Here is a 66,525-nt window from a genome sequence, read left to right on the forward strand (position 1 = left end):
ACCACTAAAGCGGGTGGGAGGGGGCATCACTGCTGGGACGTCCTCTGGTCCTGGCCACCAGCCTCGGGGGGCCAAAAGGGGCTGCAGATGCACAGGGGGACACTCCACGGTGCCAAATGGGACACCCCATGGTGTAAAGGGCTGGGAGACCCGTGGGGATGGAGAGAAGGAGAGCATCCTCTCCTGAAAGCAGCTGGCACCAAGAGGGGAAACTGAGGCAGGACCATGACAACAAGGGCACCCTCATGTCAGATCTCCCTTCAGCCTAGCTGGGGTGGATTGAAGCTTCTGGGGGAAAATGCTGCCCGCAAAAGATGCTAAGCCCCCCAGGAAAATAAATAGGAAGGATTTCAGCAACTGTGCATGCAGCAGGAAGGAAAGCTGTGGGCTAGGGCCAGATCCTGCCACTCGCGGTCCATTTTTTTGCAGCGCTCTGCAACGCTTAAAATGGAAATGAGCTGCGTTATTAGCAGCTCCACCGCTAATTACCATCCAAAGCCATTCATTACCCTCCCAGCGCGTCTGCTGGAGGACAGCAGCGCAGTTATTCCATGCTGGGGAGCAGCGGGGTGGGAGAGGAACGAGAGCGGGACTGGGGGGGGGAAGGAATTGGGTAAAAAACCCAGGGAATTGGTTAAGATGGAGAAGAGGCTGATGGCAGAGGCTGCAGAAACCCGAGCCCTGCCCTCCACCTGCCCTCGTTATATTTTCTTTCAGCTGCTGAATGTGGGAGCAGCTCGGAAAGTTGGAGCACGCGATACGGGGACAGTCGGCGCCCATCTGCGCGTCACATCGGGGCGGCTCAGGTCTCGGTAGGACAGCTGCGGTGTGACCCCGTACCCTGACCCCACATCCAGGGACCCCTGCTGTGGGGCAAGCCCCTCCACCGAGCTGCAGCACGATGGGGCAGAGGAAGAATTACACCCCCAGGGCACCAACAAACCCTCGGGGCCCCGAGCAGCAGGTCCAGCAGCTCTATTTAAGCTCAGCCCAGGGATTTCCCCACAGTTTGGGGTTTGTGGGGCCCGGGTTAGCCCCAGCTCTGGGGGTACTGGGGCCTCCCGGATGGGAGCTCGGCCTGTGGATTGATCCGGGAGCTGCTCGGCTCTTGCTGGACCTGGCTGGTAGCCGGTTTTTGGAGGTTAATGCTGTGTTTGGTAGGGGTGCGCTGCTGGGTCTGGGCCCTTGGCTGGTCCCGACTGCTGTCCCTAATGTGCTGCGGGTGCTGGCTGTGCTCTCACCCTTGGCTTCCCAGCCGTCCTTTATGAGCACGGGGAACTAGTGCTGCTCCCAGCGCTCTGCTAACAGCACTGACTCAGAACCACGGCAGTCTGACGCTGTGTGCCCATGCCCCGTAGCTCCGGGGGCACCAGAAGCACCATTTCCCCCACAGCAATGCCCCCAGAGGGGCTGGCTCGCTGCAGCACCCTGTTGGCGAGGGACCCCACCACCCACCTCCTCGCCCTTGGCCGTCCCCCGGCTCTTCCCACCACCCCCAGCCCCCCAGAGACAGAGGCTCCCCGTGGGTTTTGGTGGTTTTTTGGTGTTTTTTTTTGGCGTTCTTTGGTGCTTTTTGGGGTTCGGCCCCACAGCACCCCCTGACCCCACAGCCCCCCCCCGCTCCCCCTCCCCTCAGGGCCCGCCGGGCGGCAGCGGGACCCTGGACAGCTCCCGAGCTCTCGCGAGACCTGCGGGCGGCGCCGTGCGTGGGGCGGCGAAATCTCGCGAGAGCGCGGCCGCTGCGGCAGGAGCGGCGCCGGGCGGCCGCCGCCACCCGCGACGGGCCCGTGGGGACGGTGAGGGGCGGGGGGGGGGCGGGGGCACGGGCACGGGGGGGCCCGGCCGGGACCTCGGGGCTTTTACCACGCAGACCCGGCCAGCGGGCCCGGGGGGAGTCCGCGGGGTCGCGACACGCGTGGGGAGCCCTCCCGTGACACGCGTGGGGAGCCCGCTCGCGACTGTCGCGACATGAGGGGGGGAGGGGAGGGGGCTCAGGGGGGTGCTGGAGGCGCTGAGCCCACCCCAGCCCGCCAGGGGGACACGCGTGGGTGTCCCCCCCCCCCATGAATGCCCCCTCCCGTGGGCGCCCCCCCCCCCCCGTGGCCAAATCCTCATTAATGAGCGGTTAATTAGGATTAATGAGGGGTTAATTAGGGTGTCGGCGTGGGTGGCGGGGGCCGGGTTTATCCTGGAGAAGAGGCCGCGGGGTGGGCAGGGAACTTGGGGACCCTCCGGTTCCAGCCTCCACCACGGGCAGGGCCCTGTCCTCCTCTGCCTTTCTCCACATCCCGCTTTTTGTTCCTGTTTTTTCTCTTTCCTCCAGCTTTCGCGCAGCTCCCGGCTCTTCTCCAGCTTCCCTGCGCAGCTCTCTCAGCTGAGAGTGTGCCAGCATGGCAGGTATGGGGGTTTCTGCACGGACTTGGGGTAATTCCCGCTCCTTGCCCTTTCTTGACTCTTTTTTCGGGATTTTTCTTTTCAGAGAAAGCCAACAACTTCCCCCCGCTGCCCAGGTTCATCCCCCTGAAGCCATGTTTCTACCAGGACTTCGACGCGGAGATCCCGCCGCAGCACCGCACCATGGCTAAGCGGCTCTACTACCTCTGGATGTGTGAGTGTGGGCTGTCCTCCGCACGGGCTGCGGGTCCCCAGCCCCGAAACAAGGACATCGCTCCCCCTTCTGCCCCTCCGGACCTTTGTGTCTTGTGCCTAAACCCTTTAGGGATGGGGTAGGGGTGTAGCATCCCCTGGATTTCCCACCATCGTGGTGGAGGATTTGCTGCCAGCGAAGCCTCTTTGGGTTTCCTTTGCAGCGAGGGGCTTTCTCCACGGCCCCAAGCTCCTGGCAACCCCTTTGTGGGCTCCCAAAAGCCCTGACCCTCGTGCCCACGTCCAGCGTGAAGCCAGGCTGGATTCCTCTGAGAGCCTTGCCTCTTCCTCTCTGCATGCGTGTGCCGTGCTCAGTGCTGAGAGCCACTGCTCTTCTCTAACCCCTTCAGCTCACCCCGGTCTCTCTAACATCCCCCTGCATGCCAGGAGGGCTCTTGTAACCTTTCCACAAAAAGGGAGGGGGGCGGGGGGAGGAGAAAAATAGTTGTGCTTCCCTGGGGTAGCTCTTTTGGGGTGTTAAATCCCCCCCAGCTCACGCCTGCTGGTTTTTGGAGCTGTGTGTCCAGGCAGCTCTGTCTCCAGAGCACTTTCCCCCATCTCGCCCATAAACGCGGGCAGGATGAGCCCCCTCAGGGGGCTCTGGGGGGTCGGAACTGCCGCAGGGTTTCGGGATCACGCCGCCCTCCTCGTGCACGCTACTCTGCTCCCTCTGCGTGTGTGTGTGTTTGCAGTGAACAGCATCACCTTGGCGGTGAATCTCGTTGGCTGCCTCGCATGGCTGATTGGAGGCGGCGGAGCTGTTAATTTGGGACTGGCAATTCTCTGGCTCATTCTCTTTACGCCCTGCTCCTATGTCTGCTGGTTTAGACCTATTTACAAAGCTTTCAAGTAAGTGGTCACACCTGAGCCTGGCTTCTCAAGGTTTGTTGTTTGTTTTTTTTTTTGGGAACTCCTACGTGGTGCTTAGCTTGAGGCACTGCCTGAATATTTGGGGAATTTCTGCTCTTCCTGCCTAGCCTTTTAGCTGTACTTCCTAACCTTCACCGTGAGGCTGTTTGGGGCTCGGTGGGGGAGCCCTGTGTGGGCAGAGCGGCGGGGACGGAGGCGCAGGAGCTGACGGAGCCCTCTCTTGCAGGACAGACAGCTCCTTCAGCTTCATGGCCTTCTTCTTCACCTTCATGGCCCAGCTGGTGATCAGCATCATCCAGGCCGTGGGGATCCCTGGCTGGGGTGTCTGGTAAGGACCGTGCTTCTCCCACCATGGGCGCGCAGGCAACTTCCACGGGTGCTTGGGCACCCAGGGGAGGTGTTTGTGTGTGGTGGGGTGGAGAAAAAAGGGGAAGCTGCCTCTCGGGGTCTTAACATCCCGGGCAGCTTCTCCCCTTGGGGAAGCTGGCGGCAGGAGCTGGGAGGGGTGCTGAGCGTGGTGGCTTCCATCTCCTTGCAGCGGCTGGATTGCGGCAATTTCCTTCTTCGGGACCAACGTGGGGTCGGCCGTGGTGATGCTGATCCCCACCATCCTGTTCACGGGGATGGCAGTCTTCTCCTTCATCGCCCTCACTATGGTACGACGGCGGGGCGGTGGTGGTGGGGCACTGGGTGTGTGGTTTTTTTTTTCCCCTTTCCAACCTCCTCTCGGCTCCAGGTGCACAAGTTTTACCGGGGGAGCGGCGGGAGCTTCAGCAAAGCGCAGGAGGAGTGGACCACGGGCGCCTGGAAGAACCCGCACGTGCAGCAGGCAGCGCAGAGCGCGGCGATGGGGGCGGCGCAGGGGGCCATGATGCAGCACGAGACGCAGTACTCGGCCACCCCCAACTACACCTACTCCAACGAGATGTGAGCCGCGGGGCTCCGTCCTCGGGAGGAAAGCACTGGGGGGAAGGAGAAGGAAGGCTGAGTCGAGTTCCTGCAGCTGTTTCAGAAAGCCAGAGCGAACCATAATCTTTCCCCATTCTTTGTAACGGAATCTACTTTTTTTTTCCCCTTTTCCCCATCATCACCTCGAGCTCTTTCTCTTATTTCTCCTTCTCTTTTATTTCTCATTCTGAAGAGGCTGTGAGCTGACCTGCAGGACTCTTGCTGTGCGTGATAGTACGTGTACATTCCTGTGTCTTCTTTTCCCTGTGAAGTAGTGCACGGTGGTGATTTTTTAATTACTGTGGTGATAGGTGTGTGTTAGAACTACATCAGCCAAAAGCCCCCCCAAAAGGGAAAGATTACAAAATAGTGACCAGCACCCATCTCCCCCCTAAATAAGAGCTGAACTACAGGTTTCTGACCTGTGAGTTTTCTTTCACTTGGTAGTATCCAGCCCTTTGCCAGTGTCTCAGCAAGGGCAAGCAATCCTGGGAATTCTTTTCTTCTGCTTTTTAACCAGCAGGTGGCTGATTAGCCATTTAAAAAAAAAAAAAGGCTGTTTTAGCTGATTTTTAAAACAGGAGAGAGAGAGAGAACCCTTCAATCCTGCTGTTGACATGCTGGAAGCCAAGAGATTCCTAATCCAATCCCTGGCTCAGGATCTCCACCTTCTCTCAGCGCGTGGTGTTGTAAATGTGCAGTTTACATTTTGCTGTGGAAGAGCAGTATTGTTTTTGAGTGGCTGCAGATGAGAGCTGCTGTGTGCATGGGTGCGTGCGTGTTGGGGAGTGAGGACAGGTTTTCTCTGGGGGGTGAGACCAGCCTGGTCCTGTAGCCTGGACCTGTTTTCTATAGGCTTCTGTTCCAAAACTAAAACTGGCAAGAACTGGCAGAGTGTCTCTCGTGGGACCTATTTTTGGTGCAATCTTGCCACCCCACATCCAACCAGCCCCGCCAATGCTGTAAATAATGAGGGCAATATTTCTCCCTGTTGGCTCACAGCTCTTTAGGGAAGCTCTGGGCTGGTGGGAGTGACTCCTCTTTGCTCGCACTCCTAAAAAGCGCAGTGAAACTTGGCTGTCTGGCTCTGTTAGGATCCTTTGCAAGAATGAGTCCTCCTGGCCCACCCAAATCCTGCCCAGTTTGGGGAGGTCGGGCTTCCAGTGAGGGGCTTGCAGGGAGGCAGCAGGGCTCAGGGCTGGTTTGTAAATGGGAGCAAATGGACATTGTGGGGCAGGAGGAGGGAAAGCTCCTTCTCAGAGATGCTTTTCAGACTCTAAATGCACTTTAAACAACCATTTTTTTCCTCCAAGTCCTAGAAAAGCAGCCCAAAAGGGAATGAACCCCTTCGGCTCCAACGCCTCCTGCCCCACAGATGCCCTAAAGATGCTGGCACTGCAGGTGCTGTGCTCCTGCCTGCCCCCCCCAGCAGTTCAGCAGTGCCAGGATGTGAGATCTGCCCACGGGGATGGCACCAAACTGGAATTTATATTTTATTTTTTTCCCAGCAAAGCACACCAAGAATAGTTTCCTTTCTAAGAGTATCACTTCAGTCATTTGGCAGTAGGTAGTTGTCTCTTGACAAGACTAAAATGCAGCTAATGATAAAATGCCTGTCTGTGTATGTGTGTATATATATGTATAAACTGTAAGGAGAAAAGTAATCCGTTGCTGAGCCTATTATGTACCTAATCAGGTTTAAATATTGTGCAATTCATTTCTAGCTAGCCTAAAACTTGCTATGCCAAATCACGTGCTCTGTCATCCATGTCTGCAAAATAATGATTTCACCTTTTGCGTTTATATTAAGCCGCATAAATGATACCTGTAATGAGCTGTAACTAACAGACATTGCTTCAGCACCTACCCCTCCTCTCCAGTGTGTCTCCTCTGTGCAAGCGTGACCCCTCGCTGGCGACATGCATGCCTTGCTCTGGTGGCGGCTGGGCATGGCACCATACCGGCTTCCACAGTGGTTATCTTTAATTAGCAGCTGTCTTAATGGGGGGGACAGCCTTGGTTGTGAGCTGTGGCTGAGCTCGTCCCTGTCTCTCCTTCCCCACTGATTTATCTGATAATGGGAGGGATGCCCACAAGATGTCACTTTTCGGTTGTATCAGGGAAATGTTGGGAGGCCACGCAGTAACCCAGCTCTGCTCCCCCTTTGGGGTGCCAGGAGTAATCCTGTACCCCAGGGCTCTGTCCCTGTGCCCTTGCTCTCACTTTCTCCCTGTATGCTTTTCATTTTAACCCCTAGCAGCGAATTTTTAACCGCTAGCACTGAATTCTCTGCCTTGGAAATACATCGAATGTCACCATGAGCCCGCGCTCGTGCTGGGGCTGACGGGGTGATGCTCGCCGCGGGGCCTGGGGCTTTGGGGTGGGGAAATGCAGCTGGCCAGCCTGGAGCCGCAGCTGGGCTGGGACACGACAACAGCCCTGAGGGGCTGCTTCTGGCCGAAGGAGGCAGGCTCTGCGCTGCCACCAGAAAATAACCCACGCTTAGTAACACGCAGGGCTGGGCACCAAAACAGGGGGCTTTGGGACCGGGAGAAAGCGGGGTGTGCGGGGTGCGGGTCACCGGAGGGGGGTGCGCTGTTGACCTACGGGGCCCTGAGGCTTTACTGGAGTAAATTTGTATTTCCGGGAGCCCGCTGAGCGCCGCCTAGGCCCTGAGGGCCGGCCCGGGCCTCATGGCGGCGCCGCGGGACTACATTTCCCAGCGTGCCCCGCGCCTCCGGGTTCTGCCCCCGTTGCTAGGCGCTGGGGCCGGGCGGTGAGCGGGGCCGGGCCGCAGGTAGGCCGCAGCCAGGCCGCGGGGCCCCGCCGCCCTCAGCCCCGGGCCCCCCGTCTGTGTCCCGCAGGCCGCCGGCTTCCTCCCGGCCGTTTTCGGCCTCGGCAGCCTTTAGAAGCGGTTCTCAGAGCTAAGGAGCCGGTAACGTCGCTAAGGGGCCGCCTGCTTTCTGCGCCCTTCTCGCTTAACTCCCTCCCCAGGGCCGTGATCGGTGAGAGGAGGGAGCGGTCCCTCTAACGCCGACCGCCCTCACGTCTTACTTCCTAGAGTTCAGGTTGGGGGTGCTTCGGTGAATTAATTGTTACTTAATAAATGTTTTCATCTCTGGGCAGTTTGTGATAGCTTTAATTTTCATTAGGTAAGCACGTGAAGTATCGCTGTGGTATCAGACCACCCTAGCCACTACGTACGCTGAGCATCCTTTTCTGTAATTTCTCGTGGTAAGCAGTGCCTGGAAGCTCAAGCTGAAATTGTGCTCCTGTCCTAGCTGTTTATTTGCTTTTTTTTTTTTTTTTTTTTTCAGCCACACTGAGAAACCCCAGGGGCCTGAGCACAACGTATGAATTCCCAGTGGAGCGTGGAAAAAGGATGTGCAGCTCCCTTTGTGCCTCAGCTGAGGGGCTGAGGCAATTAGCGAGGATCTTTGGGCTTGTGCGTCTCGGTGGCTCAGGCTCATGCGTAGCTGTCGCACGAGCGTGATCTGAATCACCTCGTGAAGGATCCTAAATTAAACTTGGATCTGAGTGAGCTCTGGGAATGACCAAGAGGTAAATTCTCTCCAGGGAACCCAGCTGTTTCACTCCAATGTCCAAGCTGGTGCGTAAAATAAAGCTGGTGTTAAGATTTTTTCCTTCCTCCCTTTTACCCAAAATGCTTCCGAGTAACTTCCTCTGAATAGTGAGGAGGTTGGTTTGACTGAATCCCAGTGTGATGCCTTCACTAAAGTACAGTTTTCAGATCTTTTAAATAAGAGAGTTTGCTCTTTGTTAGTTTCAAGACTTATTAAATAGAGACGTTCACATGGATTCTGTAGAGGAATGCTTTTCTTTGACAGAATACTTGTGAGCGATTTATCATTAGTGATTTATCAGCGTGGCAGTGGCTCAGAGATGGCAGAAGACCATCCTGAATCATCTCTGCTCGCCACACACGCCTTCAAAAACAACCTCTAGGCCTGTCGGTAGCCTTGGCTGGCACCAGTGGATGAGTGAGCGGTTCTGGCTTTCACATTCCTGCGGTGTTTGCACATGGTGCCTGGTTTGGTTTACATTTTATTCAGTTTGGATCTTTTTTTGCCCCATCTACAAAGAGTAATTCCTAGTGCTACTGTAAATATGTATTAATGCGATGGGCGGTACAGTGCTAATGCTTGCCTGAGGCCCCCCAGAATTTTTACTTACTAAAATGTCGCACTGCGTTTATTCTTCTCCATAGAGCGTGAAGGGAGCACGACTCAGCTGGGCTGCACGTCTTGCCTGTAGTCAGTGTGAAAGGTATAGTTATCGTAAATTCTGTACCGTGTCCACCACACGAGGGCATATTTCTGTTCTGGGGGCTGTTGGCTTTACCAACAACAGTCGAGCCTGTGTAGTTTGTAGCATTCTGTTTACTGTTATCCCAGTGAACCTGTACGTAAGGAAAATGGGAGGAGTCCGGCTACTCCTGTGTTTAAAGGTGTGCCAGTACTTAAAAGCTTTGTGGATCAGGGTCTGAATGTTCAGCATCAGACCGAGTTGCTCAGGGTCCTGCATAGTCCATGCTTAGACCCGTGTCTTTGGGAGTACGTTGTTGTTAGAACCCTGCTGCGCTTGTCTCACTGCTAAAATTCCTTTATTTTTCCGTGCTCCTAGAGTTTGACAGGACCATGGAGCCCTTCTCACATCTAGAACCAAAGGCAACTGCAGAAACGAGTTCGTCTGTGCCAGAGAAAAAATTCCGTGTCCTGGTGGGTGTGACTGGAAGTGTGGCTGCCTTGAAGCTGCCTCTCCTCATCTCTGACTTGCTAAAAATCCCTGGGGTGAGTAAATCTTACCAGTAAAGCTGGTGTTACCCTGCTTTTTTGGTTTCCAGGAGAGACTGGATGGCTTCTGCTGAAGTGAAGAGTTCCTTCTGGCATTGAGCCCTTTAGATTGAAACTTGGGACAGGTTCTTCCTGCTTTTAAAAATCAATATTTCTCTTCCTATTGTTTCTTACTTCTCTACATTTAAGCTTTAGCTTGAAATTAGGTTTAAAGGGCAGTGACTGTTCCTGGATACTTAGAGTCATAGAATCATAGAATATCCCGAGTTGGAAGGGACCCATAAGGATCATCAAGTCCAACTCCTGGCACCACACAGGTCTGCCCAAAAGTTTAGACCATGTGACTAAGTGCACAGTCCAATCGCTTCTTAAGTTCAGACAGGCTTGGTGCAGTGACTACTTCACTGGGGAGCCTGTTCCAGTGTGCGACCACCCTCTCGGTGAAGAACCTCTTCCTGATGTCCAGCCTAAACTTCCCCTGCCTCAGCTTCACACCGTTCCCGCGGGTCCTGTCGCTGGTGATAACAGAGAAAGGTCCCCTGCCTCTCCACTCCCCCTCGCGAGGAAGTTGTAGACTGCGATGAGGTCCCCCCTCAGCCTCCTCTTCTCCAGGCTGAACAGGCCCAGTGACCTCAGCCGCTCCTCATACGTCTTCCCCTCTAGGCCCTTCACCATCTTCGTCGCCCTCCTCTGGACACTCTCCAACAGTTTAATGTCCTTCTTGTACTGTGGTGCCCAGAACTGCACACAGTACTCGGGGTGAGGCCGCACCAGCGCAGAGCAGAGCGGGACAATCACTTCCCTCGACCGACTAGCGATGCCGTGCTTGATGCGCCCCAGGACACGGTTGGCCCTCCTGGCTGCCAGGGCACACTGCTGGCTCATATTCAACTTGCTGTCAACCACAACCCCCAGATCCCTCTCTGCGGGGCTGCTCTCCAGCGTCTCATTGCCCAGTCTGTATGTACAGCCAGGGTTGCCCCGTCCCAGGTGCAGGACCCGGCACTTGCTTTTGTTGAACTTCATGTGGTTGGTGATCGCCCAGCTCTCCAATCTGTCCAGATCTCTCTGCAAGGCCTTTCCACCCTCATCCGAGTCCACAACTCCTCCCAGTTTGGTGTCGTCGGCAAATTTGCTCAGAACACCTTCTAGTCCTACATCCAAATCGTTTATAAAGACATTGAAGAGGACTGGCCCTAAAATGGAGCCTTGAGGGACCCCACTGGTGACCACCCGCCAGCCAGATGTGGCCCCATTTACCACAACCCTTTGAGCCCTGCCCGTCAGCCAATTGCTCACCCATCGTATGATGGTTTTGTTTAGCTGTATGCTGGGCATTTTGTCCAGTAGGATCCTATGGGAAACCGTGTCAAAAGCTTCGCTGAAGTCCAAAAAGATCACATCAGCTGGTTTCCCTTGATGGACTAGATGGGTGATCTTATCACAAAAGGAAATCAAATTTGTTAGGCAGGACCTACCCCTCATGAACCCATGTTGGCTGGGACCGATGACTGCATTGTCCCCCAGGTGCGCTTCAATAACTTCAAGGATCATCCTCTCCATAATTTTACCAGGCACTGACGTGAGACTGACAGGCCTGTAATTGCCAGGGTCTTCTTTCTTGCCCTTCTTGAAAATTGGCACAACGTTTGCCAGCTTCCAGTACTTCCCCAGGCAGACCTGGCTGCAGACACAGGTGGATGCTTTTTGGAAGTTAACGTTTTTGATTAGGACCCTGCAATTTTCAGTAGCGGAGATGTGGGCTGTACAAAGACGGACACTGCCGTCTGACCAGCAAAGGGCGACTAGATCTTGTAAGAACAGAAGATACAAGCCAGTATGTGTCTGTGCATTTTTATTTATTTTTTGACTGGAGTTTGTTGTCAGGAGTAACAAAGGTGTCCAGCAGAGGCCACTAGTGACTAGAGTCAGGGAAGGAAGTGTGGTAACTTTTGCTTTAGAATAAAGTTAGAGGAAACTGTAGAAGCCTTGAGCTTTTAAGAAGCGAGGTGTCTGTTTTGGAGCAGCGAAATGAAAGAGGAGCAGGAGCAAGAGCGTGCACTTAAATATCCACGTCTCTTGGCTAGAGTACCTGCTGAAAGTCCTTCTGAAATGATTTTGACCTGAAATAATTACCAAGGCCAAAGGTCCTAGCTTGGAGCGGGAGGGTGAAGCCAAAGGGTGCCGAGGAAGGGGGGGACCAGCCCAGAGCCAGCTCCAGCCGTTGTTCTCTTCTTAGCGAGGGATGCAGGGTACGCGTCCTCTGGTCCTCTTGCCTTGGATCCACTTTGCTGTGGTCTCTTTTCCCTTGCTCCTGGTGCTTGGGACACCCTTTGCAGGTGGCAGGAAGAATGCAAATGGTCTGCTGTAGGAATCGAGATCAAGTGCGTTCCTTCTTTGTGAGCTTTGGATGCAAAATTAACAGCCGCAGATGGCCGGTCCTAAATTCCGCGCTCTGTGACATCTGTTGCAGGCCTTGTGGCCACTAGTTTTAGGCTGTGCTGCACAAAAAATAAAAGATGAGTGTCCAGCCCGTCCAGGAGCTTCTCATATCAGATTTGTTAGTTAAATTTATTTGTTTACTCATTTCTGATGTGATTTTGCTGCCTGATCTATAGCCTGGTGGGTGAAGTCAGCGTAATGTCTCCATCAAGTTTATGGCTTGCTGCGTTAACTGACAGAACAGAACCTGGAGAAGCCGTCGGTGGGAGCAGGGCAGAGGCAGAGGAAGGCTTTGATACCAGAAGAGATGCAGCCAGAAGTTTGAAATGGGAGTAGTTTAAAATTGATGTTTCTGCTAAAATGATTCTCAGCCAACAACTTGGCGGCACCATTTTGCACCCATTAAACTTTAACGTGTCCTTGAGGGTGATAATTGACACGGCTACATGTTACTGTCTTTTAAGCTCTCTGAAGATCTAGGAAATCAATAGGGCATCAGCTTACGCTTTGCAGCTTTTTACCCTTGCCTCTTTTTTTATTTTTATTTTTTGTGAGGAGACAGCACGTAGCGTGTTGTCAGGACACCTGGGGAACTCGTGGCTGTGCTAGACTCGCACGCGTTGTCTCAGCCTGATCCCTAGTAATTTGGGTGGCCTGGCAGGAAAACAACGCCGAAAAATCACATCGATGGGCTATCAGTTAGTTAATAAGAAAGGAAAAAGCAAACTTCTTTCTGGGTGACAGCTATTGTTACTGAAGCTTCTGGATGTCATCCGGCCTTGGAGGTTTGAAGCACGTTGTGCAATTTCACTGCGCTGTGGAGCTTGTGAGTGGGGCCAGGGAGATTTAGAGCTTAAGCAGAGGGATATCCACAGTCAAACAGAGGGTGTGCCAGGTAAATAGAAGGAAAAACTATGTAGGCTAAAACGATCTTGAGAGCACTGATCTCTTTCCAACATAGCTGGAGGGACTTGAAACACTTGCAGAGAACAAGGGATCCAGGAGCCCACCCCAGCAGAAAACCTCAATCAGAGAGGATAATTAAACTGCTGGAGCAGCTTTCCTGGGGGAGTGGTGGAGTTACCGCCAGGCAGAGTCCTCGAACAGCCCCCTGCTGTGCTCTGCCTCGTAGTGGGCTGGACGCAGTTCTTGATAGCCAGCCATTCCCTGGTCCTGGGCTTCAGCTTTGAAGAAGTAGGTATTTTTTTTTTTTTTTTTAAGACCAGAGATGGTTATGAAACCGTCTTTAAAAAAAATTAAGAAAAAGTGGATTTTTTTTTGCGTCCCTTAGCCTTTTGACCAGGTGTTTCTCGTCTAGATGAGAACATTTTGGATACTGGCACAACTGAAGCAGCAAGGTACAAAACATGTCATGAGGTAGATGCAGTTGCATCACCTCAAAATCCTTATATTGTTATGGCTCTCTGTAAATAAGAATAGCACTAACAAACGTTGCTGGTGAGAACTTTTAGCATAGATGCAGCCTACTGGTATCATTTCAGAGAGCAGACAAACCCCTTTAAACCCTTTAAAATCACCAAATAAATAATATCTTGCAGCCTGCGAGGTTAACACCTCCTCGAAGGCCAAGGGATGGCAGAAAGCAGCGTTAGCACCTTTGGTGGCATCGCTGCTTGGCTCCAAACAGCTTTCTGCGAGGTGAGGCTAATACAGATGCATCGTGGTTGACTGCTGTGAACGTGATCTTCACACTCGAAAGCACCAGAAGTACAGCTGTGGTTCCAAGCTAGGGCCGCCTGAAAAGGAGCAGGCACCTCACAGGAGCTGCGTGGCTTGTGCCGTGAGCTGGCTCAGGGTGCAGACCATGCTTAGAAGAGGGTGATAACGAGGAAAAGAACTATTTCCTTACGGTTATCGGTGGTGTGAGGTGCGTCCTGAATGTTACCAGTGGTTTTGGAGCACTCCCTTCACGTGTTGAGCGGTCTGTTGGCTGGTTTAACGTCCGTCCTCTGCAGGAATTGCAGGTGGAAGAGCTGCATGTGCCACGCAGGTGATAGGCATGTGTGGAGCAGGTCTGACGCTGGCTCTGCTTCGTGGCTGATCCTGGTGCGTGCAGAACGCCTCTGTGTGATCAGCAGCCGCTTGTGGCACCTGTCAGAGGCACAGCTTTGGTCGTGGGACGTGCAGAAACTGGGGCAAATTCCACTTTTTCCACCTGCTAAGATTCCTGCAGGAGGAAATAAAAGGATCTCCTGTCACAGGCACCTTGGCACCTCCTAACTGTGTGTGTCAGACGTCCAAGTGACGTGCTGGGACTTCCCCAGTGCATGCCATATACCTGAAGGCTCAGCTGGCTTCCCATAAGGCAGGCAGGTTTGGCTAAGAGTTGGGAGAGAACCCTCAGGCACTGTACCCAGTCTCCTTTTCCTTGCGTGAGCCACACGAGCCCTGTGCTGTGAACGTACCTGCGCAGAGCTTTTACTGTTTCCAGCATCCTTCCTTGATGGGCGCAGCAGCTGGAAGGCACTACCCCAGCTTGCTGCCCTTGGCTGGAACAAGGTGGGTTAACGTGGTTGTAAAAATAGTGCCTGGGAGTCTGTAGCTACCTCCCCACCTTTGGTGGTACCTCCCTTGTCGAGAGAGAGGGGCAGGGGTGAAAGAAATGGAGGCAGAGAGAGGAATTAAAGGGAAAAATATAACGAAGACCAAGAAATCACGCTTGTTCTTCCGAAGCAAAGGCTCTGCCTGGCAGACGGGACTTTATCACTTTCGTAACAGGCACGGTAGGCACAGGTCAGCCAACATCCTGCTGTTTCAAAAACGCCCCGGGAAACAAGAGGAGCTCTGAGCCGCTGCTTCTTGTGGAGCCTTGTTCGGCAGGGATGGGCTTGCTCTGCCCTGGTGGTGCCGGGTCCCAGCTGCCAGCTTCTCCCCCAGCAGGACTCGTGACGGCTCGGCACCGTGCTTCCTCTTGGCTCCGAGTGTGGGAAGAGCGATCCTGCAGGGCCGTGCGGGCATGCCACCCCTTTCTGCGGTGGCTGAGGGAATCCACTGAGGCAGGATGCTCTGCTGCTCCCTTCGGCGGGCGTTTCCTGATTAAAGGGCACCTTCCGTGGCGCTGTGCTTTGCTGCTCCGTACCGTCCCTTTGAAGTTCTGCGCGGAGCTGCCTCTCGGTTCTGCGCTTGCTGCTGTCCCGGCTGTGAACTGGCCATGTGAACGAGTTTGGCAGGCGGTGACTAATCACCTGCCTGTTGCTGGGTGGCAATGAAATGAGTCTTCAGCCCCCGTGAGCACCTCCAGCAGCCTGACCTTTCAGCTCGGGGTAGGTGCGGTTAGTGCACGTGCACGCAGTAGGGGAACGTCCTCTGCGGATCCGCAAATCTTTCAAAATCTGTGCTGCTCGAGCCCTCCTCCTCTACCCAGCTGTACAGGATTGGCCTCAGGGCATAACTGTTGGTCTGTCTTTTTGCTTTTTGCTTAGCTGGAAGTGAAGGTGGTCACTACTGAGAGAGCAAAGCACTTCTACAACCCCCAGGAGATTCCTGTCCCCCTCTATAGCGATGAAGACGAATGGCAGGTGAGTAGTTCTACCTCTGGAGAGGGCAAGGGCTCCCCTCCTGTCCCCACGAGCCTCGTGTTTTGCGATTCAAGTCGTTTCATCATGCACTTGGGCCTTTTGCTTCCTGCTTTGACCAACGGGTCCTGCTTCAGCAGAAGGCAGGACTCGCAGAGGTTTCACTCCGTTGTTCAAGTGCCGCACAGCGAATCAAAGTGTTCCTACACGTTTCTTCATCAGAGACCGCATTCCTTAGATTCTTGGCCAAGGCTCACCTCTTTGTTGGAGTGCTGCGTGCGCTGGGGCAGGGCTTTCAGAGGGGTGAGCGAGGCAGCCCTGGCTGTACCAGAGGACTTCGTACCGCCCTAGCAGGCTTGCAGCAGGCACTGTGGGTAGAAGTGGTCTCTCACCACCCTGGGCTCAGCAGCTCTCTGCAGCGCTGAGAGGAGCATCAGGAAATGTCAAGAAAGCCACTGCAAAGTGGTGGTGAGGGTGTCAGCTGCTTGCCATGACTCATACTTGTCAGGAAGGCAACAGCTTAATTCTCCTTATCGCTGCCTATTCTAAATCTGCCGGCACCACTGACAATCACAAAACTACCCAGGCTGCTTCAGAACTCGGCTCGGTGTCCTGCTGGGTAACCTCAGCCGCCGCTGCCTGCGTGCTGCAGCTTCTCGCTCTGCGTCCTCCAAATCTGCCTGCGCCTCGGGAGAGAACCAAGGCTGGCGTGTGCTAAGTCTGAGCCGGCTGCAGGGCCGCCTCTCCTGGAGAGTTTCATGCCGGCAGGGCCTGCTGCAGTGTCCTGCTCTTGCCCTGTGGTGGGCGGCTGGCCGTAAGAGATGTTCTCCTGGTGGCAGCGGTGTGTGTAGCTCAAAAGGCGTCCACGTTGATGTGTGTACGTGGAAGAGATCAGTCCATCGTCCTTTGAATTTTAGCAACGTGCTATCAACTTGACCTTTTTCACCAGTTTTTCCCCTCAAACCAGTTACGGATGAGCACGCCCCCCAGGATCCACTAATAACAACAGGGTCCGGTGGCATCTTTTTGGCTTTTCTCCGTAGAATTATCTTCTCTTGAATATGGTTTTGTTGATGTGCTTTGAGAGATTCTGGGATGGAGAGATGTATAAACGTCGACATTTGTTTTTCTGTACGTTTTCTCTCAGCTTTGCAGTACTGATGTGAGCGCGAGCTGATCTCCCCTTTAACAGTTCTCTTGCAAATGCACTCGCACGCAAGCATTGCTTTCATGTGGAGAGGGGCAATGGCCAGGAAGCTCTCTGGCTGGTCTAGAAGATCAGCAGAGGTCTGTTGGGTGCCAGGATGCTACAGCTCCAGGCAGAGCTGTTCAGGAGGAACCCTCTGTGTGGCTGTAGAGGTGCAGGTCAGGCTCCGTGGGCCGTTGGCACACTGGAAGGCAGACCTGGAGCCTTTGTAACGTGCCCTGCTGACACCAGGGTAGCAAATAAGCCTGCTCAGCATGTCTGGGAGATGTTCTATTCTGAAAATAAAACTACAGACTTCAGCACTTGTAGAAAAAATAAAAGCGAGTGGAAGAGCTGGGAAAGGTGTCAGGGAGCACCAGCTTTCCGGATGCTGCCTTTTTGTTGTGGTTTCCAGTGACTCAGAGAAGGAATAGTTCGTGGCCCTGACACACCTCTTGCTGCTGCGGGGCTGCGTGTTCTCTGGGGGTTAAGCACCTGGTGCTGCTTGCTGCTTCTCTTGACGTTGTCCCGGTTGTATGTGCTCCTAAGCAGGGCAGGGACCCCCCTGAGCTTTACCGAGAATACAAGTGCCTGCTTGGAGCCCCGAGGATGGAAGTGCCTGGCTGGCCAAACCTAATCCCTCCTAGGGGCTGCCCGCAGGACTGCTCCCTGCTCAGTTGTGTGGCTTTACTTTGCTCTGAGCATGCTTCCTTTCAGAGAAGGGGGTCAGTTAGGGGTCTGAACCTCTTTAAAAGCCAGTGGACGGCTTCAGAGTGCCTAGAACATGGTAAAGAGGTGTGAGGCTTCTACATCACGCGGGTTCCCCAGGAGAGATTTCCCCCGGTTGGGTCCTGTCTGGGTTTGGTTGGCTGATAGGATGCAGCGGGCTTCTCAGATGCACTACACGTTAAGGGAGCTTTCATGCTGGGCATCTGTGAAGCTGAGGGACGGTGTGGATGGAGAAAGCTTTTTGCTGGGAGCTGGCCAGGTTGTTGGATGCATAAATTGTTGTCTGTGGGGGTAAACTACCCGTTAGCTGTGCTTCCTAAACGCTGCTGCCCTGCAGCCTTCGCTGGAGGAGGTGGGAAGTCAGAAATGGGAGTGCTGTGGCTGCAGTCCCCAGTCCCCCCACGCTGTCAGATGTTGCTGGATGTGAGAACAACGAAGCTGAGGCTGCAGTCACTGCCGCGGGCTCGGTGCAGTGCCCGCTGTTCGCTGCGAGGGTTCGGTAACCCCCATCTTGTCTCCTCCCCAGCTGTGGAAGGGCCGCTCGGACCCAGTCCTGCACATCGAGCTCAGACGGTGGGCCGACCTCATGCTGGTGGCCCCTCTTGATGCAAACACCCTGGCAAAGCTCGCCACCGGGATCTGTGACAACCTGCTGGTGAGTAACTGCAGCTCTGCCTGAGAGCAGCCCCTCAGTTCCCTCCCCTCCCAGCGCTGGTCTGTCTGACCTTTCTTTCATGGAAACTCCTGTGCTTCGGCAGCATCAAGACTTGCATGTTCTGCTGCCAGTTCATATGCTTGTCTCTTCTGCCAGCGTGGTTCCCCTGATCCCTTTCAAACACCCGTTCTTTCCTTCCCTGACATGTATTCCTTTCCATTCCTGGCCTATCTCGGTGTCTTCCATTATTTCCCAGTCCCTCTTTTGTGCCTATCCTGCTTTTTCTAGTGGATGGCCCTTCTCTCCTTCTACCTCCACCCTCTCTCTATCATGTTCTCTCTCTCTCTGTCGTGTTTTTTTTTTTCTCTCTCTCTCTCTCTGACTTTTGAGTTCCTCTCTGCATTTTTTAGATGTAAGCTGGAAAGACACCTGTGAGATCAGATAAAACTGTTTACTTCCTGCTACCTCACCTAACTGCATAGCACAGAAATTCAAACATGTGCACGCTTACTTACCTTCCAGTTTCAGCTATGTATTTTTTTTCTTTTTGCTTGTTTGGGCCTGTTTTTCTGGTACTAAAGGTGCTCTGGCTCAAAGACCGATCAGAAACTGTATTAAGAGAGAGCGTGCTTCTCAGTTCAGCGATCAGGAACTTTTGTGTAGCTTCAGTGCTTTGTGTCGAGCCATCATCAGGAAAGGTCATACGTATAAAGCACCTGGAAGATGTGCCAGGAAGCTGCAAAAGTGCAAATGCTGTGTCACCCCTCGGTAACGCAGGGAGGATGGATTTCGGAAGGGAGGGCAGCGCATCAGCTCTGGCTGGGGAGCCCTGCGCGACCAGCTTAGCTGTCTAGGTAAGAAAGAGTGCCTACAAATGAGCACAGTACACCCAGAGCTCCAGCCCTCGTATGTCTGAGCGGCTCTCTGGAGATCTGGGGAAGCCAGAAAGAGCTGAGAGAGGGACAAGCAACGTCTTGTCCTGCTGAGTTCCCTTTGTACCGTAGCCAACAGAGGAAGAGCTCAGGAAAGGTGTTAGGGACACGGCTTCACAAACCCCTGCCGGTCCTGGATGGTTTTGTGGAGGGAAGAGGTGGCTCCGGTAAAGAAAAGCAAGTGCTAGAGGCGTTGGTTAGCAAGTTTGAACAGATTCTAGCAGACTTCCCCTGTGCTGCGAAGGGTTCAGATCACAGGGCATAAAGAAGGATGGGCAGCCTGCTCCGAGGTACTGTGAACTGCGCAGAGCCCCCGCACCAGAGACCCGCGTGAGCTGCCTGGGAGGCTCCCTCTGCATCCCTGAGCTGTCAGGGCTAGGGAAACTGAAGGGCATTGCACTGTTTAAGAGCAACCACCATTTATCTTTCTAAGGAGATGAGGTGATAGTAGCTTATCTGGAAGCTGTATGTTATTGCGGCCTCAGATGTGAGCCTCTGCAGCACGCAGGAGCTGCTGGGTGGTTTGTAATCTACCAGCATCTTCTGCAGCAGCGCAGATAGGTTCGTGTAATCCTCCGTGTGAATGCTGGAAGCAGCAGCGCTTCCCTTGTCAGCCGTTGGGGATCCGGTTGGCGTGTTGTTTGAGAAGATTGACTTGCCAACTTTTTCTGTGTAGCTCTACAGCTGGCTTATCTGTAAGTGTTGCCTGGGGATTTCTCTGTAGCTGATACGATCTGTGGCCACCCCTCAGCTTCTCTTGGTCTCCCACAAGGGCTGGCTGCATGCATCGCGTTCCAGCGTGGTTTGCTCCAGCAACTGGGATGTCTTGCTTGGCTTTGATCCAGCGTAGGATGGAATCTCTTCTCTTTGTAGCCTCCCTCGTCCTCCTCGCCTGTCAGAGAGGAGCTTTGCTGGAACGTAACACAAATTAGTAGCAGCCCCGTGGACCTGCTCACGGGTTAGTCCAGCTGCGCTGACAGATGGATGCTTTTGGCCCTCTCATGATAGCCGGGCTGGGAAAGCGCTTCTGTGCAGCAAAGAGGTGAGACAGAATGAGGAAAGAAAACACATCCCAGAGCCCAACCTCTTGGCTTCTTTTGCAGACTTGTGTCATCCGTGCCTGGGACCTGCGCAAACCTCTGCTCTTCTGCCCAGCTATGAACACAGCCATGTGGGAGCATCCCATCACAGCTCAGCAGGTGGAGCAGCTGAAGGGCTTTGGCTACACGGAGATCCCCTGTGTGGTGAAGAAACTCGTGTGTGGAGACGAAGGTCAGTCCCGTTGCAGGTCATCTGACTGTTCTGCTGCCCAAGTGCCCCTAATATCCTGAAGGGAGGTGCCCTGTTCTTTCGCCCTGTGACCTGCAAGATGTTGGACTGCAGAGAGCAGGTGCTCGTTGCCAAGGTTTGTATGAACAAGACGAAGCGTTGCCCTGTGCTAGCTGGCACCTATTATTCTTCATTAATCTTTTAGAAGTCTCATGAGACCATCCAAGCCAGGCTTTCAGACGAGCTGTTAGATAGATATTTAAAAGAAAGGCCCATCCTCGGCGGAGAGAGCAGATCAAGCAGAAGGAAGGCTTTGTGGTGAGCACTATCAGCCTGGGATTTGGGTGTCCCAGCCTTGCCCTCTGCTGAGACTGAGACATGATGAAAACAGCCCACGGTTCCTCGTCTCTGCCAGGGGGATAATATCTTATCCCTCAGAGCAGGCACTGAGGATAAGCGCTTTGCAGATGTGGCCGAGGGTGTAGCTGGATGTGCATTTAACATGTGTTGTTGTTTGTTGCCTGGGTTACTTTTCAGCTAGATCAGCTTTCCAATCTTGTTTTGGTTTGGGGTTTTGACATCAGGCTTGTGTGAAGTGAAAGAAGGGGGTAGGAAACATTGTCACACTCAGTTTTGAGTCTTAACTTACGCTGCCAAGTAAAATGGTCTCCCCTGTATTTTACAAACTGGTTTAAATGAAGATGTTCTGACTTCTGGGAGGTTTTGAGAAGCTTTTTTTTACAAGCAATTTGGATGAATGGATTCTCATCTTTAATTGGGATTTCTTTTGGAAAAATTGTAAAATGTCACCCAATTCCAGCTGTAATAGCAAATGTGCCTGCGCAATAATGCACTCATCCTCTCATTTAACAACCCCAGTGATATCAAGATCCTAACCACTCTGCTGGATACCTCAAAAGGCAGTCTGTAGTGAAGACAGGACATTAAAATCTTCTTAATGGTTAAATTATAGGGCTGGCTCTCTTAGTGTCTGAGTCGTTAGGTGCAATGCTTCTAGAGAATGCTTTCTTGAGCTGAAGACTAAGAAATATTTACAGTTAGGTAAGCGTAGTCAAGTAACTCAGGCATCAGCTAAACCGTCTTGGACAATTATGTTTCCGCTGGGGTTTTAGACCTGATTACATCAAATTTCTTGCGTACTTGTAAGAATGTTAGGGGAAAACGCCCAGAAGAGGTCATTCCACGCAGACGTTTTGGCAGAAGTGGAAAGGCCATCTGGCATAGCCTCTTGGTCCCTCGGAGCTTTCCCTTCATCTCTGTTAGTACTTGCGTGGGACCTCTGGTCCCGTGGCACTCGGATGTTTGCTCCCCAATGGGTAGTATGCTTTTTGTGCGGCTCCACACACCTGAAGCAGAAAGAGGTGTCCCCCTTTCACAGCGGGGATGTGAGATGCAGAAGGGCCGTGTGAGTGGACTCGCGTGGATTAGAGCTGGATGGCAAACACGGTTTCCACCTTCTGCTGCTCTGCCCTGTTCCTTTCCTGGGGCTGCCACCCCTGCGGCAGGGATGTGCGAGCCACATGAGAAGCAGCACGTGAACTGCTGCGGTTTGTAGCTCAGAGTGGCAAAGCAGAGCAGCGTTGATCAGGAGTTACCTCACTACACCAGCAGGCATTTGGGAGCTGCTTCATGTTCCATGCAAACCTTGCCGCTGTGAGAACAAACTCCTGAAGGAGCTCGTGGGAGAGGGGTAGTAGGGTCAGTTGACGCAGTAGTAGCCACATCTGACTCTGCTCTGCTCGTGCTCGTGAGTCAATTTGCAACAAGATTTTCCTGTTGGCACATGCCAGGGTTTTCCTGGCAATGTGTGAGAAAATTATGGCGAAGCAGCAATGCACTCCAGGTCTCTGAAGACCCAAAGTCATCTCCACCGCTGACTTTTTTCTCCCCCTTCTCTGTTTTCAGGCCTTTTACCCCACGGCCTCGTCTTCCAAACTAATTTCTGTCTTGTGGGTTTTATCCACAAGGGGGTTTGCCCAGCTTTCACCCAAACAGCAGGCAGAAGAGCTCACATCTGGTGCAGAAGAAAAGAGATTCAGTTTGCACCAGTTTTGTCTGTTGACATTGTGGTTTAACTTGCTGGTGAGAGGTTCGCCTTCCTCCACTCGCGTGACTGGTCTCACCTGAAGTGGGCCAGATCCTGGCTGCCACCAAGTTTCTGTATTACAACCTCTACCTGATACGTGTTTCTTAGTGAGTGAGTGGCTTTGGATGTAAGGCCCAGCTAAAAACGAGTTAAAATAACAAATGAAATCGAGTTGGCAATTAAAATGCTGCCTTGATTGGATAGCTAAATGTAACCTACCGGCTGTTGGCCTTGATGATATCCATGTGCCACGATAGAAGGAGACTTTGAGGGGTGCTTTGCAGCCTGTGGGCCCGCAGCAATTTACTGTTGCAAAACACTTCCAATCTGCTAATATCTTCATCATCCTTGGCCGGGTTTCTAGAGCTTGGCACGCTGGAAGAATTTTACCTGTAGGCATGATCTGTGCTGTAAGACAGGCTGTTTAGCAGGATTTTTCTCAGCTAAACCTCAAGATCCAGCTGTGAATTGCCAAAGACCTGGAGGAAGTGGGTCAGGGAGGACAAAGGCGGGCCTTGAAGGGTGTAGCTCTGCCAAGCCATGAGGCGGCAGTCAGGGAATGTCTTTTGTTTAGCAGGGCTTGTCAGACGCAGCTCCTCTCGAGATTAAGAGGCCTGAAGCACCCAAATCTGCCTGCATCTTGTCCGTAGGGTGCTTCAAGCCTCCTGGGATTTATAGGTCTGGAAAAGGTGGAGTGGAGATTGGGTCTTACTGAGTGTTTCTTAGGGAAACGCAGTTTTCTTGCCCTTCCAAAAGTATTGCTCTTCATCCCCGGTCTTCACAGTTTTATCTGGTTATGCCTTCTGTCCCAGGCAAGGCCCCAGGGGCTCATCCCTACTGGAAAACTGAGGGTGAAGTTAGATTCAGGCTGTGATCCGCGCACAGAGAGCACTTCTCTCTGCCGTTCTGAACGGCCTCTCCCCTTCCCCTCCGTCTTTCCTCAAGTTGTTACTGTCCTTTGGAGCCTGCTGTTGGGCACTGCTCATCTGCACACTCACTAACCCAGCTGTGTAAACGGACCAGAAAAAAAAAAGAGGGAAACAAAACCTCCCCGAACTAATTTCTAGTGGCAAATAAGGCTCATGTTATAAATAATTAGAGCAATTAGCCAGCAGAACAAAGGACCAATAGAAACTCCCATCTTTTGAATCTTCTAATGGAGACACATGCTGGTGGGGAGGTATCCTGTGTTTGCCTCAAGCAAATGACAGGAGTGAACGGACTGAGTTCTGCGAGTGCGTGAGGTTGGACGAGATGATTTAGTGATCTCTGGCATTAAAACTTTCATTCTAAGCTTAAAAAAAGTCTTTCAGAAGGAAGCAACAGCGCAGTGTAGATTAGATGTTCATCTGGCAGCTAACCAGCCCAAAAGGAAAAGCTTTTACATTTTGTTCTGTTCAGCACTCGCTCTTCTCCAAGAATTACTCCCAAGAATCAAGCTAGTGCGAATCCAGGGCAGCTCTCTCTAATGTGGGGTGAACTGCAGAGTCACTGGAATGGTATGAAGTCAAGTTGTTTTTTTTTTTTAAATAGTCACAGATCATTTCAAAACAATACTGAGCACACGCAGTATTTGCACTGGAGGAGGGAGGGGAGGCAGGGTGTTTTGTTACCCACGTGCTTTTTTTGGTCTCTTTTGCACACTTATTCCTGGGGTAGCGTGAGCTGAGAGACCAGCTCCCTGCGCAAGGGTTAGGCGCAGTTGTCCTTGGAGATGATTCAGAACATGAGGTACTAATTAAGGTCGTATGAATTGCCTTTTGAGGTTTCCTGCCTCCCTCCATTGACTGTCTGAGGAGCTCGTGCTCCTGCTTAGACTTGTGAGTTAGGAGCCAGGCGAAGTCAGCCTGACTGCTCCTCCCCGATGGCATTCCACCGGGCCACAAAACCCCTGCCCAGCCGGCAGGCCCGAGCCGATCCTCCGGCCTCCACAGCTGCTTTCTGTGGGGTGAGTCACGAGGAAACACACGGGGCTACTTAGCAAGCTTTGCCCCGGCCTCGCAGTGCTCTGCCGCTGCCTCTGCGTTGCCGCAGGGCTGCCGAGTGCGGAGGGGAGCAGAGGTGGGGCGGGGGAAGCGTGTCCTCGTGCTCTTTCCGTGGGCTTCACCGTGCGCGTTTGGCCCTGCCCTGCAGGTCGAGGTGCCATGGCAGAGGTGTGGACCATCACAGAGAGCGTGCGGAGGATCGTTGAAGAGCGGGACCTGCCGGCGCAGAGCTGACTGCTTGCCATGTGAATTGCCTTCCTGGGGACCCGAAGATAAACCGAACAGGAAACCCAGTCGAGATGGCGCGCGGCCCTACAGCAGGCTCCCCAACCGAAGGGGTGCAGCAGTTGGCTCCCAGCTGGTGCCAAACTGACATGTGGTACCTCGCTGCAGACTTTCAGAAATCGACGCCGAGCCCACGCCGCTTTAGTGTGGGAAAACTCTGTGGTATCTCGCAGCGAGGGAGTAACGTTCCCCCAGGCCCCGCGGCCCCGTGTTTCGCGTGTGATCCTTTCTGAGGAGGCTCAGAAGGAGCTGCCCGTGTGTCACGGGTCCAGCGGTGCCCCTGGGGCCCCTGGGGAGGAGGAGAGCGATGTGCCAGTCCTGGTGGTGGGAGGAAGCTGGGTGTGGGGACGTGCCCGCTCTCCAGAGCGTGGTCTGTGGCTGTGCTGCCTTCACCTTTCCAGCAGGAGTCACTGTCCAAAAAGCGTTCCCCCTCTGGGAGCTTAATAACAGGGAGCTTTTAATTCTGCCCCTGAGGAATTGCCTCTTGTAGCTGCTTTGGGGGTGTCTGTGCCTAACGTGGTTGCCTGTGTGTGCTGTTTTTATCAGAGATGGAAAAAAAATGATTAAGAGAAGCTATCTAGTCCTCAAATTAGCCTTTGCCCTTTTGTATCTGCTGACCAGCTCGGGATGGAGGAATCAGACGGTGAGCCAGCCTGGCACCTGCCCACCTGGGTGCTCCAGGCAGGAAGTGGCCCCTGCGGGAAGTCGGGGGGGTGTTTCCCAAGGGAGTAGAGTCACGCCTTACCTCTGACAGTGCTCCCCAGCTTGAACATTTAACGGGCTGGCATGGAGAAATTGGGAAATCCTGTGACCCTGTGGACCCGAGCAGCCAGGGCTCCCCCAGTGCAGCCTTTCCTCGGAAACGTGGTCCTGCCCCTGCGGGGAACGGGGCCGGTGCACACGTCGCCGCAGCTCGGTACTGCTGAGCCAGGGTTTATTTTTAACTAGGCCCAGCCAAATTTAAGGCCTTCGGTACAGAATGTGCATCCTGCCTGTGGGGGCAACCTTCAAACTGCTGCGCACGAGGGAAGAGGTTATCGGGGTCTGTTTGCGCTCCTTATCTATTCCGCACAAATAAAAACCGCTGAACTTTCCCGTTTTGTCTCTTCCACTGACCAGGAGCCAGGGCGTCAGAGCTTCTAGGAATAAAGGCAGAAGGAGCCTCGTGTGAGCAGAGCTGCTGGCTCGCGAGAAGGGCCGTGGCAGTGCCACAGTTCCCAGCTCTTGCCTCCCAGTGGTTGTGCCAGACTGCACGGGTGATGTCTGTGGCAGTTTGCTCATATCAGGATGGCGAAAGCCGCCAACACATTGCAGGTTTTTACTTTGAGCTTCTTGAAGGCGGTGGAAGAGACGCCTCTTGGTTTCCGTGAGGTCTCTTCCTCCTCCTCACAGAGCAGCGTGTTCTGGTGGTTGCAGCTGGCGCTGGACACTGCGGGCTCTCCTGTGGCTCTGCCACGGGTGTCTCACAGAGTTAGGGTTGCTTATCCTCCCTCCTCGTCTGTGGTTTGGCAACACAGCCAACCCCCAGTGTTCCTCACACCGCGTCAAAACACTGTGTCCTTGGTACGAGTGCTCATCTGTTACGGAGCTGTTTTGCTGCTTTGAGCTGCTCCAGGCATCGCCCGCCTTCTCCCCGTATAAAGAATATGTAATAAAGTATAAAGAATATGCCGTGGAGCGTGAACCCTGGTAATTCAGCAGAAATGGGATAACATAACGTGCCCTCTTTAGACCCAGAGTTTGTGCTGGGTCGCCTGGTAGTGCGCAGATCCAGCACTTGTGATCATAGCACCCACCGGTTGTGGATCTGCAGAGGGAGAAAGAAGCTGATGAAAGGACAGCATTGCGGCTGGGGCTCACTGGGAGGCTTAAATTGTAGCTTGCAAAGCAACTGGAGAGCCTTGAATGCAAGGAGTTATTTCTTTGTCCTGCAAATGTGTAGAGCAGCAGTGGAAACGTGTGTCTAAGCAGAGCCTGAGGGGATGACGGAAGGCTTCAGGGTGGCTGCCTGAAAAACGCACAAAGACACCGTGCCCAGGCTGTCTCCTCTGGGCTGCAGAAACAGCCGTAATTTCACCACTGCGTGATCCTCTGTAACTGCTGTTACTTCTGGTTGGAGGCAGGTCATGATAGCATTGCAGGGAGGTATAAAGGCTGCGAAACCGCCTCTCCTTCGGGGCAAACATCAGAAACAGTTAAGTTCCTCTTCGGAGGCGGAGGGCTGAAGCAATGCCGCTTCCACCCATGGCGCAGCCGCTGTCCCCACCCATGGCAAGGTATGTGCCAGCCGCCTCGGGGCAAAAAAGGCTGGCTTGGGAGTTTTTCCTCCCTGCAAAAGCAGCAGAAAGAGCAAAGTGGTGCTGCTTTGTGTCCAGATGGCCTGGCTCCAGGCACGGTGCTTCGGGCACCTCCCCTGTCACTTGGGCTGGGACGTGCCTTAGCAGCGGCCCAAACCTCTGTCCTGGGAGCCTTCAGCAGAGCAGAGGAACGTGAGCCATCAGACAGGTTGCTCAAAAACAATAATAATAATAATGACTAAAAGGCTATCTAGCTGAAACCCCCGTGTTTCTTCGTTCCTTTCACAGCTCTGAGCTCCCTCTGCTTCAAGTCCCTTGCCACGTCCCCGCGCCGTGCAGCCTCGGTGCTCCGGGTTTGACACCGCCTGCAGCGAGCGGGGCCGCGGCGAGCTCGTGTCTTCGAAAGCGCGGGGCGGCAGGAAGCCCTGTGCTTTCCGGCGGAGCTCGGCGCCGACCGCAGCGGGGCCGGGGTAGGGGGGGAGATTTGGGACCTGGAAAGGGATGCGGCACCCCGGGGAGGGGGAGCCAAAGCCCCGAGGGCTGCCCGTCTCCGCCGCGCCGATGGTTTGACCCCGAGCGGCAGACAGGCTGCCTTTCGGAGCATGCCTTGCTTCGGGTCGGTGCACCCGGGTGGATGGGAACAGCGCGGTCCCGTCCCATGCAGAGGGACTGGAGGGCACGAGTCCTGCCGTGTGCGGGCGCACCTGGTAGCTCACAGCGACCGCTTTGTTCTGCCTCAAGTCGCTTACCCTTGCTGCTACAGGTCTAGCCGCAGGGGTGATGTTCTCCTGCCTCCTCCAGACCTTTTCCTACGCCCCGGTGGCTTTGCTTTTTGCCTCCAGCAGCGTTTTGGCCTCTTGGGTGGGGAGAGATGAGAAAGCCGCCCGTATGCCGCGATAGGGACGCGAGGCCGGGCAGACTCCTTGGCACCAGGCGCGCCGATAGCCCTGCTCCAGCGATGACAGCCTCGCAATTAAAACCTGCAGGTGCAGCGTTTTTGCCCTGGCCAGCTGCCTCAGCGGAGAGCCGAAAAAAATTGTTTCCAGGAATAATTGAGCTTAATTAGAAGCTTGAATTCCCCAGGGCCGTGCTGCTCAGTGTTTCTGTGCTTGTCTGGAGTCATGCAGGGGCTGGAGTGCACGCGGGCCAGCCGCAGAGGTCCTGCCCTGCTCTGCAGGTACTCCGGGGTCCTTAGCGAAGGCAGAAGATGCTCCGAGCTGCGTGGAGGGGACGAAGAAATACTGAGAGCAAGCAGTCTGCTCCCCTACTAGGTCTCAACCTGGTTTTCCCTTTCATCAGTGGGACGTTGGTTTGCATCATTTCCAGATGTTTTGGTACTAACTGATGATTTTGCATGCTCGTTTTAGGGAAATGCTCCATTTCTTTCAGGCCCTGCAGAGGGTTTCGGCTGGGTGACCTCTGCTCGGCCAGCAGAAAACCTGCAGGAAGCCTTAGAGCTGCCCGAGGAGCAGCAGCAACCCCCAGGCATGCAGTCAGCTCGGTTCGCACAGCTCCCCGGGCTGCTTTGCAGCTCTGGAGAAACACAACTCACAAACTCGAGCGCGATAAGGTTGGGGGAAGAAAGAAAACCACGTCAACGCCGAGGAATGCGGCCGGGACAGAGCCCGGTCTGCGGCTGGCAGAGCCCCCAGGCAGGGGGGCTGCTGGTAAAGCCCCCCTGCACCCTCAGCAGGGACCTGGGGGTAGCCCCAGCCCCTGACGGCCGCGAGCCTTTGCACCGAGGGCAGCGCGGTGCCTGCGCCCTGGCCGTGCCGGAACGTGCTGTGCGGTGCCGTGTGCCCCGGGGACACATGGACATGGGGTGCGGAGCTCCCGCAGGCGGTGGCCAGGAGCCCTTAGGGCCAAGCCGAGGTGGGGGCAGCAGGGAAAGCCCCGGCCCCCGCCTGCTGCTCTTCTGAGCAGTGACCCTGCTGCGCCTGCCCCGTGACCTGGCCCTTGGCAAACGCGGCCCCTTTATAAAGGCGGCGAGGTTTTGGCCGCTGGCTCTTGCTCTGAAAGCGGAGACGGCAGCAGACGAAGCCGGGGGCTCACTGTGTCCCCCGGCAGCCCCGGGAAGCCCCTCCTCCTGCCCTTCCCTGCCAGCCATGCTCAGGGGCTTCCCACCCGGGGCTCCTTTCCCTCTGGGGAAGCCACCTTCGGGCTGGGATTTTCCCCGCTGTGACCGAGCTCCGGGGTCCCTGCACCCTGCGTGCGCGGTGCTGCAAGCAGCAGCCTTTTTGCACGGGTGGCACTCGGTGGCCAAGCTCCTGCAGCGCTCCGTGGGCTGTGAGTATCAGCCCCATGCAGCTGCTGGAGCACCTTCACCCCTGCAGTCAATGAACCCGGGCGCTTGCTTCAGTGGAAAGTCAATATTGACTCTCTGCCGTCGTTTGCATGCGTCGGCACTAAAATTAACAAAAGCAGAACAGAGCCCACGCTTCGTTCCGATGCCAGTTTTGTTGCAGTGATTCTTAAAAACAAAATAAAATAAAATAAAGTGGTTGGGCTTATTGACGTTGTGTGCTGGGGGCTGCAGGCACAGGGCACCCGGGAATTGCTCCCATCCGTGCCCCGGGGCTTGGAGGGAGGATGGAGGTGGGGAGGTGATGTGCTTGTCTGTGTAAGTCACCAACTTATTAACATCCCCCAGCTTTGTCCTCCTTGAAAAAAACATCCTTCCCCCAAAGCATCCCCCTCCTGACCCCATAGCACCCCCATCCTTCCCCCAAAGCATCCCCATCCTGACCCCAAAGCACTCCCATCCTTCTCCCAGGGCACCCCTCTGAGCTGGGCCACCTCCGTCCCTGCCTTGCCCCCAGCTCCCCGGAGGGGACGCGGGTGCCGGGGCCGGGCAGGGAGCAGCACGGGCCATGGGAACCGGCGGCATCCCTGCGGTTTAGAAACTGGAAATAAAAGCTGAAGCGGTTTGAAGGCTCGGCCTCGAAACAGGGAAGGTGGCGGGGAAGCCGAGAGGAACCAAAACCCGCCTGCGGAGGAACCATCGGGGCAGCGAGGGAGAAGTGAGAGCGGCTGTGATTACTGCAGGCGGCGGTGGGAAGGGTGTCAGTGCTATCTCTGCCTCTTTCACTTCCCCGTCCCAGTGCCTCCTCCTGCCTCCAGCCTCGCTTTTTGCCCCCGTGGCTGCCCAGGGGTGGCCGGGCCCCGGTGCTGTGCTCAGGTGGTGAAATCCTGCAGGTGTGGGGCTTTTAGCACTGGCTCCCTGCTGCTTTCCCTCCCTTGCTTTGCCCTCGCCTTTAAAAGCATCCCTGCTGCCCCTCTGGGGTGCGGAAAGGGGCTGAGGGCTTCCCTCTGAATTAAACCAAAAGAAAAAAAAAAAGGTGTAACTGGGGGGAAAGAAATGCCAGGAAAGGTGAAGCCGCTCCCTGAGAGCCGACCACTTTCATCCCAGAGGAGCCCCGGGCTCGCGGGGCTGGGCAGGGAGATCACAGACGGCGCCGTGTCGGATGTGCTGGAGCTCCTCCAGCCCTGGACGGTGCTTAAATAGAAAGGTTACGTACCCGGGGGATTTATTTCATCTTTTAATTGGTTGTTTGTTTACATGTCTCAGGAGCTCTCTGCCAGTGTTTGCTTTGCTGGCTCACTCAGCTCCTGCGACGCCGGGACGTGCTGGGGCTGGATTTCAGCTCCTGCCACGGAGGCGGTGGTGATGGAGACCCCAAAATCTGGACTTTGTGACACCCCTCTCCTGAGCAGCGTTACGGAGGATGGTGCAAAACACCCTCGTGTTCTTATAGTCCTTTTCCTTCCAGCATGGTTGGGAGCCAAGGGATCCTTGCCCGGGCTCAGCACCCCTGCCCAGAGGGGAGGAGGGCAGGGATGCTCCTGGTCCTCCTCTGGAGCCAGCGCTGCCGGAGCTGACATCAGCAGGGATTTTGGGAGGAGCTGATGGGTGTCTCTGCAGGAACATGGGCTTCTTTATGTTGTTTTTGGGGCCGCAGACGTGTTAACGCCTGCTTTGCGCAACCAATCAATTTCTCAACCTTTTCTCTCTGCAAACAGCTGGGGACGGGGGCGGGTTGCTCAACTGGGGACAGGAGAGCCGCCTGCCCTGCCTGCCTCGCTGACCGCACGGGTCTCCCTTCTCCTCTTCTTCCCTCTAGAGCCACGCCTGGGAGCAGATCCTTGTCTTACCCTCCCTTTTTCCCCCTCCTGGCTTGGAGGCGAAACTCCTCAGGTGCCGTGGCTTACATCGCCCACACTTTGTATTTTATTTGCAGGGGGAGGAAGACGATGGGCACTGTGCCATGCCGAAGGCTAGGTGCCACCCTATGATCCTCCCGTGCTTGGTGTCACCAAGCTTTGGTCCACATGGCCAGACGACAGCGGGCATCGCGTGCTGCATCTCCGTGCCAGCCCCAGGCCACCCGTTGACCTGCTTGAGGAAGGTGCAGGAGATGCTTGGAGCACGCAGGAGGTTGGACCGGCCGACCAGGAAGCCTCCGAGATGTTGCTGCCCTTGGGTACGATGAGGGATGAAGGCTCTGGGGAATTTTTCCCTCTTGCTGCAGGCTGTTGGGGGAAAAAATATATATCGGAAGCTTCCTGGCTGAGCACAGTGGAGTTTTGTGTCAAGACAAAACAAAACAATTGAAATCCCTCTTGCTTCGTGCCGTGGGCTCGGATGGGCTCAACTTCAGCCACGGGATGGGGTTGGATGGGGCTGGGGATGGATTTGGCCACCTTGGGGGGTAATCGGAGGTGGCACGGCCACCGTCAGCCTTCATCACCACCATCATCATCATGGAGGCACCTGGGGTGGGAACCACCTCTTGGAGAGCTGCCGGAGATGGGAGAGGTGCTGCTTTTTGTGCCGCCGGGGAGCCTGGGGCTGGGATTTACCCATGGCAGCGGCTGCTGGTGAGAGGTCTGGAAAACCCGGGGCCTGCCGCGCCTTGCGCCGGGCTTCCCAAAGCGGAGCAAACCGAGCCCGGCCCATTAATTACCTGCTCGGGGACAAAGTTCGTGGGTTTGGGCTGCCCCCATCCATGGAAAAAAAACAAAAATGCAAATTAGGCAGCCTCGTTAGACGGCGGGACGTGTCTCCTTAGGCTTGCACAGCTCCCTGGGCCCGATGCGCACCAGGCTCCTTCCATGTCCTGGCGCCTGCCTCCAAAAGCAAGGTTTTAGTGTTTTTTTTTCTTATTTTTGTTCCTTCCTCCCCCGTAACCCTATTGATTTTTCCACCCGGCCCTGAGCCTGCATCCACATAGGTGCATGCTCGGGTTTTGCTAGCATCTGGTCCGCGGCCGACCCTGCCCCAGTTGGCAGCGTGGTGCCCCGCAGGAGCCCTGTTTTCCCTTTGGTGGCTTCTGCCTTATCTCTCCAAGGCTTTTCACCTGGTTTTTACGTCAAAGACACGCTTGGGAGCCGTGTTGCTGGCGTGCCCCAGCAGTTTCAGCCCAGGGCTGCCGGGGATGGAGCCCCCGCAGGCTTTGCTGCTTGCTGGGCGCTCGCCTACGAGGTGGGACATGGGTGGGTAAAGCCTCCCTACGGGGAACCCATTCCCTTTCCATAATCACCAACCACAGCATTAAAAAAAAAAAAAAAAAAAAGAGAGAAAAAAAAAGCACTCCCCAAAAGCTGAGATCCCCCAAAAGGGGAGAAGATCCCCCAAAAGGGGGGAATAAGCAGCGTGGCCACGTCTACAGGATCCCACCAACAATGACTTTCTAGACATCCTTCCATTAGGTTTCCCAGTGGAGAAAACTGGCAGGCGAGACCCAAAGCCACCACCGCAGGGACAGGGGAATGGGGGAGAAGAGCAAAGCATCGCGCCAGAGGAGGTCCCACAGCCCAAATGTCGGGCCCGAATCCAAAACATTGTGTTGGGCACGACCAAGAACTTCGCTCATTTCTTTTTTTTTTTTTTTCCTTCCAGGCACTGAAAATTGCTGCATGGGCAGAACGAGATTTGGAGATGATTGATGGGTTTTCTGTGCCTGCCAAGCAGCTGTGCTCATTTTACGGGCATCAGACACCCGGGCTTGCCCTTTCTGGCTGGAAATGCCAGCTCCCAGGTCTGGGGAGCTCGCGCCCCATGGAAGATGCTCCAGTTGGCTTTGCATGACCAAAGAGTGCCCTGTGGTCGGAGAAAGGGTTTTCCTGCCTCGGCTTTTGGGGTTGAGGCGCATCTTCCACCACGGAGAGCCTCGAGGGGTCCCTCCGTGCCACCCCATGCATGGGGGTGCAGGGCCATGGGGTCGGGGCTTTCCGCCCTGCCCCATTTCCCTGAGCTGCGGGGCCAGAAGATGGCTCAAAGCCGAGGCCATGGCGTGTCCCTGCATCTCAGGGACAGCTGCGGGTGCCACCAGGCTCAGCCCTGAGGGGCGCGGTGACCACACGCCACCAGGGTGGGACCCCAGGGGGTTTTCCAGCAGGGAACTCTGCCTTGCCTTGGCCCTGCCAGGGCAGAGCAGTAATTTTCCATCCGGCTTGGCGGCGTGGAAACACACCCAAGCACGGAAAAAGCCTGGAAGGGAAGAAAGAAGAAAAGGAGACACTTGGCCAAGGCAGCTTGGCGGGGTCCCAAGGCGAGGAACAGCTTCAGGTTCATCCCCTGTGCATGGACCGGGACCCCAAACCCTTCAACCCTATGCTAATAACAATCTGTTTATTGCCCCAGGTGATTTGGTCTCCATCCCCGGAGGAACGTAATGCAAGGAGGGGGAAAGGCTTCTGTGCAAAGAGTGGGGGAAGAAACTGGAAGAGAGACAATGGGGGCGGGTAGGAGCGAGTCCCGGGAGGATAAATCGGGGGTGGTTGCTCCCTGCCCCTCCTTTTGCCAGATCTGGGGCCGCTGAACCGAGCCAGCAGCCGGCAGGCTGAAAGCAACCCAAAGGAGGTGCTTTTCCACACCGCTGGGAAGAGAAAATCCCAGGAGGGAAAGCCACCAAGGAGCAAGCCTGGGGTGACCCGGGCTGGGCCCCCAGCCTCGACAGGGCAGGTTCTGCTCCTGACAAAGAAAATCCCCTGACATCTCCTCCCGGCTCTTTTGTGCAGCCCCCCCAGGGATATCCCACCCAGGGGACCCTCCCCAAGCCCCTGCATGGGGCCAGCCCCGGGCACTGGCTGGCCGAAATGCAACCGCCCCAGGGCCAGACCCAGCTCTGTGGCTGGAAGTAAGTCCTTTTATTATTATTTTTCCCCCTTTTTTTGGCTCTTTTGGCCGGATCAGTTCCCTGGGGCTGCCCTCCCTGATCTCACAGGTTACAGGTGGTGGAAGGACAAAGGCAGGAGCAGCTGGGCAAGGAGGAGGAGACGGGGCAGGCAGGCCTGGGGTGGCTGTGCTCAGCCCCAGCAGCTGCTCCAGGGGCCGTATTCTGCCCATGTCCTCTGAACCCCATGGAGAAATCAAGCCACCATTCGCTTTGCCCCTTACAAGTACATTGTCCCTCGCAGCGGGCAGCAGACCCACATGGACGGTGGGGTTTCCACCCCTGGTGATGGTTCTTGGTGTCACAATGAGATTTTGGAGGAAAAGCTGAGCAGGGGGACACGGGATCCGGGTCTCCAAATTTCTCATCATCACAGAAAAAAAAATAGTGGAGACAAAATCCAGCTCCTCATGGTCATGTTTGGCATCCCTTGGGGGTTCGTGCCCACTCCGCTGTTGCCGGGGGGATATCTCGTTATCTGCAGATAATTATCTAGAGATAATGATACCTGCATCCACGGTGAGGTCTTACTGGGTCTCGTCCTTCCTGCCTTCCTGGGGCAGCTGCGGGTAGTGGGAGTGTAAAGGGAGAAGCTTGGTGGTGCCTCGTCCAGAGGTGGCCACCACCAGCCGTGCCCCAAAATGACCACCAGCTGCTCCATTGGGCTCCTGGGACCTCAGAAACCTCTCCTGGCCCCAAAATAATGGGGCCCTGAGGAGTTCATTGAGGGCTTCGTGTCCTCGGGAGGCAGTGGCTCCAATTCTCTCCATCCCGCTTGCATGATGCAAGACCCAGCTCGCTCCATGGGGAACGGGCAAAGTGTGAATTAAGAGCAGCTGCACAGCTCTCTGGCTCCAATTAGCTCTGTAATTAGGCCTTCATGGAGGACATGGCTACCTCCAGGGGTGTCTCCAGGGTGAGAGCTGCTAACAAGCCTGGAGGCCCTGGGATGGGGTTAAAGCCACCTCGTGGGTGGGAGCGGAGGGGTGGGACAGGAGGGATGGGGACACCCTTGGGTTGGTTCAGTTGGGTGCGGGGCAGAAATTGGAGAAATTGCCCCCAGATTTCCCTGGGCTCTTGAGGAACCAAGACCCTATGAGCATGTTGATACAGGAGGCTCCAGTTAGAAGCTGCCCCCGACGCCAAGCGATGAAGGCTCCAACTGCAGAGCCATAGAGGACATTGGTTTGGGTTTTTTTAGGAGGGAGGATCACTGTGTGTGTAGCTGTGGGGCTGCAAAGCCTCCTTGGGGTGATGACTGGGCTGTCCCCATTGGTAGGGACAGAAAAATTCAGGATCAGCCCTTGCTGGTCCCCCTGGGTGCCAAGTTGTGCCACGATGCTGCTGTTTTTGGGGCATCCAAGGGACATCCCATCTGCCTTTCACTCCAGGGCTTGCAGCCCTGCTCCTCAGTCCCTGGGGTCCCATCCTGGCCACAGCTGGGAGAAACGAGCCCAATCTGGAGCCGGCACATTTCCTGAGCGCTGTCAGGGCCCGAAGGCAGCGAACCACAGATAAAAGTTGCCCAAGCGATGAACCCGGAGATAGCCGCCAGCACTGCCGGGGCTGAGAAGCCTCAAAGAGACAACTTGAAAACCACACGCGGCCGAAATCGGGCTGGGGCAGGCAGATCTGCTCCTGGGCTGCTCGGGGGGGGGGGGGCCTGGCACTGGCGCACCCATGGGTGCTCAGCCCCTGTCACCCACCCCATGGCCGTGCATCACCGTCAGTACCCGAGCTCAGCATCACCCCTCAAAGACCATTTCCCCCAAACTGCCCATGTCCTATTCTATATGTTTAAATATATACATATTTAAAGTTCCTATCTACTGTAAGCACGCTGCTTTGCTGCACCAGCAGCCCAAATTTCGGTTGGTGCTGCGCGTGAAAAGATGAATCACACAGGAAGCTGAAGAGAAGGAAATCTGCAGCAAAAAGAGAAAAAAAAAAAAAAAAAGCAAACCAAGAAACACAAAACCAAAAAAACCAACCCAAACCACAAGGCAGGTATTTGCTTAGGGAACAGGTAGAGAAAAATAAATAAATAATAATAATAAAAATGTTGCAGGGAAAATGTAAGACCCCGAGGTATGGTGAAAGGGGAGTTATATGGCAAAATAATGTGTTTTAGAATAAGTCATTTTTAACAAAACACCCCCTGGAAATGAGTGGAGGCTGCCCTGAGAGCCTCTTGCCACACGTCCCAGCATTGAAATGTCTTTTTAGCAGGAAAATGGTATTACAGAAATTACAGGGTAAAACCAATTGACCTAGCAGACCAAAAACTAAGAAATCTGGGGGCAATAACGGAAGATTTGGGGGAGATTTGGTTTTCAGAGTTCTGCAGGTAGGTGTTGGTATACTGGACACCCATCCCTTAAAATAAATTGGTCCAGAGCAAGTTTGCTTAAATTCTTACGAGTTTTGAGGCTTGGACGATGCCAAGGGGAGGGTACTGGTGAGGAAGAGGAGGAGGAAGAGTGGCATGAAGGTATAAAGGGTTATCTGCCACATCAAGAAGGTGAGCTGCTGTCCTGCCCTAGATGGGAAAAATTAACGCCAACGATTTCTTTATGGCCATAAATCCAAATAAAAAGGTCTGCTAAGGGTTTCCTAAGACTTGGCTCCCTTCCACCGCTGCCTCCCCAGAGCTGCTGTAAATTAAACAAGCCATGAGGGTGAAATAATGGTCAGGAGCCCAAGAATTTGGGCACCTGGCCTTGCTCCATGAGGTCCTCCATCACCGAGACTTGCCACCGGGCACTGTTCTGCGCCCGCTGCTGGACTGAGGCCCAAAACCCCCAGTTTCAGAGGCCGGGGGAGGCCGCCGAGCCTCTGCCAGTGCCTCGCCAAAGGGCGTTGGGTGCCTCCCTTCCCCTCCCAGCACCGGTGTCACTGGGTTTCAATGGTCCCGGGGGTTCGTCATCGCTCGGGGCTGTTTGGGGCAGGGAGGCTGCGGGTGAGGGCTGCGAGTGGAGGCCGGCGGGCAGCCGCGAGGCTGAGCGGAGGCTCGGCGGCCTCCTCCCATCCCTCCCCGTGAAAATGGGGGGCTCTGGGGGGGGGGGGCGGCAGAGCCCCGACGGGCTCAGTGCACATGTGGGGGAGGCCGTCCCGGCCTCATCTCCTCCTCCGGCCGGCCCACGCGCGCACCCAGCCTCCTCCTCCTCCTCCTCCTCCTCCTCCTCGCCCTCCTCCTCCTCGCCCTCCTCCTCCCACTTCCTCCGCACAATGCAAGCAGCCGCCCGAGCGGGGCAGAAGCAGCCGCCGGCCCCCCCCCGCCGCCGACCCCCCCGGCCCGGCGCCGTAAGATGCTCCCGGGGAGGCAGCGCCGCGAGGTGAGTGCGGGGAGGCTCAGCCTCCGCCTGCCCGGCCTCCAGCCGGCCGCGGGGCGCGCTCCCGGCTTCGCTTCGGTGGCTGCTTTTGGGGGGGGGGCGAGGCAAAAATAGGCCGGAGCAGCACCCCCCCGCGCCCCCTCTTGGAGAGGGTTTCCGCGCCCTGCCGCGGGTCGGGCGCGCCGGTGCTGGGCTCCAGCTTCGGTTTCGGGTTTTTATCCATTTATGGCCGGTTTAGAGCATGTGGTTCCTGCACCGTGTGCGGCTGCTGCTGCTGCAGTTTTCTTCAAATTCCCCCCCCCCCCCCGCCCCGTGAAACATCACTCGGGTGCTTTGGGGAGCGGTGACCCCCGGAGCGGGGCTGTGCCGCACACGTGCCTGCAGGTGCACGCGCGCTGGGGAACCGGATCCCAAAAAATCTGGGTGCCAGTGACAAATCCCAACGGGTTCCTTCCACCTGGGGGAAGCTCGGGAGCCATGGACTTCTTTGGGGACACGCTGGGAGCAGGCATGTGTGGCCTCCCGGCCGCTCCCCCAAACGACCTGGCCGCTGATCGCATCCGGAGCTGGCGGAGACATCGGGAAGGTGACCTCCTCCTCGGCAGGGACACAAGGTCCTGCGGCTGCAGAGCCGCTATTGCAGCCGGATGGGAAGCTCACGGGAAGCCCCTCTGCCAGCGGCCAGCACCGCCAGGCGTCACCTCCGCCACCAAAGAGGGGACACGGGGACACGGGGACTGAGCACGTGGCCATGGCAGCAGAGCCCCAAAGCGATGCCGGAGGACTTGAGGCTGTGTTGGTGCTACCTGCGTCCTCCCCAACGAGAGGCTGCTCCCAGGCCTCGCATGGGGGGAGGCAGAAAGGAGCCTCCGTGCTTATATCCCTTAAATCCATGGTGTTTTACCTGCCTGAACGCTCAGACGAGGTTGGATTTTGGGAACGGTGCTGGGGGGATTGTCCCCGTGCTCCAGCTGGGAGCGGGGGTGTCCCCCTGACATGGGGTCGGTTGCACAACGGGTGTGTGTAGATGGGCATGTTTCGGGGAAAGGGGAAAAAGAAGTGTGGGAACACCATAAATTGTGAAATTCCTGCTTCCTCCCGAGCCTGGCATCCACCCCAAGCACCGTCCCGACCACCAGCCGTGTCGCTGTGTGTGGAGGGGGCATCTCCAGCTCCGTGTCCTCCCATTGGGGTGCGTGGGCAGCTGCCTGCCCGGCCGCTTCCTGCTGACTTTTTGTGTTTCTCCTCCCCAAAACCTCCCGCCCCAAATGTCCCATGGTGACCGAGGGATGTCAGCGGGGAAACGCGTTTCCTCCCCGCCGTGTACAGAGCGGGGACAGACCCTTGTAGCAGAGCAAAACCACCGCGCTCAGCGCCCTTTATCTACCCCAGCAAGCTCACCCAGCTATCTGAGCCATTTCCCCTTTTGTGGACGAGGCTTTTATCTTATCTCCACGCTCTCTTCCTCCGTTTCCTTCTCTGTTTCTCTGCTAACTCTGGCCACAGAAAGAGAAAATAAACAGGGAGTGGAGAAGGGGCACCAGACCCCACCGCTGTTCATCCCTCCGGGGGGGTTTTGGGGGCTGCTGAGAGAGGCTGGGGATGCGTGGGGTGGCGTGGGGGATGCTCGCCGGGCTCGGGAGGTGGTGGGGGGTGCCCAGCGGTGCTCTGGGGGGCACGGAGGGATGCTGGAGGGGTCTCAGGGGGATGCTGGAGGCATCTCGGGGGGGTGCTGGTGGTGCTGGGGTGAGGAGGAGGAAGGCCGGGCGGTGCTGCGACGGTCTGCCAGCTCCACCTGCTGGCACACGCTGCCTGCTGCTGCGGAGCCCACCCCAACCCAGGAGGGACCAGGGGGGTCCCATGGGGATCCCAGTAACTTGGGGGAAGGATGAGGTGGCCGTGGGTGACCTGTGCTCTCTCTGCCCCTGCAGGAAGGCCAGCTGACCTCGCCTGCCACACGCCCCAGTCCCGACGCTGGCCGTGACGTATAGATGGCCGCGAAACGTCACCCGGAGCCTCTGGACGCCATCATCTTCAACAAGCTGCCTCGGGTGGATGCCGAGCCCGGCCCAGGCTTCCCCCCCGTGCTCTGCAAACCCAGCCCCGTGACCACAGCCGGCCCTGAAAACCACCTCAGCTACAAGGGCTCCTACTTCTCCTGCCCGCGGGCCGAGGGCCCGCTCCTGCACTGCCTCCTCCACCGGCCCCGCAGCCCCCCGCCGGGCAGGCTGGGTGCTGAGCAGGGTGCGGACGCCCTGGTGTGGGATCTGCTGATGGCGCGGGACAAGTGGCCCGGCCACCAGGGCCACCCCTTCCCGCTGAAGAAGCCGGTGGCAGTCCCCAAGCCGGTGTACGCGGCCCCGCTGTGCTTCACCCCGCTGGGCTCCCGGGGCGGGGACAGCACCCTACAGAGGGCACCGGGGGCTGCATCCCCCCATGGTGAGCCCCCCCGCAGGGGTCCCCACCCCGAGCCCAGCCTCCTGCCGCTGCCCCCGGCCTCCCCCATTGCCTTCTCCCCCTATTACGCTGCCTTCGAGAAATACCGAGGCCCCCCCGCCGCGCATGACCTGGCCAAGGCCCCCGAGCTCCCCGGCCGGATCCAGGACTCCTGGCCCAAGCTCCGTCCTCCCGCCAGCAGCCCGGTGCACCAGGAGCATCCCCCGGCATGCTACCCGCAGCCTCCCTACCCGCAGCCTCCCTTCCTGCAGCCTCCGCGCGCAGAGCAGCCTCCGGGCTCCCTCTCCTCCTACAAAGCCCTCAGCTTCGCGGCCAGCGGGGAGCCTGCCCCTTTTCCTGGTGCTTACCTCAAACCCCAAACCCCCAGGAGCTACTTTCCTGGCCCCTTGGATGGCTTCGTGCCGAGGCCGGCTGGACCCAGTGTGCTGCCCTCACCGAAGACAGCGGGGCTGCCGAGGGCTGCCGAGCCTCCACTGCCCACCGGGTTCCTCCAGCCGAGCACCAATTTCGCCTTCAGCCCCATGGAGGCAGCTTTATTTGGTGTCACGGAGCACCACGGGGCTGGGCGAGCGGTGCCGGTGGAGCCCTGCGGAGGGAGACCGGTGGCGAGGCCTGGCAGTGCCTTCCACCCCGTCCGCACCCCGCAGAAAATGCCCGAGGGACTCGCGAGGACGTTCCCCAAGGGAGACGCCGGCTACGGGCTGGATGTGGTGGCCAAAGGCAGCCCCATCCCTCCCCAGCACCACCCAGGCACGGGGGACGCTTGTAGGGTTGGGGACACTTGTAGGGTCAGGGATGCTTGTAGGGTCAGGGACGCTTGTAGGGTCGGGGACGCAACCCAGGAGCCTGCTGGGGCCACCTGTCCCCAAGAGAGGCTGAGGGACCTCAAAAGCCGGGAGATGTCCAGGGAGATGTCCCCCGCCTCGCCGCCAATGCCGGTGATCAACAACGTCTTCAGCCTGGCGCCTTACCGGGAGTACCTGGAGGGGACCGAGGGCTCCGCTGACGTCCCCGTCCACAAGGAGCACACCCGGGGGGACACCCCGCCCCAAAATGCAGCCGGCACTTGGGACCCCAGTGCTGTCAAGGTCTCGGTGACGCCCAGCGAAGGGGAGGGTGCTGACCAAAAGGTGCCCCCTGAGGGGCCCAAGGCAAAGGCCGTGTCCCCAGAGCCGCCGGCCAAAAGCCACGGGGGGCTCCAGGGCAGTGAGGTGGCACTGGACCTGAGCTTGAAGAAGAGCCTGGTGACAACGGGGGACACCCGCCCAGACACCGGACAGCCCCGGGAGGACAAAGAGGGGCCGCTGGGGAAGGTTGAGGAGGTAGGGGAGGACACCAAGCCCCCGGTGCCACCCCAGCTGTCAGAGGCTGTCTCTGGGGTCAGGAGCCACTTCCAGAGCTCGGCTGCCTTCATGTCCAAGAAATACAAGATCCTCAGGTCCTGGGGGCCACCCCGTGCCCCGCAGCCCAGCCCCTTGCCTCGCAGCCCCCCCAGCTCCCCGCCGCCCAGCACCTCAGCCCCACAGGGGACCTGCCACCGCCGCCTGACACTGACGGACATGCTTGTGCCCCAAGCCCCCCCTGCGCCGGGGGAGGACGGAGCCCCCCTGCCCGCCTGCTGCGATGCCCTGGCCCGGCAGGGCTTGGGCAGCCCGTGCTTTGCCACCCTGCACGCCGCCCTCTGCGACGTCCTTACCTGCTCAGTGGCCGGGTCCTCCCCGGAGCTGCTGCAGGAGTGGCTGAGGAGGACGGAGCCGGAGGAGGTGCTGGCGGAGATGCCCAGTTCCCCACCCAAACCCAAGAACGGGGTCAGGCTCCCCGAGCCCCCCAAGCCCCCCAGGGGCAAGGAGATCTGGCTGGCTTTCCGGGATGTGGCCGCGCTGCTCAGCAAGCTGCTGTCCCAGCTGGAGACCTTCATGTTCACTCGCAAGTGTCCCTTTCCCCACGTGGTGCGGGCGGGTGCCATCTTCATCCCTATCCACGTGGTGAAGGAGAAGCTCTTCCCCAAGCTGCCCGGCGCCTCTGTTGACCAAGTGCTGCAGGAGCACAAGGTGGAGCTGCGTCCCACCACGCTCTCTGAGGAGAAGCTGCTGAGGGACCTGGAGCTCAAGAGCTGCACCTCGCGCATGCTGAAGCTCCTGGCTCTCAAGCAGCTCCCTGACATCTACCCGGACCTGCTGAACCTCCTGTGGCACCACTCTATCAGGCAGCAGCTCGGTAGGTAGCTTGGTGGCACCCCAACCTCTTCCCCAAGGGGCTCGTGGAAGGATGTCCCACCAAAAACCAAGGATGCACCACTGAAAAATAAGGATGTCCCATCAAAAATCAAGGACATCCCACCAAAACTCAAGGATGTCCTGCCAAAAACTAAGGATGCCCCACCAAAACCCAAGGATGTCCCACCAAAAATTAAGAACACCCTACCAAAAACCAAGGATGTCCCACCAAAAACCAAGGATATCCCACCAAAACCAAGGATGTGCCACCAAAAAATACAAGGATGTCCCACCAAAAACCAAGGATGTCTCATCAAAAATCATGGACACCCCGCCAAAAACCAAGGGTGTCCCATCAAATATCAAGGATGCCCCACCAAAAATCAAGGATGCCCCACCAAAAACTAAGGATGTCCCACCAAAAATGAAGGATGTCCCATCAAAACTTAAGGACACCCCGCCAAAACCCAAGGATATTCCACCAAAACCAAGGACGTCCCACCAAAAACCAAGGTTGTCCCACCAAAAAGCCCCACCAAAACCCCCGAGAGCATCCTGCACAGGGACTGGATGGTGACATATGCCCCCCCACCACCTTCCTTCTCCCAGCCCCTTCCCTGCCACTCCTCGCTGGCTCTCCGAGCACTCAGCCGCCCAGCTTCCCGAAATCGGCCTCCACGTGGCACGGACCGTGCAAAGATGAGGAACCCCAAAGCTTTTCCCAAGGAAGCCGAGCTCCTTCCAGGTGTCTCCAGGCAGGTTCTCAGGACGGGGACAATCCCACTGCTGCCCCTCGTGTCCTCGTGCTGCAGCTGGAGGCCAGCACCGAGAGCTTTGTGTTGTACGGGGCAGAGGCCGGAGGCTGGCCAGTAGGTGAGTCTTCTTTTGTGGGCGTTTGTAGGGATTTGTCACCTTTGTGGGCATTTGTGAGGGGTTTTCATGCTCGGGGTGGACCAGGAGGGCCACGAGAGGGGCTGCTTGGGCGGGGTTGGGATGGTGGGGACCCCGATGTCCCCCATGACCTGAGGGAGAGACTGAAGGCATCAATAGGGCTGGGGGAAATGCACTTTTTCTTGATTTTGTAAAAATTACAGGGGAATTGCCTTCACAAGGAGGCACCTTCATATTACAGCTTCTAAAATAATAATAATAATAATAATAATAGTAATTTATATTTGCCTTTTTATTTCAGAATTCGGGTTCACCCACTGACCATGCTGGACCAAGGTGCAGGGAGCAAAGCTGTCGGGGTGCGAGCTTCAGCCCCGGATGGATGGAGAGAGGCTGTGAGGAAGATTTGGGAGACTTTTAATGCCAAAAATGCTCCCAAAATGCTGGGGGCATCCCAGGGACCCCCCGATACCCCGGACATGCAGCCTGCCTTTTCCCCACTCCCAGGGCCTCACAACCTCCATGCTCAGGTGTTTCCAGCAGCGGAAGAACGAGTTAAAATGAGGATTATTGTTATTAATTATTATTATTTTTTTTCACTACAGGAATATTTATTTTAAACTAAGAAAACGGGAAAAAAAAAAAAGGGAAAAAAAAACCACACCCGTGACTTTTCTTAGCTAAACGGGGTGATGCGGAAAGCAGCGTTTGCTGACAAGCCTGCAGTTTGGTTTTAGGGATCGAGGAATCTCTGCTTTATTTAATGTTTTGTAAGACTTTCAGGAGGTGCCTCACCTCATTAAAGGGCTTGGCTCCTTTTCCAACACCATGCTCACGTCTCTGCTTAGTGGCCGGGATGGGGGGACCCAAATTATCACTTGGGCAGCCCAAACCCCATTGTTTGTTTTTTGTGGGATCGGTCTCCACATCCCCTCTGCTGTGCCAAGGGCTTAATGAGGAGCTAGGGGGGCACCTGTGCTAATTGGGACCAGCTGGAGCTGAGCTGTGATATGAGATAAAAGATCAAGGCTGGGGTGGGGACTTGGTGCTTCCTCCTCCTGGTGGGTGCTGTGAGGTAGGGGCAAGGTGGGCATCTTCTGAGGTGATGCTTGGGGATTTTGGGGGGGGGGGGCGGGCTGTTTGGGGTTTTGCTGTGGGGGTTTTGGGGTGTTTGGGGTTTTGCTGCCTGTGTGGGGTGAGGAGGGGGGCTAGAGAAGAAGTAACAGTGGGTGAAGCTGCATAAGAGGGGCTTTGGCAGGGGGCTGGTCTTGATTTGGGGTCTGCCCTGGGGACAATTTGGGCCCCCCCCAAGGTTTCTCTCTCACCCCCTGCAGCCACGCCATCCCTATGGGCTCTCCCCAGCAGAGCTGTGGGGTGACCCCGTCGCATCCTGCAGGTGACATGTCCCCGATGCCCCGCAGTGAGGGGGACATGGCCCCAGCCCCGTGTCCTGCCTCTGGTGGGCTGCGGTGCAGGGCTGTCCTGCTGCTGGCTGTCTGTCTGTCCGTCACTGCCCTGCCCCACGGCCTGGGCTCCCTGGTGGCTCCATTGCCTGGCCACTTGCCCCAGAGGGGACACGGGGACCCACACAACCACCCCACGATGGAGCCACCTGCATCTGAGGGCACCTCGGGCTGCTCCTGCGGTGAAGGAAACTCCAATCATGGCATGGGAGCTGCGGGACTGGCCCTGGGGACACCAACTGGAGCTGTGATGCTGGTGGACAACAGTGTGCCCACATCTGACCTGACCACATCCAGTGGCTTCTCCGATGTCCAGCATGAAGCTCCTGGAGCCCCAGCGAGGAGCCCCGAGGGACAGGAGCGAGCCGTGAGCCCCAGCCCTGTCCCCTGCCACCCTGCAAGTGGTGTGGGTGAGGACCATGCTGCTGCTCACCCGCAGCCCCCTGTGGGGCCGTCCCCAGCCCTGCCATCAGAGGAGACATCTAGCTGGGCTGGGGCTCGTCCTGGTGCTGCTCCGGTGCCTTCTGTCCCTGCTGTCACACCAGTGGGGCACTGGTCCCTGGGCACTGTCTCTGTGTCTCCTCCCAGTGCCATGTCCCCTCGTGTCAGCCACCCGCAGGTGCTGGTCCCTTCGGAGGGAATCAGGGGACCTGCTGTCACCTTGGAGGAGCAAACTGATCCATCCCCACCACCCTCCAAAGCCCATCCTGTCCCTGTGTGGACGTGGGTCCCCAGCTCCTCAGGTTCCGCTGAGGCTGGGGTGAGCTCGGCAGCCCCTGGTGCCACCAAAGCCCCCCATGAGGATGGAGCAGCTACGGGGGCTTCCTGGCCTCCAGAACCCACGCTGGGCTCTGTGCCATCTCCCAGCTCCAGCACCCTTGCTCCCAGGCACCCCCCCAGCACCACCAGCTCTCCATCCCCATCCCACCCACCGGCTTCCCCTGCCCCAAGCTTGCAGACCCCAGCAGTCACACCTGCTGCTCATCCCATGTCCAGTCCTTCTCCTGTCACCTCCTGGCACCCCTATGATATCCCCACGGCCACCAGCTGGGTGGCAGCAGGAGGAACCCTCACTGCAGAAGCCACATCAAGGAGCGATCCTGGCTCAGTGGGGGCGCAGCCTCCTGTGCGCACCCTGCCCCTGAGCTTCAGGCTCCTGGGCATCGCTTACACAGAGGCTCTGAGCCGCAAGGCCTCGGGGAGCTACAGGCAGCTGGAGGATGAAGTGAAGCTGATGGTGAGTGCCAGCAGAGCCCTCCAGGGGGGCTTTGGGCGGGGAGCCCTGGGCACGCCAGCTGTGGTGTGTGGGAGCTCCCCATCCCTGTGCTTCTCTTCCAGCTGGGCCAGGCACTGTCCTCCTACGAGACCTTCCTCCAGGCCAACGTCCTTGAGTTCAGGTGGGTGCAGGGTGCCCATGTGGGGCTGCCCCAGTGGGAGCGGAGCCCCCGCGGTCATGCTGTTGGCTCCCAGCTGTGGGTCAGCCCCAGCGCCTCCTCTCCTCCCCAGGAATGGCTCGGTGCTGGTGTGCGGGGAGATCTTGTTCCGGGGGGATGCCCCCAGCAGCTCCCACCTCATCCGCACGCTGCTTACGGAGGCGAGCAGAGCAGGGGACACCTTCAGCTGGCGGCTGGAGCCCCGCTCCGTCTGGTCTGGAGGTAAGCCAGGAGGGTCTGCAGCGGGGTGGCCGCCCCCAAACTTCCCCCTGCGCACTGATCCAAGCCCAAACCTCCTTGGTTTGGCCCTCATTTAACCTCTGTGCTCCTGATCCACATAAAACCGTGCGGTGCTAAGGGTACTGGAGACCCCTGTGGCCCAGTGCTGGTGCTAAAACTCCTGGGTTTCCCCTTCTTGAGCCTGAGCCCTTCCACCATGGGCAGGAGAGCTCCTGCCCTTCACTGACTGCTTCTGCCCTACAGCGTGGGCCCAGGGCTGGGCACATAGGTGGGGGAACAGGCACAGACAGGGGTTTTCTCACCCCTTCTAGGCTTCAGCTTGGAGAACCTGGACCCGGAGAAGCTGTCCATCTCTCTCACTGCCCTCCAGCTCGGCCAGAATGGGGCAGAGCCCCTGGTGAGCGAGGTATGGTGAGCCTCAGGGACCATTGGGGACGGTGCCCTGGGAGGGGAGGACGCGGGGCCAGGAGGAGGGGGAACATTAAGGCTGCCTGGAGGGAGCTGCTCCTGGTCCCTCAGGGTCTGAGGGTGAGCTGCCTGCTAGGGATGAGCTCCTGTCTCCTCCTCCTCCTGCAGGTGATTCGGGCTCTCAGTGCCCTCTACCCTGTGAGGAACTTCACCATCAGCCGCCTCAGGTATGGGGAGCCCCTCTCCAAAGCTCCCTGCTAAACCCCATTTCCATGGCTCTGAAGCCACAAGCTGCTGGGCAGGCTGGGGGATGCCAGCAGGATGTTCCTGCCTTGCTTAGAGCCCTTCTCCCCCCTCAGACCCCTCAGGGGTGACCTGGAGGTCACCGGGGATGTCTACCTGGACACGGCTGTCCACACCGATGTTGCAGCAGTGCTGCGAGCCCTGACGGTGCTCACCAGCAGCTCCGTGGACCTCAGCTCCCTCTCGGTGCAGGGTAAGGGTGGTCCCTGCAGGTCACGGGGCTTGTGGCCGTGTCTGCCTGCCAAAACCCGTGTCCTGCCCCCCTAGGAGCCAGGCTGCCCCTGCGGGTGTACCCCGTCTCCTTCCTCGTCACCAACAGGCGCTTCAGCGAGCGCCTCCTGGACCCACTTGCTGCGGAGCACCGGGGGCTCGCCAGAGACCTGGGAGAGGCGGTAGGAATGGCTGGGGGAAAGGGCTGGGGGCCTCCTGGGGGCTGAGGACCCCAGAGGAATAGGGTCTGTGTTGGGGTACCCACAGCAGCCCCTCGGGAACCTGTTGGGTGACAGCTCTGAGGCTGTGCTGGTGGAGGTCTCCTCCCTGAGGTGGTGGAGATCCCTGGGGACTGCTGAGCGAATCCTCTCTTCCAGGTGGCGAGAGCCCTAAAGGGGCACAGGAGCTTCCTGCAAGCAGTGATAAGAGGATTTCTGTGAGTGGGAGCGTGGGGCTGCCTGGGCGGGGGGGGCTGTGTGGGGGGCACAGGTCTGGGGGGCTCTCAGACATCATCCCTGGGCTCTGAGGATTTGAGCCCAGGAGGGTTTGTGGCAGGGTCTGACATCTTAGGGGCCTGGTATCTTAGGCCCTTGGGACCGAAGGGATGTACCCAGGGGGCTGGGAAGGAAATCCCAGTGCCTCCTTGTGGGGCTCTGCTGGGACGGGCTGGTGCAAGAGCTCTCCCCAACCTTCCTCCCAGGCCTGGCTCCCTGTTGTGCCATGGGGATGTGCTCTTCCAGCCCCCCACTCCCACCAGCCTGGAGGTCCTGGAGGCGCTCGCCCTCTCCGTAGGGCCAGATGAAGCCTTGGCTGGCTCCAACTTCCAGGTGGACCCCTATTCCATCGCTGTTGGAGGTAAGCTCCCTTTGGGGCAGGAGCTGGGGGGCTCTATGGCCCCCCAGGAGGGTGCTGACCACTGGCTCTGCTCCAGAGGACACCTTGGAGCCCCCCCCTGCCCCCGGCTTTCCTGAGTCCACAGTGGCCATCATGGTCGTGTGCATCCTTGGCATCATTACCGTGCCCATCGTCTTGCTGGTGGTAAGGGTGACATCTGTCTCTGTCCATCTGTCCCCTCGGTGGGGTCATGGAGCTCGGGTGACAGCTCGGAGGGTGGTGGGCATGAGGGCTGCGGTGCTTCACCTAAATAAAAGAGGGACTGGGGGGGGGGGGGGGGGGGGGAAGGGGTTCTGGAGGTATCATGGCTGTCTCAGCACTGCACAAGGATTGGGGTGTTCAAAAAAAAAAAAAAACAACCCACCAATAATCCTGGTGGGGGGAGGCTGCAGCCTGGTGCTCCCCTCCCCAGTGCCTGAGGACCAAGAGGGGCAGCTGGAGCGATGTGGCTGTCCTGTGGAACAGAAGAGACCCTGAAGTGGGGACGCAGACCCTGGAGATGGAGAACCAAGGGTTCTGGGTGGCCTCTGAGCAGGTAAGTGGCCTTTGGGGGGGGGGGGGAGGGCTGGTGGGGGGGTTTCTGGTGGGAGCTGCAGCCAGGTACCTGTGGGGGGCCCTGGAGGTCACTTTAGTGGTCTTGGTGGTGGCTGGGCTGGGGATGGCCCTTCGTGATGCCGGGATCTGGAGGGGCTCTGAGCTCCCCTTGTGGCTGCAGGAAGGGGAGGGGGTCCCTGCTGCATGTCCTGGAGGGGGACACAGCCACCTCTGTCCCTCAGGACACAGAGGAGGCTCCTGCGTGCTGGCAGACGGACTCTTCCTGATGAGGGAAGGAGCTGCTGGGCTGAACAAGGCAAGGAGAAATGCTGCAGCACTGTCCCTGCTCCCGCTTCCCTGCGGGATGCCAGTTGTCTCCTGAGAAGGACGCAGTCCTGGTAAAACTCTGTACGGTGACCTTTAATAAACTGTTTGTAGAACCCCACACCCACCTCTCCTGCATGGGATTCAGTGTTTTGTGGGGCTTGCCATTCACATAGCCTTAAGAGCTAAGTAGGGCTTGGGCAGCCCAAACCATGACCCCGAACCTCCAGAACATCATCTGGGCAGCAGTGTTGCCTTCTTTAGAAGGCCTGGAGCTGCTGCCCATTCAAATCTGTAGCTGCTGTGTTGCAAAGCAGGGGCCCTGAACTTCCTCAGCAATGAACCTCTGCTGCCACTCCCTCTGGGGACTGGGGTGGGGGCAAGGCTAAGCAAGAGCAACTCTGAAATATTTTCATATTTAACTTCTCTTTAACCTGTGTTGTTTTTCCCCTTTCCTCATGGAAGCTGATGGCAAGCTTTAGCTGGAATAAAGGGACAGATGCCCCAGGGCTGGTAGATCACCTGTTTAGCACTAGAGCCGGGTCTTGGACCCTTTCCCTCTTTTTTGGGGGGGTCTCTGGCACCACTATGCCTCCCTAGAGGCTGAAAACAGCAAAGGTGTGGAGGCGTTCCCCTAAAATTTGGGCTGTCTGACCCCCAGAAATTGGGGCTGTCCAGGTATCTCATTTATTAATGTTGTCATTAGTGTTGTTTTCACCAGCTTTAAAAATTAAAACCCCACTGCACCCTCCCCCCCCCCCCCCCCCCCCCCCCAAGGGCACCAAAGGCGACTTTGCAGTTCAACTCTTTATTCGGTGCTTGTGCCAGGCAATATTTATGCAGCGTGCAGCTGTGGTGGTTAATGTTGGTACCCCACTTATGACAGCGATGGATTTATGGCCTTGTCAGAACCTGCTTAAAGCAGCTGGTCAGATCCTGAGCATCTCTGCTAGTGCCCAGCTGGAGAGCTCAGACTGCAAGGAACCAGAGTGTCCAGGGGCTGGAGCTGAAATGCAGGACACAAACTGAAAAAAAAAGATCTGGAGGGAGGAAACAGGGGCCACAGGCTTATATATTTGTACAATGGCACGAGCTGAAATCACAGGTCACAAACAGAATAAAGACCCAACGTGGAAACAGCAGGCACAAGCTACAATGTGAACTGAGAACAGCATCCTGATGGTGAAACCCAGGAACAAAATCACAAATAAGTATCAGCCACTACTTATACACTGGCATGAGCTGAAGACACAGGTCATGCACTGAGAATAGAGATCCAGGCGTGGAACGTGGAACACAGGGATATGAGCTGAAAACAGTGTGCTGGTGGTGAAACACAAGGCAAAACAGCATCAGGTGGCTGGAGATGGGAGAAGCCCGAGCATCTCTTACCCGCAGCGTGCGGTCTCTGGGGCTGAGCTACAGGGATGGAGCTGAGCCGTGAGAGCTGGAGCTGGCCGGCAGGGCACGAGCTGCAAACAAGGATCCAGGGGTGAAATGTGGGCCTTAAGCCAAAATGGTCATGTTGGTGGTGAAACCCAGCCAAAACTAGTTATCGACCAGTGTATGTATGCTAGCACAAGGTGAAAATGAAGGCCACAAGCTGAAAACACAAAGCTGGAGGTGGAACCTAGGGCACAGCAGGCAAAACCAGCGGTGCAAGGAGCTGAAGCAGTTCCTACCTGGTGTGTACTGAGATGCAGGGCTGGAGCTGAATGAAGGCCTGGAGCTGGAAACTCAGGGCCTGAATTAAAAATGTAGACCCGGAGCTCAACTGCAGGGCATGAGCTGAAAATGAAGATCTGGGTGTAAATAAATCCTGGGGTGCAGGGTGAGATGAAAACATTGCTCAGCTGGAGTTGTGAGAAGCTAGAGCATCTCTTACCTGGAACAGCCCATGTGGAGCTGAGCTGCAGGGCATGAGCTGTAATTAGGCAGCGCTGAAATGAGCTGGAGCATCAGGTGTGTGTGCAGTGCCTGGAGCTGGGACAGGGCTGGAAACCCAGTGCTGGAGCTGAAATTAAACATCTGGGACCAAAATGTGCTGGAAACATAACAGGGAGTGAGGACGCAGGGCACTGGGTGGGTGAGAATGGGGTGTGGGGAAGGGAAGGGGGCATGGGGATGGACCCAGTGGGGAGCAGTGGCCCCACTGCAGGCACTGCTGGGCACGGTCTCCACCCAGTAGCTCTTGGTGACAGAGGACAGGACAGGGCCCCCTGGCCCCAGGACCCCGCACCCAAGGGACCTCTGCCCACCCCGCCCCCCAAAGGCACCCCCTGCCCAAGCCACCCCCCCCCCCCCAGCTCAGTTCTGCTGCTCAAAAGAGATTAAAAATAATGAAAAAAAAAAAGCCCAAAGCAATGGGTTTTTAATGGGTTCAGTCTTTTTTTTTGGTGTGTTTTTTTTTCTTTTTTTTTTTTACAGCTGGTGAAAATAATAATAATAAACCACATGTCCCGTCGTCCCGAGGGCTGTGTGGGCAGCCCGAATTTCAGGGGAAGCACCTCCAAATCTTTGCTGCTTTCATCCTGTGGGGAACGTGGTGTTGCTGGAGACCCCCCAAAAAAAGGCAGAAAGGGTTCAATGAGCCAGCTCGCTGTTGCTAAATGTGAGATCTACCAGCCCGGTAGCATCCCTCCCTTTATTCCAGCTAAAACTTGTCATCAGCTTCCATCAGGAAATGGAAAAACGACGCAGGTTAAAGAGAAGTTAAGTATCAAAATATTTCAGAGAGTCTCTCTCGCTTCCCTCGTGTCACGTGGAGTGGTCGGGGTGGGTTTTTTGGGGTGGTTTTAGGCTCGAGGAGTGGCCGGCGGTAGGCCTGGGGCAGGTGTCATCCTTCAAGCCCCCTCGGCTCAAGATCTGCAGGGAGAAAGACAAGGATTTAGGGCTGGAAAAGGTGAAGGGATTCCTTTGGAAAAATGTGTATTGCAGCTGTTTCTGTTCCTAAATAACATGAAAATAGGGGAAATCCAATATAAACACCCAAGCAGGGTGACGGAGGAAAGCAGTGACTCACAACCCAACTCTTTGCCAAACCCTTCCCAAAGTCATGACAACAATTAACCCTCCACCTCCCAACTCGTCTGTCCCCACAGATGGACAGAGCCTGTCGGGGCAGACAGATGGGCTGGCAGGCAGACGGTCAGATGGCTCCTTACTGGGAGATCTTGCAGTTTGTCGTGGCAACGTAGCGGCCAGTGTAGTGGATGTTGCAGCGCACCACGTTGTTGGTGAAGTCTGACTCCAGGACGATGTATTTGGGGTTCACTTGGACCTAAGCGGTGGTGGAAAAACACCGTGCAAAAATGAACAAAAGGGGAAGAAGAACCCCAAGAAATGAGCCCCCACATTGACAATTTTTGCTCCTAAAAACCCCTCCATCACCTTTAGGACGTAATTCCCTGGCTGCACATCTGTGATATCGATCCACTGGCAGTCAATGTCGGCGTTGTAGGTGTCGTAGCACCCTGGGCTCAAGCCCTGCGGGGAGGGAGATGAGTTTGGGGGATAGGGAAATGGGCTTGGAGGCCAGCCCCGAGGACCCCAACCAGCCGAGGAGCATCCCGAGCCCAACCTGGGTGTGGGAGGTGCAGGCGTAGCGCTTCAGGTTCCCGAAGTCACAGGTGGTGTCCTCCAGGCAGAAGCTGGCCTTGTGGCCCTCAGCCACCTTCCTGCCCGTGGTGGCATCCAGTAGGTCGTAGTGGCTGAACTCGTCCATGCTGTGGTAGTGCCTGGGGGCAGGAGGCCGTGAGGGTGACCGTGCCCCCCTCATCCCCCCCCCCAGATCGCCCCATCCCCACCCCAGGTGTGAGTTTTGGGGGCTGTGAGGGACTCCGCAGTGACCCCATGCTTATACCAGCCCGTGGCCAAGTGATGACATAACTACGGGGGCTTCTGGAGCAAGGAGGCAAAGCCAGGTGAGCCCCCCCCCCCAAAAAAAAAAAAAAAGATCTTGGGGCTGCAAGCAGGTGAAACAAGCCACAAAACCATGGGGAAAGGAGAAGGGGTGCGGAAGTGAGGGGGGCCATGTGGGTGTCCCCGACTCACTGGTGGCAGCTGTGCCACTCCCAGCTGTGCCGGGGGCGGCTGGGCAGGAAGTCGGCCGTGCCTTGGTTCTTCACCCGCTGCGGGAACCGCAGGAGCACCCGCACATCGTAGTCGGTGGCCTCAGCCGTGTAGGCGGTGCTGGGGAAAGTGGAAGTTGGTGGTGGGACCCTGCCCTTCCCTTTCCCTCTCCTTCATCCTTCTTCCTCTGTTCTCCATGCTCCATCTTCCTCTTTCATCCTCCATCCTCTATCCTTCACCCTTCACCCTCCGAACTTCATCTTCCATCCTTCACCTCCCATCCTCCTCCTTCACCCTCTGTCCTTCCTCCTTCTCCTTCCTCCTTCATTCTTCATCTGCCATCCTTCATCCTCTATCCTCCACGCTCCATCCTCCATCCTTCACCCTTCATACTTCATCTTCCATCCTTCATCCCCCATCCTCCTCATTCACCCTCCATCCTTCTTCCTTCTCCTTCCTCATTCCTTCCTTTTCCTTCTCCTTTATCCTCTATCCTCCATGCTCCATCCTCTTCCTTCATCCTCCAACCTTCTGCATCCTCCATTCTCCATCCTTCACCCTCCATACTTCATCTTCCATTCTTCACCCCATCCTCCTTCACCATCCATCCTTCCTCCTTCTCCTCCATTCTCCATCCTCCTCGCCTCCCTCCCTCCCTTCTTCCTCCACCTCCCTCCCTCACTTTACACCATTTCCAACCCATGAACACCCTCCCCACCCCAGCACCCCCAGACCCGTGGCGCCCAACCTACCTGGCCAGGCACTTCTCCTCGGCAGCGCAGCGCAGTGAGTACAGGTGCGCCCGCTGCACGTAGGTGGACGCCTGCACGTAGTTGGGGTCAGGCACCAAGTCGGGGAGACCTGTGGGGGATACATGGCCTCCTGTGTGGTGGCACAGCGGTGGCGGCGCACACCCAAAACATCCACAGGTCCCAACAGCTCCACCAGCGTGCTGGCCCAAAAGGGTTGCTATATGGCCAGCAAGGGGATGAAGTACAAGGACTTGGGGGGCAATGGTCTCCGGGCACGCCGTGCCTCGGTTTCCCTCATTGCAACCCTGTGCAAAGTGAAGCCTGTCCTGTGCGCTGTGCCCAACGGTGCTGCACCTCTGCTTGGCCTCCTGTGAGCTTGCTAGCTCATCCTCATCCTCACCTCCATCCTCATCCTCACCATTCACGTCTCCATCTCCATCCCCATCCCAATCCCATCCTCACCATTCACATCTCCATCTCCATCCTCATCCTCACCATTCCCATCTTCATATCCATCTTCACCATCATCATTCCCACCTTCACATCCATCCCCATCCCCAGCACAAGAGCCAGTCCAGCTCCCCCCATTACACCAAGGATGTTTCCAGCATGTTGCTTATTTTCCTCCTGCCTTTCCCTTTGTTTTGTTTTGTTTTATTTTATTTTTATTGTTTTGTTCCATGGGCAAGAACAATGCCTCCTTGTTTCCCGGCCCAGCCTCCCCCGAGGGATCACGTCACTCGATTGGAGCTTGTTTCCTGCCCCGCTGCTTGGTCATCACTGCTGATGTAATGCCCAGGGGGGTCTGCGGGGCGAGGGGGAAGGCAAGAGGGCTGCAGGGACTTTTCCCCCTTAAAATACCGTAAAACAACAGAGCAGACACAGAGTGAGGCCCCTGCCGAGCCATGTTTTGGGGTGAGCACCCGAATTTAGTGCCTGTCCTGCTGCTGAGCTGTGGGGAGAAGAGTTTGTCCTCATCCACAAAACAACACCTCCTCGGCGCTGGTGTTTATAATAAATTCTTGGACACTCCCAGAGAAACCCAACTCCTTTGCCAATGGGGACTTTGCCCCCCCATGCAATGCTCACCCCAGCTGGCCCCACTGTTTTTGTAGGGTCGCCTTCCCAGACCGCATTTTGGCTTGGTTGGATGGGCCGCCGTGTGAAGGTGCCCCCGCCACCCTCCACGCCGAGCCCCCTGTGCCAAATCCTTCTCCTTTCCGCTGACCGAGTTTTTTTCCACCTCCTGCAAGCCCGGACCTGGCAGCCCCCCACCGCTGCCTCCAAAAAACGGGACAACCACAGCAAGAAAATATTTGTTTTTCCTCCTCCGCCCCCTTGCCTCTCAGCCTGCCCAGGGAGCTGCCAGAGAAGATTTCCTTCTCATGCTCTGTGAAAATCACAATAATAGCGAGCCAGCCTGCTCCACGCCACGCTGTTTGTGCAGGTGTGCGGGGCTGAGCCGAAAAAAACCCGCTTTTACAAGCCCGAGCGCAGGGAGTGGGGCTGGCTCTTTCCCCCTGCACCCTCTGTGAGGGGCGAGGCAGGATCTGACCTGGGAGAGGCGACCCAAAGGATGAAGGACCCCGAAAACCACTGCGACATCACCTCAGTTTGCTCATCTGTAAAATGGACGCATCAAGGCTGCGATGGGCAGGATTATCGAGACGGCGGCGGTTTGGGGCTGTGTTTTTTGGAGTTCGGAGGGAAGTACGGAGAAATGTGCCAGGCCCAGCTGGTTTTAAGTGACCCACGCACATACACGGTGATCCAGGGAAAATAAAGCCCACCCGAGCCATGTGGAGGCAGGACCTGCCGCCCAAACCACGTAGCGCTCACCACATCCCGACCTGAGCATCCTCAGCGAGGAGCTCCCATCCGAAACCCAACCCTTCCTTCAAGGAAAAAAAAAGAAATAACAACAACACAGAGCTTGAGAGCAGCAAGCTGAAAAGCAAGAGGCGGCACAAAAAAAAATCAACCGAAAACGGGATTTTTCCCTCCTTTCTGTCTGAAAAGACAGCCAGATGTCTTGGCCAACTTGAGCTTCACAGGAGCTGACTCACTGCTCAGCAATACTCGGCTTCACCCAGAGACGGCTGCTTCTCAGGCTCGAATGTTTCCCACAGGTAGAAAAATCACGGCGTTAAGGAAGAGGCAAAAAGCAAATGTGCTTTTTTTCAGTGAAAAAAAAAAAAAGGTGTCGGAGTGAATCAGGAGAAAAAAGGAGGCGGAAGAGGAGGAGGAGGGCTGGGGTTGTTTTTATTTTAGAAAGTTTGCATGTGTTTAGTACTGCAGGCTGACAAGGATATATGCAGACACTGCTGGCCTCCACTTCCCCGGCCCTCGGTGCTGGGCCAGAAGGAGGTGAGGTCAAACCCATAAAATTGGCCCTTTGTTCTGGACTGCCCGCCCGAAACGGGGTCCTGAAGTGGGGGGCGAGCTCCAGGAGGCTGGAGGCCTTGCATGCTCTCGGACCAACTTTGAAATTTTCCAGCTCTGGCATGGCCTCGCTTTCTCCCGGAGTGGGAGGAACCGGCACCAGGTAGGGGTCAGGCCAAGGGACCCACTGGGGGAGGCCTCATCGAGGCTCGGAGGGGATGCGGAGGTGGAGGTGGGTCCCTGGGGAGCGGGGAGGGTGCAGCCAGGAGCACAGGATGAGAGAGCACCAACAGCGCCTTACCATGGCACCAGTACCTGCAGCCATGGAGCGCCAGGACATGGTCCTGGGTGGCTGGAGGCTCACTTTGGATGGATGGATGGATGGATAGATGGATGGATGGGTGGATGGATGGATGGATGCTCACTGTTGGATGGATGGAGGCTCACTTTTGGACAGATGGAGGCTCACTTTGGATGGATGCAGGCTCACTTTTGGATGGACAGCTGGAGGTTCACTGTTGGTTGGATGAAGGCTTGCTTTTGGATGGAGGCTCATTTTTGGATGGACAGAGGCTCATTTTGAACAGATGGAGGCTCGCTTTTGGAAGGACGGATGGAGGCTCACCGTTGGATGGCTGGAGGCTCACGCACGCCCTTACAACCCACCAGGTGGAAGCCGGGGGCAATCTAATTGCTTAATTAACCCCCCCCCCCCGGGCGGCCCAGCCAGCGGTGAATGCCGTGCATTCCTCGCGGAGCCAGCTGGGATTATGTGTGTTTGAAGAGATTAGGGGCGTAATTAACGTTTGGCTCTGCTGCCAAAAGCCTCCTTCCCAATTAAGGAGCCTGCCCAGGGTGGCTCTGCAGGTGACAAGGTGACCCCGAGGGGTGGCCCTGCTGTCCCTCCATGGCACAGCTAAGTCACCCTGAGGGTCCCAACACCATTTCCACCCTGGCACCGTCCCCATCGCACCCCGGCCTCCAACACTGGGGGGCAGAGGTCCCCTCCACACAAACTCCATCCCAAAATCACTTTCCCACACTTCTCCTGCGAGACCTCCCGCTGACCCGGGCTGGCTGCTCATGCTGTGCTCGCTTGCTTGCACGCAACGGGGCTGGGCTGTGGGGCTTTTCCCAGAAAGCAGGGACGGAGCTGGATGGGTTGTGGAGTCAGCCAGGTTGGAGGCTCCAGCTGAGGCGGGTTTCCCAGGAGACAGGCAGGGATCAGATTCCCCCAGGCTGCTGCTCCTCGCGCCCTCCAGCCCTGCCTCAAATTTTAGCAACACTCAGCCAAAAGCCACAGGATTGCACCGGTGTCGGGTCAGTAGGGCACGGAGCCACGGCGACCCTGCTGTGACCTCCGCTGCACATCTCCCTTGAAGGTCAGGGACGGCGGAGCTGGGTGGGGGCATCGGGGAAATGGTCCCGAGGGAGGCAGCACGGAGCCACGCACGGAGCACACAGCATGCAGCCACCCCATGCAGGCAGGATGAGTGGGGACACGGCACAAACCCACACTATAAATACTGTGCATCCTCATCCCATGGCACACATCCACCCCACGGACGCAGGAGGACCTGGGACATGGCACACAACCACCCCACAAGTGTCACATCTCCAATCCCACAACACACAGCCACCCCACAGTTGCAGGAGGACCCAGGACACAGCTCAGACCCACCCCACACCTGGCCCCCAGTGGGACCTGTCCCAGTCCCTTCACATCACCCCCACCCCACCCCAAAACACCCTCCCCAAACCACATGATGTCTCCAGCATCCCCAGCCCCTCAGCCCCTGTGTCAGCATCCCCTGGGGTGTACCCACCACCAGACCCTGACGTCATGAGCTCGAGGCTGCCATCCTCAAGGGCGAGGGGGCACCAGGGGCACCGTCCCACCTCAGGGCCCCCCAAAACTCACCCCGTCCTCCTTGGCTGGGCCTGTAGACGCTCCCCACGCTGAGCCGCGCCTGGCTGTCGGGGACGGCTTGCGGCACCTCAGGGCTGCGGGCAGGCACGTAGGGCTCGGGGCGAGGGGGCACGTAGGGCTCAGGGCGGGGGGCCCCGTAGGGCTCCATCACCACCCCGAAAGGTGGCTGCGGCTCGTGGGGCTGGTACTGGCTCCCATACGCCATCCCGCCCGCCTGCGGTGAGCCGACGGGCGCTTGGAGGTTATCCGTGGAGGCCACGCCGCGTTGGTCGAGGCCGAAGGAGTCCGCGCCGCCCTGCTCCGTGCCGGTCCCGGCGTCGTGGTACAAGCTATGGGAGTACCTCCGGTCCAAGCCGTCGGCCGGTTGAGGGGCATAGGGCCGCTCGGGGTAGTAGCCCTGAGCTCTGTAGGGGCTCTGCTCCTCCCCGTAGTCCTCGTAGCGCACTCGAGGCTGGAAGGGGTACACCACGCTGGCCCCCGCCGCCGCCGAGGCCACGGCTGCCCCGCCAGCGCCCGCGGCGCGGTAGTAGGCGTACGCCTCGTCATAGGATGCCCGCGGGGCCGCCTCATAGGGCTCGAAGGGGGGCTGCGGGAAGGGCGGCTGGGGGTACAGCGGCTGCCCGAAGGCCGCGTAGGCGAACGACGAGGAGGAGGACGAGGAGGACGAGGAGGACGAGGAAGGCTGGCGTTGGCGGCCGGCCGGCCTCAAGCGCGGTGAGCCCGCGCCGTCGCCCACCGGCCCGTCCCTCCAGTTGTCGGGCACCTGCCCGAAGCCGAAGGGGTGCCGAGTGTGGCCCCGCACCGTCTCGGAGCCCAGGCGAGGCGGCGGAGGCGCCTGCCTCCGGCCTCCGCGCCCGGGAGCCTCGTCGGCCAGCAGCAGCCGGGCCCCCCCGGGCCTCTCGCCCCCCGGAGGCACGTACTCGGCGCCGGTGTTGAGCAGGCTGTACACCCGCCCGTTGTTCTCCCAGCGGATCAGCTGCCTCCAGGGCTCCCCGGCCCTCCCGGCGGCATCCTGCCCCCCAGCCAGCAGCCACAAGCCGCAGCCCAGCGCTGCCCACAGCCCCCACCAAGCCCCCCGGCCCCCCATCGCCTCCCCCGCTACCGGCCCCCGGCCCCCGGGCGGCTGCTTCTGCCCATCCCCGCCCGGCCCGGCTCGGCTCGGCTCGGCTCGGCTCGGCTCGCTGCGGGGCAGCCGGAGCTGGGGGGCGGCCGCCGGCTGCCAGGCGCCTCCTCCGCCCCCGCCCCGCCGCCGGGGAGGGGGGGGTTTGGGGACGGGGGGGCCCCCGAGCAGCCCCCCCGAGCTGGGAGTTGGGATCGGCTCGGCTGCGGGGAGGGGGGGCTTCAGGAAGGGTCTTGGGGCAGAGGCATCCCCCCTTCAATTAGCCTTTCCCCCCAAAAAAAAGTCCTCCCCTAAATAGTCCCTCGAAGTACCTCCCCGAATAACTCCTCCAAAATGTCCTCCCCCAAATACCTCCCCCAAATGTCCTCCCCCAAATACCTCCCCTAAGATATCCTCCCCCAAGTACCACCCTCCAAAATACCCTCCCCCAAGTACCTCCCCAAGTACCTCCCCCAAAATATCTCCCTCCGAACACCTCCCCTCAAAATGCCCCCCCAATACCTCCTCCCAAATATCTCCCTCCAAAATACTCCCCCAAACACCCCCTCCCAAATAACCTCCTCAAAATACCCCCACAAATATCTCCTTCCAGATAACCTCCCCCAAATACTCCCTCCCAAATCCCCCCCTTGAAATGCCCCTTACCAGTTGCCCCCCCACTACCTCCCCAAATAGCCCCTTCCCATATATCACCCCCCCAAATACACCTCCAAAAATACCCCCCCAAAACATCTCCCCCTAAATACCTCCCCCAAACACCCCCCAAACATCCCCCCTCCCAAGTCCCCCCACCCAAACACCCCTCCTGAATATCCCCCCAGATACCCCCCAAAATACTCCCCAAACACCTCCCCCTAAATCCCCTCTCCCAAATGCCCCATTATCCCCCAAAATACCCCCCAAGCACCCCCTCCCCAGCCTATAACCCCTCCCAACCTATAACCCCCCCCAACTACTCCCCAAGTAATCCCAAAATATTGGGATTGTTTCCAATAAGGATCAAAACAACAGCACATTTTTTTCCCCTGTGTGTTTTTGTTTCTATCACCCTCCGGACATTTTGGGTAAACCTCCCCCGGACCTCAGCATTATACAAAAACACCACAAAACGGCCCCAAAAGAGGGGTGGGGGATGCTGCAAGGCAACACGACCCCGCTGTGTGCCCCCAAAGGCTGCAGCCCCATTTTCTGCAAGGACCCAAACGCAGGCCTGATGCCGGGGTGAAGGGCAGACCCCAAGGTTTGGGCTCTCGGCCTCCAGCTGTACCAAAAAGGGGAGCTTTCCCCCCAGAATTCCCCAATTGTGGCATTGTGGGGACTTTCCCGGATTCTCGCCTCACCCCTGCTTGGGGAAACCGAGGCGAGACCCCGGCTGGTTTCCCTGCTGCTTTAGGTCCCGGCTGTAGGGCCGCGTGTTTCCACGTGGAGATTTTTTTCCTTTTCCCCTTTTTCCCCCCCTTTCTGTGCCCAGAACCCAGGGGCCGAGGCCAGCACGGGGACGGATGGGGACAGACAACCAAGGAGGGGCTACCCCAGTGCTGGAGGGACCGAAGCGACCCCCAGCCCCTCCCCCCCCCCGGCTCCACATCCCCCCCATTTTTTTTCTTCTCCCTTTTCCCTGCCGCGCTCCTCCCTTCTCCCGCAGGGACTGGAAATGCCGGAGTTGATGCAATAGGCAGCGCCGCTCTCCAGGAAGGAAAAGCCTGGCCCGGCCTCCCAGCCCTGCCTGGGGACAGGGACATGCAGGTTACCCCCCCTTGGCTGTCCCCCGGTACCCCCCAGCACCCCAATGTCCCTCAGCCCCACATCTGGGGGTCTCGCTGCCCCCTCCCGAGGCACCCCAAACTCATAGGACATCGCTGCGGCAGTGGGGACTTTGGTCCCCGTCCCCTTCTCCAGGGCCACAGGGTCCCACCCCACGTCCCCAAGCGGGCTCGATGTCCCCTGAGGGTGGCCCCACGTCCGTCCCAAAGCAGGGAGGTGGCACACGGCAGCGGGGTGAGGGGGCAGCACCCACTAGATGGTGCCAGCAGCCCACGCTTGGGTGGCAGCGCTGGGGACAGCCACCTCCTGGCGTCCCACTGAAACCCCATGGGAAGCCACCCCCTAGGGTGACAAGTGGGCTGCACGCCCAGGTCGTCCCCAAATCCCATATCCCCGATGGTCCCGGCCAGGAGGGGATGTCCCTCGGGGCAGGGGGGGGACCCAGCGATGCCGGGGGACACTTGGGGTCATCTCGCCCACCGATGGGACAGCAGGACCGGGAGCTTCGGCTTCAAAGGGAGCAATGAAATGCAGAAATTGTCCTACAAATCAGAAAAAAATAGCCCTTGGGTATTATATTTTGGGGTATGTTTTTATTCTGGGGGCTTGCAGCAGGGAGCAGCATCCTGAGCATCACATCTTCCCATGAGAAACCCTTTTCCACCCCCTTTAGGTACCCCCAAATAACCAACCGACTCCTCCCCACCTCCCCACAGTTCCCAGCACCATTTAGCTCGGGGTTTGCCACGAGCACGTTGTTTCTCAATTTTTAATTAAGAAAAAATTTAATTCAATTTGCTTAATTTGCTTGAATTTCTGCTGCCCTTCAAGACCGGGACCACCCGGCTGCGAGCAAAGCCCACCGAGGGACCAAGCCCACCCCGCAGGCCACCCCAATAACCACCCTGCCACCTTCCAGCCGTGGGTGAAACCGGACGAAAAGGGACATCTGTTTCATCAGAAAATGGTATTTTCCCCCGAAAACACTGAGTTTTAATGCGAGGTTTGGGGGCAGGTGGCAGCCTCGGCGTGGAGCTTGCCATCCCAGCATGGATGGGGTGGAGAAACCAGGGCTGGACACAGCATGTCTCGGGCAATAACCCTGCTCCTCCTCCCCCCCAGCTGGGAACTGGGGGCACCCCAGTATCCCCAGTATCCCCCGCGGTGCCACCAGTGCCTGCTCACCCATGGCAGCTGGGTCACCCTGCCCAGTATCCAGCTCAAACCGGGGCTGGGGCAGGAAGAGCACCAGTGGGAACTAAAAACACTCGGGGTCCCCCCTCCAACTTCGATTTATTTCACCACAAGGGTGTGATCCTGACCTCACGCACCAGTTTCCCCATGGTGGGAAGCCCTGAAGGCAGCAGGCTGGAGGAGGACAACCCAACCCCCCCAGACAATGCAGGAGGAAAGCCCCAAACCCCCCAGGCTGTGACGAGCATCGCCCTCGCCTCCCTAGCAAGGAAAACTCACAGCGCCCGAGCGTGGCGGCTGCTTGCTCCGGAGTGGTAGGTGTATAAATATACGGTGAATAAAATGAATAGTTTTGTTTGTTCTGCTCTTATCTAATTTAATAGCTTCTGGGTGAGCAATTACTCGCTGTAACAAGAGCAAATAAGCAACATTAGGGTAATTGGCTGAGTGGTGCTGTGCTTTATGCCACATAATGCAGCGGGAGGACCTCAGCATTTACTCTTAAAAGGAGCCTTTTTGCTCGGGTCAAAATAAACAGATACCCATTGGAAAGGCAGTGGCTGGCCCTGGCATCGCTGGGGTGAAAAGAGGAGGAAAAATTCAGGAAGGCAAGAAAAATCGAGGAGGAATTGGAAAACTGGTGGCTAAAAAATGGCAATCGGTGGTTGGAGAGGGGTCGTGTTGTAGGGAGCAAGCACCCTTTTCTTCCTGTGTCTTCTAGGGGGGTGAGCACACAACAAATCCAAGCTTGGAACCTCCGAGCCCTTCTGAAAGCCTCCCAGTAGCTCCCAATGCTTCCAGTTGGCCTTGGAGGCAGGGGCTGGGGAGAATGCGGGTACCTGCCCCAGCTGTGCCTGGGTTTGGGGCCACCAGTGGGATCGCACTGTACCAGGGGCATCTCCTGGTGCTTCCATCCCTCCTACTGAAACCACTGTGATGCCGAGCCGTGGTCCAACTCTGGGCCCCATTTTTCACCTCCCCAAATCCTTACCTCTTCTGTTCCCCCTCCAAAGCACAGGAGACCAAGGATGCTCTCCTCGGGGGGGGGGGAGGACATGGAGCACCCTTATCCACACAACTGGTTGGCCCTAAAACCTCCATCACCTTCCAGCAGCATCCTGAGGTGATGTCCATCCCTGTTTTATAGCGGGGAGAGAGAGAAATGCTTCCTCACAGCAAGTTGGTGCCTCATGCACAATCACATCCCCCTCACTGGGAGAATGACAGGGACACCAAAAAAGCTGCAACCCCCCCCAAAGCAATGGCATCCCACAAAGAGGCCTCCTTAAACCATTTCCTGGGGTTAGCTCCCAGCGGGCACAAGGCTGATTATCGCTGTGCTGCCCCTTATCCCACAAAAGCTGCCTCACGCCAGGAATCCACACACCCGCCCGTGCCACGGCACCTAAACCCTGCCGAGAATAGCATCAAGCCCAAATCGGATCACCCTCGTTGACTTAACCTCGCTAATCTTACAGGGAAAATAAACCCACGAGGTCAGGGAATTTCTGATGCAAGCGCAAATCCGGCTTCGTTTTGCTAAAAAACATGTCTGCCTATGGACCTGCAGGTTTTGGGGGTTAAAAGGGAAGCAGGAGGATGGGGTGGGACAAACGTGTGGCTCCTGAATATGCTGAGGTCCCAAGCTGAGGCTCGCCTGCCCCTTCTCAGCATTGCACGGGGACCCCGGCAGCGGGGGAGGCTCCTGCGTGCTCCCCCCTCAGCAGCATCTTGCGGGGGAACAACAAAAAATAAAATAACAAGCCCCGCTGCATGCACCGTGCTTTGAAATGGAAAGGAAGGAGTAGGAGGGGAAGCGGAGCAGCGGCGCTCGGGAAGCATAATCTTGTTAAAAATCTCAGCAGGGACGCAGTGTAATTAATACTAACAAATCCCTTTCAGAACAATCCCTTGGTCGGCTGTGCCTAAGTCAGGAGCCCGGCGAGTACCTCCAAGGCACTACTGAAAAATGCAGCTGCTTTCAAGGGAGAAGGGATTTGGGCAAGTTAGGGCATGAAAAGGGTGCTGGGGCTTTTTTTTTTGCTCTGAGTTTGCTCAGGAATAAACGGAAACCCCACTCAGGTCTGGGCTGGAAGATAGAATGGGAAGGGGATGCTCAGGCCAGCATGGCTCCTCTGGAGCAATTGCATTTAGGAAAGCAAGGCTGAGTTCCTGAGGATACAACGTGACAAAGGTGTCCCTTAAGATGGAGAGGGACATCCATCATCCGTCATCAAGCCGTGCCATGCACGATGTCCTAGGCTGATAAAACAACAGTAAAACAGCCTTAACTCTGCCCTCGGCCAGCTCTTCCTTGCTTTTAGTAGCAAAACCCAAGGGGTTTCGTAGCAAGGGGGCAATGTACTTTCGCCCCCTATTAAAATCCAGCAGCCACTCCAAAACTTAGTAGGACCTTGAACGTATTGGCAGGTTTTCAGGTCCGCCTGCCAGCATGGCTGAGGTCCCCAGGAGAAGCTGGCCAGCTCACCAGGGAGTGGGGCCGGGGCAGGAGCTGCAAGGATCTGCTGGCAGGGCGAGGGACCGGCCAGAAGGGATGCAGGATGCTCAGCGTGGTGGCAGGGACGTTCACGAACACTCATCTCCAGATGTCGTCCAAGGATTTGGACATTCACTGGAAGGAGAGGCAGAACCAGGGGGCAGTGAGTCACTTCCCCACCTTCCGCTTCTGAAAGGTGAGAAAAGCAAACCCTGGTCAGAGACAAAGATTTTTAAGGGCAGGAAGGGGGATTTGTGAGTGGCAGGGCAGGGATTGTGTTGCCAGGTTGGGTTTTGTGGGTCTGTTCTTGTTCAGGCTGCAAAACATACCTTTAAAAGTCCACTTTTTGGAGAAGTTGAGCTCCAGCATGGCACAGATCTGCTGCCTTGTGCTGAGCAGAGCTGGGGAAACTGGGACAGCTCTGTTGGCCTGGCCCAGCTCTGGTGGGATGGGAGGTAAAAAGCAGTTAAACCCAGAAGAGAGGGGACATTTTCCATCTGAATAACAGAGATCAGCTCAGCAAAGGGAGGGCAAAGGGCTTGGTTGCACACCTGCGAACCAAGGTCTTTGGTGTGACCACGCTCATCCCCATGCCTGTGCTCACCACACACCTCTGAAGCACCCAAATTTCTGGAGGAAGAACTGGTAAACCTCACATTCCCTTTCATCCAGGAGATAGGAGAGCAGGAGCATCTCACAAATGCCTTGCTGTGCTCAGATTCCTTCCTGGCCCATCCTTCCTTCCACCCCAAAATTTTGCTTCCATGTACAAAGAGTTTTAGCTCTGAAAAACATGTGTAAACTCCTAAAAGCTCCTCTAACCAGATCGGTTTGTGTCCTGGAAAAAAAATAAGGGAGTAAGGAGATGCAGCTGGCTGAAGGCATGGCGTTCTTCTAAGGTCTTCTGCAGCTGGATGCAGCCCCTTTCATTTCCAAGGCAGCGTCTCATTTCTAAAGCAGCCACTTGGAGAAAAGCAAGCCCTACCTTCCTGTCTGGGCTGGGTTGATTTATGCAGGTTACATTGATTTGTAACATAAATTTTGCAATATCATTTAATATTCCTTTTGTTGTACAACTTGGAGCAGCCTAAATGGGAATCTGAATATAATCATGCTATTCACTGAAGTAAGCTCCTTTCATCCACAAAAAAAAAAAAAAAAAAAAAAAAAAAAAAGGGCCTGGAGGTGCTCTCCTGACTCCCAGCTTCTCTCTAATGACATCTCTATCTCCTGCCTTTCTATATATAATTCTCCCTCTCTGGGTCACTCAACCCATCGCTGCAATGCTGTGGGCTCCAGGCGATGCTGTAGCAGGTACAGTGCGAACAACGTGGCAGCTCAGGGTGAAAAAGGAGGAAGAAAACCAGCTCAGGATGAGGAAAGAGGGATAAAACTGCCACAAATTGGAGCAGCTGGCGGGATGTGGCACGCAGGAACCTCACATCCTGTCCCTTTGGTCCCCAGGTGGGAGGACACCCATGGCCCCAGGTCACCTCATCCCCAGCCTGGCACAGCCCCTGTGTCCCGTGCAGCAAGCCCTGGTCCCCCCCAGGTGCTTCCCAAGCACCGCTTTTAGGGCCAGGCAGGGACGTTCCTCCCTCCCCGCCCAACAAGGGGGAAGCAGACTGTTTTCGCAGTTCCCTGCAAGTGTGACAGGGTGTCTGGGCTCATCTCGGAGCTCGCCCGGCTGCTTTCATGGGAAGGAAAAGCTGTTTTTAGAGGGGAGAAAAAAAAATAGAGTGTTTCACCATAAAATCAATTCTTCCTCACCGGGCAAAGCTGACTAATTTGTAAACTGTGAGAAAAGAATAAGGGAAAAAGGCAGCAAGCAAGAGATGCCAAATGAGGATAAGCGTAGAGCAGAGGGATGGCATTCCACCAAGAACTTGGGTTTTTTCCCAGAAAAATAAGGGGGGAGCAAAGTCTCAGGGGTGTCAGCTCCTATGGACCCCATAGCCCACCTCCTTCAGTGGGAAAACTGAGCCCTGAGCCAACTTTTCCTACTGAATTCCTGCCCAGGAGGGTTTTCCTAGAAGGTTTGGCCCCGAGACGCTCAGTCCTTACAAAGCACCAAAGCCAGCTCCTGAGCATCCGATGGGATCTGAGAGCTTCATGTCCTCCATACCCAACCCCAAAAGGCTTTGGACAGCAGCACCTTGAGGATTTTTTGAGGTTTGTCATCTCCTGGGCTTGCCGATGACCTATTTACACCGGCTTTGGTAGATCTCAGCCTA

The 66,525-nt window shown here is 56.8% G+C and overlaps 5 protein-coding genes and 1 long non-coding RNA gene across 17 annotated transcripts; 4 read left to right on the forward strand and 2 right to left on the reverse strand.

The window, feature by feature from the left end:
* The first annotated feature begins 1,698 nt into the window (after positions 1–1,698).
* SCAMP5 (secretory carrier membrane protein 5) lies at positions 1,699–6,128 on the forward strand. Its single transcript, XM_040570614.1, has 7 exons — positions 1,699–1,796; positions 2,324–2,397; positions 2,480–2,608; positions 3,339–3,495; positions 3,743–3,844; positions 4,055–4,172; positions 4,253–6,128. Exons 2-7 carry the CDS (start codon positions 2,391–2,393, stop codon positions 4,445–4,447), a joined length of 708 nt encoding a protein of 235 aa, XP_040426548.1. The 5' UTR covers positions 1,699–1,796; positions 2,324–2,390; the 3' UTR covers positions 4,448–6,128.
* Positions 6,129–7,208: 1,080 nt separating this feature from the next.
* On the forward strand, positions 7,209–25,497 carry PPCDC (phosphopantothenoylcysteine decarboxylase). Of its 11 annotated transcripts, XM_040570615.1 has the most exons (9): positions 7,218–7,532; positions 7,617–7,698; positions 7,782–8,074; positions 8,693–8,751; positions 9,109–9,275; positions 15,164–15,259; positions 17,698–17,826; positions 19,862–20,030; positions 24,268–25,497. In XM_040570615.1, exons 5-9 carry the CDS (start codon positions 9,123–9,125, stop codon positions 24,351–24,353), a joined length of 633 nt encoding a protein of 210 aa, XP_040426549.1. In that variant the 5' UTR covers positions 7,218–7,532; positions 7,617–7,698; positions 7,782–8,074; positions 8,693–8,751; positions 9,109–9,122; the 3' UTR covers positions 24,354–25,497. The 11 variants fall into 11 exon arrangements, with proteins under 11 accessions (XP_040426559.1, XP_040426560.1, XP_040426558.1 ...); XM_040570624.1 differs by lacking the exon at positions 15,164–15,259 and having other exon boundaries at positions 7,213–7,532; XM_040570618.1 differs by having other exon boundaries at positions 7,617–8,074.
* Positions 25,498–37,049: 11,552 nt separating this feature from the next.
* Positions 37,050–42,758, forward strand: C11H15orf39 (chromosome 11 C15orf39 homolog). The gene is given in 4 exon segments (XM_040570631.1): positions 37,050–37,211; positions 39,140–41,882; positions 42,641–42,666; positions 42,669–42,758. Coding segments are annotated over 3 exon segments (2,799 nt in total). The 5' UTR covers positions 37,050–37,211; positions 39,140–39,199.
* A 1,039-nt stretch (positions 42,759–43,797) lies between these two features.
* LOC121076326 lies at positions 43,798–48,788 on the forward strand. Its single transcript, XM_040570554.1, has 13 exons — positions 43,798–43,847; positions 44,107–45,472; positions 45,574–45,632; positions 45,742–45,890; positions 46,220–46,314; positions 46,485–46,543; positions 46,676–46,812; positions 46,887–47,011; positions 47,207–47,265; positions 47,530–47,684; positions 47,761–47,867; positions 48,136–48,258; positions 48,500–48,788. Exons 2-13 carry the CDS (start codon positions 44,120–44,122, stop codon positions 48,542–48,544), a joined length of 2,466 nt encoding a protein of 821 aa, XP_040426488.1. The 5' UTR covers positions 43,798–43,847; positions 44,107–44,119; the 3' UTR covers positions 48,545–48,788.
* Positions 48,789–49,302: 514 nt separating this feature from the next.
* LOC121076357 lies at positions 49,303–50,828 on the reverse strand. 2 transcript variants are annotated; one of them, XR_005823472.1, is made up of 4 exons: positions 50,467–50,828; positions 50,264–50,369; positions 49,974–50,053; positions 49,303–49,587 (listed from the first exon to the last, which is right to left on the reverse strand). It is a non-coding gene; the product is annotated as an uncharacterized LOC121076357 (long non-coding RNA). The 2 variants fall into 2 exon arrangements; XR_005823471.1 differs by having other exon boundaries at positions 49,303–50,053.
* Positions 50,829–51,181: 353 nt separating this feature from the next.
* LOXL1 (lysyl oxidase like 1) lies at positions 51,182–59,179 on the reverse strand. The gene is made up of 7 exons (XM_040570572.1): positions 57,708–59,179; positions 53,405–53,513; positions 52,635–52,772; positions 52,162–52,318; positions 51,972–52,067; positions 51,746–51,861; positions 51,182–51,446 (listed from the first exon to the last, which is right to left on the reverse strand). The coding sequence occupies exons 1-7, from the start codon at positions 58,801–58,803 to the stop codon at positions 51,440–51,442; spliced, it is 1,719 nt and encodes a 572-aa protein (XP_040426506.1). The 5' UTR covers positions 58,804–59,179; the 3' UTR covers positions 51,182–51,439.
* Positions 59,180–66,525: the final 7,346 nt, after the last annotated feature.

The sequence above is a fragment of the Cygnus olor genome, chromosome 11, assembly GCF_009769625.2.
Source record: "Cygnus olor isolate bCygOlo1 chromosome 11, bCygOlo1.pri.v2, whole genome shotgun sequence".
In the NCBI taxonomy this organism is placed as follows: domain Eukaryota; kingdom Metazoa; phylum Chordata; class Aves; order Anseriformes; family Anatidae; genus Cygnus; species Cygnus olor.

What these genes read in the sequence shown, in the direction of transcription:
- SCAMP5 (XM_040570614.1), top strand. An exon ending in CCTATTTACAAAGCTTTCAA is followed by an intron (nt 3,496 to 3,742) that starts GTAAGTGGTCAC and finishes CCTCTCTTGCAG; the next exon opens with GACAGACAGCTCCTTCAGCT. An exon ending in CCTTCATCGCCCTCACTATG is followed by an intron (nt 4,173 to 4,252) that starts GTACGACGGCGG and finishes TCTCGGCTCCAG; the next exon opens with GTGCACAAGTTTTACCGGGG.
- PPCDC (XM_040570621.1), top strand. Translation starts at nt 9,123, where the DNA reads ATGGAGCCCTTCTCACATCTAGAACCAAAGGCAACTGCAGAAACGAGT. An exon ending in GGATCTGTGACAACCTGCTG is followed by an intron (nt 17,827 to 19,861) that starts GTGAGTAACTGC and finishes CTTCTTTTGCAG; the next exon opens with ACTTGTGTCATCCGTGCCTG. An exon ending in ACTCGTGTGTGGAGACGAAG is followed by an intron (nt 20,031 to 24,267) that starts GTCAGTCCCGTT and finishes CCTGCCCTGCAG; the next exon opens with GTCGAGGTGCCATGGCAGAG.
- LOC121076326 (XM_040570554.1), top strand. Translation starts at nt 44,120, where the DNA reads ATGGGCTCTCCCCAGCAGAGCTGTGGGGTGACCCCGTCGCATCCTGCA. An exon ending in AGGATGAAGTGAAGCTGATG is followed by an intron (nt 45,473 to 45,573) that starts GTGAGTGCCAGC and finishes CTTCTCTTCCAG; the next exon opens with CTGGGCCAGGCACTGTCCTC. An exon ending in GCAGTGATAAGAGGATTTCT is followed by an intron (nt 47,266 to 47,529) that starts GTGAGTGGGAGC and finishes CCTTCCTCCCAG; the next exon opens with GCCTGGCTCCCTGTTGTGCC.
- LOXL1 (XM_040570572.1), bottom strand. Translation starts at nt 58,803, where the DNA reads ATGGGGGGCCGGGGGGCTTGGTGGGGGCTGTGGGCAGCGCTGGGCTGC. An exon ending in GCCCAGCCAAGGAGGACGGG is followed by an intron (nt 53,514 to 57,707) that starts GTGAGTTTTGGG and finishes TATCCCCCACAG; the next exon opens with GTCTCCCCGACTTGGTGCCT. An exon ending in CAGGGAATTACGTCCTAAAG is followed by an intron (nt 51,862 to 51,971) that starts GTGATGGAGGGG and finishes ACCACCGCTTAG; the next exon opens with GTCCAAGTGAACCCCAAATA.